Genomic DNA, 72,089 nt, shown 5'->3' with positions numbered 1-72,089 from the left:
GCTGACAGGGAGATGCACATAGAAAAGGTCAAGGAGAAACCTTGGTAGTGTCAGCCATCCTCAGGAGTGGATTTTCCAGGGAAAAGGGACTTGGGAAACTTCTTCTTCATCCCCCCATCTCCTCTGTCAGACTGGGATCGCGTCCACCTCAAGCCTCAGTGACAAGCGGGAGCGGGCTGCTCGCCATCCAGAGAAGGAAGGACGAGATGATTTGTTTTTGTGTGTGTTTTTCTTTCCATGTCTGCTGCTTGGAAGGAAACATGTCTGCTTTTAGAGAACAATGCTGCCCAGGGCCGTGGGAGTAAGTTACTGATGTGTGCGAATCCTAACCCAGACCCCGTTCCCAGGCCAGCCCTCAGCAGCGCTCAGCTGAGCACCATCCCCTTGCAGGGGGTTAGATGCTAAATGAGGGGGGCTGGGGGGGGTGGAAATGCAGAGCTGCAGCCCCTTCCCTCCTTTGTGGGGATGTGGCATTTGCTCCCCCTAAGCTGTTGTCAACAGTGATGCTCTGGGGCTTCTTGAACAACCCCCAAATCCCCAGTCTCCGACCCATGACCTACCCTACCACTCTAATTCTCTTCCTCTCCTTTCTACCCCAAATGCTTTCCGTTCACTTTTCTTACAGCTATTTCTTTTCTTCTCCCCCATCCATACGCTGATGGCCTGTTGAGGACAATAAAATGGGGACAGGACAGCCGCCAAACATCTTCCTCCTCTGGAAGCAAGCGCAGTTAAGTCAGATCTCCTCATCTTGAGACAGTGTAACACTCCTGAGAGCTGTGACATTCCTACCACACTTCCCACATCTCTCTTCATCACATCAAGTGCTGCACATCACCCTTCTTCAAAAACTGCCTTTGGAGGCAGAGAGGGCTCCATGGGTTGTTGCAGCAATGTTTAGCTCCTACCAGCCTCCAGCCAGGTCATGCTTCGTGCTGGTGCAATTCAGGCATCAGATTTTGAAGTGAAGCGATTTGGGCTGCAACCTGTTAACTCTGCTCGCAATAAGTGCTGCGCTGGATCTCAGGGGTACAAAACAGCATTTTAAGGATTCCCAGCCAGCTCTCCAAACAGCTTCTCTGGGTTAAAGCACTTGGTATAAATTAGGGAATGCTCGGATAGGCTATAACTCCCCAGGATTGGGAGCAGGAGGTATTATAGAGGAGTCAAATACGATGAAATTGGAGGTATCGAGGAGAACAGGATCAGCAGGAACCGCAAAGACACCTTTGGCAGAGTTTAGGGCACTACCCATGATCTCCAGGCAACTACAGAGCTGAGAAAATACATGCCAGCAACAGGGACTAACCAGGCATTTTACTTATTTTACAGCATTTAGCATCACCTCACAGCTTCCCTGTTAGTACATTGCGGTCCTTTGAGTCCAGCCGTGGCCAGAGGCAGGGAAGGCTGCGGAGGGAAGTTGTCCTCTCTCCCAGCAAAATAAAGCCCTTTGGGGATCCCTTACGGCGAACCTGAAGGTCTACAGATCACCTTTAATATAAACTGTTGCACTGACACAGGAGTGCTTAAACAAGGCGCCTTCACATACACCCTCTCTTTGCCCAGCGCGCTTCTCCTGCCACCCGCCTGCCCCAGCCCGGCTATCGCAGCGTTGAATGGGAGCTTAGTTTTAAGGATAAACACATCCATCACAAAGCTGTTTGGCGTACGCTGGCGCTGGCACTCTCATCCCCTCCATGAAACCCCTTTTGAGGACTCTGTGCCCAGAGACCGCATCTCTGCTCCAGTTTCCACTCCCCAACCTGCTTTTTCCAAAGCTCCCCAAGTGTAATCCCACAGTTTACCGGGAACAGGAAGAGAAGCAGGAAAACAAGGGCCACTTTAACCTCTATTTTAAAGCTATAGTTCTCTCCTGGGTTAGCATATTTAGTTTGGGCACAGTTCTAAAACAAAAGGTATAAAGAAGCCAGGCTGTTGGGGCAGGGGGAGGGAAGAAAGTTGGTTTGATTTTGAGAGCCTTGGAAGATCATTAAAATTTCATAACAGGCAGAAAAAAAGGTTGTTTGCTTATAAGGTCTCTAGTGTTTAAAGAGCTGAGACAAAACTGCCGAGCAGTATATTCCAGTTTATCCTGTGGAATAGGAAGGAATGGCCCCAGACGTAATTACAAGTAAGTAGTGCAGCGAGAGAGGGGAAAAAGCTCAGGAAATCTGATGTCTAAGAACTTTTTTTCGCTGGTATTTAATCAGTTTGCCCGGTTGTTTGTTTGTGTTTTTTTGCCATCTGCCTCAGTCATAATGTATTGGACCCTTTGATGGTGAAAGCGCGGGATGGGAAGAATTTGTGCTTCTGAAATTCAGTGCAGCTTAAAGCAAAACCAGGGAACAAGGGTGAAATGTGAAGCTTGTTTTGTGAGTTTACGGAGCTGAAAGGCAGAGTATGGGGTTTCAGTGGTGGTCTTGCTACTTATTGACTTTTGAGTTTTTATCCACTGAACAAGCGACATGAGAGAAATTTTGACAAAAGCAGGGAAATGATATCTCATTAATATTTCTACCTAGAAAAAAAAAAGGGGGGGGGGGGAATAATAACATTAGTGGTTATAAAGCAGCAGGGAGATGATGATGAATGTTAGGCTGTATATGAAAACTATACAAGGCTGTATAGTTTTCAAAAAATATGTGCTATTTCTGTTCTTTAGAGTCACTCCTTAAAAATACATTAACATTGAAATGGAATTTTAAAACTGAATAACAAAATATTTCTCTGAAACTCAGAACTCCTGATCTGAAAAACAAAATCGGTGGTAAATCATAGAACACATTTACAGGCACAATGTAGAAATTGAACATTATAATATATTCCTCTCAGTACAAAATAACATTAACAACGAGTACATTACAGTGATACAAACACTAGTAAAGGTGTTATATTACTGTCGAGGCTGCAGATATCTGTTCCATTTTAAAATCATAGTATAGTAACTTAGAAAAATCAATAGTGAAAACCTTTTCCTATGTTACATCATATTTATGAAAAGCAGAAACTTATTGCATTATATTTTATTATGAAACTACTTTCAGTTGTCTGTAATTTGTACAGCATTGCTATATTTAATGGCATAGTTCTTGCAGTAAAAGATATATATCTTAATTTTCTATTTTGTTTAAAAAACCCAAAAAACTAGAAAAAATAACCTTACTTATAATTTCCTGTAGTTAAAATGATTGCTATGTAACTTTCCAGCTGAACACAAAGAAAACATATTTAATTATTTCTTTAAAATGCAGAATATTTTCTGGGTTTTTTAAATGAGTATAGCACATTATCCTTCCTGTGTGTATACCTCATATGCACACTTCATACCTATAATTTATAATTTATAATTAGGGGAAGCATTGTTAAAGGTATATAGCTAAACTAAACATGCAGTCCTATTATCTCCTGTGGGATTTGTGCTCCTGAAATCATGAAGTACATTAACTTGGCCCTCTGTTTTGAAATGTTCATCCCAGAAGGAGAATTAATTGCTTTCTATTAGGGTACAGTTTTCTCCTTATTTTTCTATCTTCTGGGAATAGAACAGCTTCCTTACTTCTCAGCTTTGACCTACACAAGTATACAAATTAAACACTAAGATTAATTTTGTAGATTGTATGTATGTCAAATCATAGCGTTGTTTTAAGGACTTTCCCAGATAGGAGATTGATCCAAGCCATGTTGCAGTTAATGAGCCATTTCTATCTGCTCTAAAAGGATTTGGATCTGAACACTGGACTCCTTACAAATTGGGGGCTGTACTTTTATAAGAACATTAATTTTATCGTTTTGCAAAATTGGGAATAGTTACCCACAGAATAGTTTAGACTATAGCTGGACAGTGCAGTTTGGTCTGATAATGATATCTTCCTCCATGTGCTTTGGACTTATCACGGGCTCTGTGGCTAACGCAACACGTGTCAGCTGATTTCTCACCCACGTGTTAATAAAACTTTGTGCTTTGGCATAGCGTCTGCATAGAAAAATATAACAAATTTTTAACCTGACTTTGATTTTGTTGATTTTTTATTATTATTGGGGTTTTTCAAAAATAGACAATGATGTTAGTCATATAAGAGTTCATTCCACATTTTGGTAATTAGCACAAATAGCCTGAAATCTCATTACCTTTCTTAGAAAACGGAGAAGTCTGAGGGCTTAGAGGAGTTCTGGAGTCAATGAAGGTTCAAGTGCTTTTACCTCCTTTTCTCTCTTGCTTTTATACTTTTATTCCTTGCTGTTGCGCCGCGCGTGCCTTTCCACAAAGCTTTCATTCGGAGCAGGGAGGAGGGTCTGAAAAGGTTAGCTCAGACTAAACATAGTGTGGAAACAAGGACCATGTTGTCACATCAGGTTTGCTCAACACTTAAAATCTAACTTGGGTCTCCGTGTCCTGCCATAATGCAAATGAGAATGTTCTTGCTGGGAACATGTCATTCCCGTGAACGCTAACTGCTGTCATGCAAGCCTCATGGGAGCAAGCTGCAGCAAGTCCTCCTGATTTAAGAGCTATTACTGATGCTGCTATTATTACTTTACAGGGGTACAGCAGGGATTCACAACCTCAGTTCTCAACCTTTCCCTTATTTCTACATGGGAGGAAGTGAAGTGGCAAGGCTCTCAGCTAGACACATTTGTTGTCCCAGTATGTAGGAATAATTGGAGGAAAGCTGCTGTTATGGAGTTTCACTCGTATAAGGAACCTCCTTCAGATCATTTTTTCAGACAGAAAGCTTTAAAAACGTGAATCCTGCTTGAATGCCCCAGAACAGAATCAGTGGGTGCACTTATTTGCACATGTTATAGATAATACCATTTATGAGCCCAGAAAGCTTCCGGGCTTTGCCAGCCTGGAGAGGGTGGTGGGGGTACATGGGGCATCTCATCACTGCTTGTGCAAGGGGAGCTGCCACTGCAGCACTCCCCTCCCTGACTGCCTGATCCGTGCCCCGTAACTTCCCAAGTTAGGTGGGCTACCCCAAAAAGTCATTTGAAGAGAAGGTTGAGGATCAGGCTTGTGTGGGATAAGCGAAAAGTTGGGTTCTACTTAATTTCTGTTCTTTCTCTGGGTTTCTGCAGGGATAATTCACAGGCTCCCAGTGGCAAAGAGTGCCAAAGAGGCCAGGAGTGTCAGGGGCGGTGTGGTGGACCATTCCCAATAGTGTACCCAGCACCATTGACTCCCCACGCAGCTCCCACCCCAGCACAGGAATCTTTGCTGTCTCAGGGATGCAGCTGGCAAATCCCTCTGCTCCAACACTTGTAAATAAAGACCTTTTTATCTCTGGGTTTTCATATTCAGAGGAAAATGACCTCTGGCCATAAAAACATATCTCTCAGTAGCTCTGCTGAGGGCATACCAGCCCTAGCCTTCAGCAGGGCATGGAAGGCTTACTGCAGGCTGGGAGCTATAGATGGGTCCTTCTCCTTCCCTGAGTCCGTTACACTTGATCCTGACACAGCCAGTCGTATGTGGTTCTGTCGGGAGGGTGGCAGCTCAGAAAATGCCCAATATCTGACTTATTTGTGGTTAAGAAAATGGTCCCTGTGTGAGCCGAAAGCTTCCCTCCTTTTTGTTACAGTACCTGTCAAACCCCTTGAATTGTCAGAAGCCTTCCCGAGCACTGGCGTTGTTATTGCAGCTCCAACACCCCCACAGAGGCTGAAGCCCCTTACCCTTACGTGTGCCTTAGCACGGCCAGTGTCTGCAGCAGCAGCAGGGCAGTGGATGGGGATGAAGCAGATAAATGAGGTTGTAATAGGTTGGGGAGCAGATGTAAAATCCAGTCTGCCAAATTCGGCAGAGAGGCAGCCTGCCCTTTCCTACTCCCAGGGCAGTCTTTTCCTTTTGACAGTTTGCTGAAAGGACCTCCATTGTGTGTTACTTAACACATCTGCGAATTTATTGCAAGCCGATGCTTTCTGTTTTATATCTCAGTGGCTCAAAAAGAAGATGCGGAAGAACAATTCATCCCAGATCTCTGACTCCACGCTGCATCCAAATGTGGTAAAACCCTGAAAAGCACTGACGTAGGAGAGCCCTGCTTATCCTGGCCTGATCCTGAATGACACTGACACCCACTGACTTTTCCCTGTAACAGATGCTTAGGGAAAAAGGAGAGAATTTGAATAAACAGTAGAAAAAAGGACGCTTATTTCCAAAATACACCCTTTAAATACGGGGCACTGTGCATATGTGGCAGGGATTGAATACGGCATTGACGATATTCCCCATGTGCCCTGACTCTGTTACCCTACTGTTTGCCCAGTGGAGAACAAGGGGAAAGGGAAAGAATAAAGCCTTCCCAGGTGGGAATAAAGCTCAAATCTCAGTTTCTCAAACTCAGTAAAGGAGCAAGGAGGGATGGTGCACTGCAGATTTTCCCTGGACAGTTATCCTACCTGTACCCTTTCCGTTTCTGCTGAAACCCTCTTGGTGCTGTCTGGCCAGGGGCAGCGCAGAGGGGACTCAGAAGGCAACCTGCCCCCCTGCCCTCCCCACCCAGCCGTTGCACCGTTGCACCATTGCACCATTGCACCGTTGCACAGCTGATGGCCGTGTTGTGCTATAGTGTAGGCATTTTTCAGCCAGACAGCAGGCTGCTGACCATAAGGCGTCCGTATCCTAACGCCTTCCCCTGCCCTTTACCTTGTTTAGCCCTTTGCAATAGGACGTAATGAAATAATGTTCGCAATAGCAAGAACACAAAATAACTCATGATGTGCCTCAAACTGTGAGAAAAGAGTATTTGATCCTCCCCAAACACAGACCTGCTCACTTCAAAGGGGGCAATATTTAGATAGTAATCAACATCGTGTTTTATTCCCCTTCCTGGCCCAACATGCATATTTGCTCAGCCACACTTTCTGCCCATCAAGAAATTCTGCTGCGACCGATGTGCAGAGCGGGGCAAGCAGTCTGGATGTCTGGCAATGCCTGGATCCCTGGGACCCCCCCAATGGCTCAGGTGCTATGGGGCTGCCACCCCTGCCACCCCAGGGCCAGGCATTTTGCCCTTGGCTCTTTTTATTTAAACCACCAAGTTTGGACAGGGGTAGTTTTGATCCAGGTTACTGTGCTTTCCACTACACTTTCTAAATCAATGCTTTCTCCCATGTAAGTGAGCAAAGAAACATCCTCCCTGTCTCAGGGATGGGGAAATATGAGCAAACAACCAAACTGCTGTATCAACGTGTGATTTATAACTCCCAAGGGACAGGAGATAACCCTTTTGCCATCTCTTTGCCGACATCTCAGAATGACCATCTGGGGAGAACCAAATTTCTTCAGTTCTCAGATACTGTGATAAATATTTAATAAAGAATCAGATTAAAACCGAATGTTGTTCGTATTTATTTTATTTTCTTAGGTCAGCATCTGTAGCTTCTCGTGCTGTTATTTATGAAACAGCTTTATTAACTTATTACGAAAGCAGGCATTTGTTATGCAGTAAATTTAAGTTTCATAGTCAATGGATGTTTTGTGGCCTGGGAAAAAGTAAACATCAAGTGAAAAAGTCACTTATTCCTATTCTTATTTTGGCCCAACAAGAATTAACATCAGATGTGTAAATGGTGAAATTCCTTGAAGGAAATGCATCTCCTTTGTTAGTGATTGTTAGCTGGAAACACCAGAGCCTCAGATGATGTAATAGCCAGACGTCTGCAGACTTTAAGAACAATTGTGATTTATTTCCAGGAATAAGAGGAAATTTCTTTCTATGTCTCTTCCCACATCACTCATCCTAGCAGGAAAAGATGCTTTCCAAAGTGTTTCAGCATTCACTAATGCTATAGATCCATATGGGTCACTCCAGTCGACAGATAGGTTAGGATCTAGCATCAATCCTAGGAGAAACTGAAAAGAAGTCATAACACGAGAAGGGAGACAGACTGATGAGAACACGCTGCTGCTGATAGTACTAAATTATTCAGGGGCTATAGATAAAGGCTAACTGTGGTGAGATGCCAAAAGTCCATCTGGAAGTACATGGCTGAGTGATAAAACATCAGGTAAAATTCAGGGTAGGTAAACGTCAAGTGACGTACATGGGGGAGGAGGGTCCTCTAAACTAACATGAACTCTGTTATACTCTAAACTAACCCTAATCTTTGAGGAGAATTAGAACTATAATAGAGAATTCCATAAAAGTGATTATCCTGTGAAATGGTTCCCATTTGTATCTCTCAGAAAGCAAAGTGAGTGTTAGAAATGATTAAGAAAGAAATTAAGAATAGAGAAGAAAAAAAAATTGGTGTTACATTATAAATCTTTGGTGCATCTCCACCTGAAATACCTGTAATCTTCCAGCTCCTAAAGGAACTAGTCAAACTGAAACAGGCTTAGTTGATGGCGCCAAGGATAATTAAAGACTTAGAAAGGCTTCAGTGTGAGAACGATTAAATGGACTAGGTTTCTTCAGCCAGAAGAGAGATGACTGAGAGGATATGATGGAGTTCTCAGGAATTATGAATGACAAGGAGAGAATAGCAAGCAGCTGTTCGCTGTTTTTTCTTCTAATACAAAAACTCAGAAGCATGAAACGAAGCTGGTAGCTGGCAGTTTAATCCAAGAAGGAGCAATCCTTGACACCATGCTTAGTCATCTTGTGGAACTCCTTGCCACAGGATACTGGGAGTGCTAAAAATTTACTGGATGTATTCATGAAAGAAAAACTCATTGGAGGTTTTTAAAATCCATCTGCGTTTTGTATTAAGCAGAAAGACGCCACGTCTGGTTCAGAAAGCGCCTGAGCCAGAAACCACTGTAGGTTGGGCAAGTATTTTGGGGGAAGTATTGCTGTAGAACTGACCTACATTTGTACTTTTTCCTGGGCTCTCACTACTGTTGAAGATAGGAGGTTATTTGGCATGGACTTCCAGCCTGACCTGCTAAAGCTGTTCATATCTTCTTCTTGCAAGCCTAGACTTCCAAGTGATAAGTAATTCCAGACAAATGCATTCCTTATGTTCTCTCTTAAATCTAATAATAATGTTAGCTGCTAAGTCAGGTGATGACAAGCCAACACGTAGTGGCCTCAGGTCTTGGACTTCTTGTTTCCCAGTTCCTAGTTACCTTTGGCTAAGGTGACCCAGAGTAACCCACAAGTGCTGTAGGGGCATGTCCATGTCTGCATGGGTGGACAGCAAGTCCTTCTGCCAAGCTAGACACCACATACCTGTGGCAGAGCAACCAAGAGAAAAGGTGATTTAGCTAACGCACAGCAGGACTCTAACAGGGTTGATGTGGGGTCTAGATTCGCTTTGGCTTTGCATCAGAATATCACAGGAGCAATGGCTGGATCTGTCCAGACAAGAACATGTGCCCAGATTTTCTCTTACTACTAAACAACTCCAATGTGCTGATACAGCACTTGGAGCTCAGAGCATTGTAACAGAGAGGAAAGCTAGTTTAAAAACATTACTTTTGGCTCTAAACTAGCAGAAGACCTCCATAAGAGGTACTGACACTCTTGTGACCAGCTACTCCAACTTTAATTGCCTGGCCAGGAAGTTTAAAACAGTTACGTTGAGTTCTGGGCAAATATATCTGTACTTAAGTGAAGCGTTTGATAGTCTCATAAAATCTTATTTGAAAGATTGACTCAATCTGGCCTGGATATAAGTACTTCTCTGTGGTCTCTGCATTGGCTGAAGTACTGTAAACTAAGATACATTTTGACATATCAGGTTTGAGGAGATGAAGGAGGTTCTGGCTGGAGAGGAGAATGAGTTAAGCCTAACTTTATCTAATTTCTTCATTAATAAACTGGAAGACACAGCAAACAAAATGCTCATTGCATTTGCAGATGGAAACACTTGGAGCTGAACTACTGGCAAGCCCTCAATAACTCAGGCTGTCATCTCCAGCAGAAAGAGCCTACACACATATAGGGGTAGCTGTATGTGACCACCACCGGGGCAGCACGTTTGACCTTTGCTGGCTGTATGATATGGCAATGGAAAACTTGTCACTTGTGGGGACTCCATAAAGAGAGATGAAGCTTAATCAACCAGAGAGCTAAGTTTTACAACGTGTGGTAACCGTGATCATTTAATTTACTGAATGCTATTCTGTTCAAGGAACCTCAGCAAGATAACAACACAGAGAGAGCTCAGAGGGAGAGGGAAAAGGCAAAAGGGGGGTGCTGTGGTGGCGATGTAGTAAAAATGAAGAAGACCCAAAGGGAACGGGCTTACGAGAAAAGATTAAAAGATTTAAGTATGTGTAAATTGGCCAAATTGTGACTAAGAGCGGAAATAACTATCTGCACGTCTATGAGGACTGAAAACTACTAAGAAAGGAAAGAAATTGTTTGGTCGGCATGAGAAATTTAGGAGAAATCAGATTAAATTCAGCAAAGGAAAATGTTGAATGAATAACAGGAATTGTTCCTAATGGTAAACTCAATCAGAATTTGCAAAACTTTTTACATAGATTGGTCTAAACAAAACATGAAGACGATGTGAGAAAGCTGCTTGGATCCCATTTATTAAAGATACTGGCTTCTAACGCTTCCTGTAGCAAAGCAAGAAACCAGAACAATCAACAGCAAACTCAATAGAAAGGGTTTGGCTCTCTTTGTTTTCTGGTGCAGACCAAGATTTTACAAAGTTCTGCCAATGGTCTCATTATTAAAAATGTTGTGAGTGTATCCAGAAACCTCTCAGTCACAAACGAACATGGGTTTCTGAGAGCTTATGTCTGCGTCCTCCCTCCCTCCTTCCAGGGTTTCAAAATATTTCTCAGCAAACCCTGCCAGAACACACTGTCGATGTGCTGCAGTTGGGCGAACACAAGAGGGAAGGCAGAAGAGGGAAGGAAGCATCATTTACATTCCCAGCACAAACCTCAGGTGATGCAGGACAGGCTGGTCCAGGTCCAGTTTTCTTGAAGTGGTTTTTGACCAGAATTCCCAACGAGGTGCCCGAACATGGGCACCAGTTCCCCATGTTGTCTTTGTGGTACACCCAAATCACATATAGTGGAAACTATATGTAGTGGGGTATGTCCACATGGCCGTATGGCCTAGCTCCCTTATTGGAAGCCGTTTAGAGCTGGCAGGAGACAACGTAACATGGACCTCCCACCTGGCACCGGGGCCCTTGTTCCTGCCACAAAACCACTTCCATTACAGTCAGAGAGCAAGGGCTTCTACACCACAGCGTGGGTCACGGTGTGCTGTGTTTCTTGCAGGGCATAAGGCCGTCTAACTGAGGTGTGCGTGGGGGTTTCACTTCCAACAGGAACCATGCAGCAGGTTGAAGGAGAGGCCTTCAACAAACCTGTTGTTCTATGATTTGATTTTGGCCGTGGACAAGTGAAAAAGCTTCTTAGCACTGAGATGTTGGATAAGAAAATGCAGATGGGCAGATGAGATCTTGGAGCTCCTCCAGGCACCAGGACCTTTTCTTGCTAATGTCAGCCAGATCCAGATTTTACTTTGAGAGCCCTGAATTTCTAAGTCACTGCTTGCCTCTGAAGATCATCTCTTTGGTCTTAAATGACCTGATTTTCCAAAGAACCCAAAGACTGAGCATTGCCATTGAAGCTTAAGCAGGGAAGGAGGAAGCACAGCCCCGTTTTGAACCACTGCACAGTTTGTGTCGCATCGTTGCCATCTTACGAAGGCCACGTTCCTCAGACAGGTCTTTATCAAATCCCTGGATTGCTGCAAGTTAATCAAATACATATAGGTAGTTGGCATCAGGTCAATAATATGGTTTGTATCAAGACTCAGGATTTTCATATTTCAAAGGATGTTATGATTTTTAAAATCACAAACAGGAACATATTTATGCACAGACCCATGCTGTGTGCTACATTACCCACTTAGACTCATATTACGAAAATAAGCTGTAAACACTTTTGATGAAAGGATTGGACACTTTGTTTACACCCTGAGAATGGACTTTTGTTTTAATGCCCAGTTTCACTTTGGTATTTCACCTTTGCCCTCTGTTTTACATATATTCTGTCATTTCATTCCAGCTTGCTGTTTATTTATCTTTGTGCAGGGAAAAAAGGAAATAATATTTTTTAAAAGAAGGATAAGTAAATACATTTACAAAAAAGTGTTCACTTAGCTCTTCGCTAAATGTATGCAGCAAATCAGAGTCTGTTTACCCTGGGAGTGTTTTGGTTGGGGTCTTAGGTGATTTCCATTGCCAATGAATGGACATTAGCTAAAAGCCAAATGAAAAAGCTTTTACCTGTCAAGACATTAATTAAAGTTTAATCAGCTCCTGTTTGCATAGTGCTTTGAAGACGTGAAAGTGTTTTAGAAATCCTGTGCATATTAAGGCCTGCACTGGCTACTTCTGGAGTAGTTTTTGGCATTGGAAATGCCCAGTATGGAACTGGGGCTTACTGCAGCTCGTTGAGGGCTTGCTGTCTAATGCCTATCCAGGGTTGTGATGGCAATGCAGCAACACACATCTTGGCAGCTCCATAAAAGCAGCTTTTTCATATATTTTTTTAAAGGCTGGAATCCACCCTAGTTGGCTAGGGCTTTCCCACAAATTAAACCTTGCCTCAAAGCCACGCTGCGCCAGAAGTGAGTGTAAGCACCATGTCTTCAACTGAATGGCCCAAACCATCCCAGCAGGGTTGAGGTCTTCATCATGAGGTTCAACTTCTCGGACACCTTGTGCAACAGAGCCCATCCTAAAGGCACCTAAAATAGGGCAAAGGATGAATTTTTGGCATACTGAGAACCCTTTGCTCTCTGAGCAACCACATGGAAGGTCTTCCTTCCAAGATGGCCTGCACAGAGAAAGAGACAAGTCAGTATTGCTCAGAAATATTGGCAAAATTATTTCCTCACACCACAAAGCCCAACTTTTTATGGATTTTATTGTTCTTTGTAGGCATTGTGGAAGAAGAAAATGTTAAAGGAGAGCTTTGAAGCAAGGAAATAAGCTAGCTGGGTGGATGTTTATGGTAGGATCTCCTCCCTGCTCTGAGGAACAGGGTGTGAGAAAGAAAATGTAAGAAGTGGTGTCATGTATGGTGCTGTTAAGAGCGGGTGGTTGTTAGGGTGGGTGCTTGGTCATGGGAGGGAGAGAGATGGGAGTGCCAGGTGGTGAACTGCATGGAAAGTGAGAACCAGCACCTTGGGCTGAGCAGGATACAGAAGGGCAATCCAATAAAATTTGATTTCTAAAGACACTTTCCACAGATTTCTGATAATCATCTGAACTCTTCTGACATTTTTCTGAACCACTACATTCTTCCTTTTTTCTTTCTTTTTTTTTTTTCTTTTTTGATATTTAGCCATCACTAATTGTAAATAAGCACTTTGGCTTCCTTTTCTCCCAGACCTTTAAACTGCCCAGGCACGATTAAACAGTAAAAAATGTCACAGAATTCGCAGAGAGAGAGAGAATAATAGTGAAATCTGTTCTTCATTTTTTTTATATTTCATATGGGATGCGAACCGTTTACTCCATAGTAATTGCAGATGTTAGACTGAGACTGTAATAATGTAGCTGGCAATAACTCTATTGCTTTACCACAAAAAGCTTCCCAGTAGCATTAAAAAGACAACAGAAACAATAGTTTCAACACATTCATATGTCCTAGTATTCTGGAAGTACTCAAGCTACTGATTTATCATGTAAACTATTGCTGGTGTACGTATGAACTCCAAATATTTTCTCATACTGTTGTTTAAGAGACGACAACTCCATATTCTTTTCAGTCATGCAATCTCTTCAATTTGCAGACAAGTTTTGCCTTCCCATGGATTAAAAAGCTCTTTAATTTGTATCTAATATGTACCAGAAAAGTGTACTCTAATTTTTCCTTTTTTTTTTTTTTTGTGCTTTCCAGTTTCTTTGCCCATTTCAATCTGGTGTGCTGGGTTGCAATTCTGAATTCATATCTAAAATTTACTCCGGTCCTTGAAAAGGCTTTTGTAGCTTCCCTGGGCTTTGAGCTACTCTGCATAACATGAATATAGGTGGTACATAAAGCAAATACACCCTAAAATCGACCCTTCCAAGCTACATGGATGCTCTTATCACACATTTTCACGTGCAAGACAAGACCAGGCGCGTATCACTGTGCCTTCAAAGTGCCTCGTTTTTGTCACAGATGTTTTGCATAAACAAATGGTGTCATACAGGCTGATTAAATCAATACATCTGTATCAACTTGCAGTTCCTGACAGCGTGTTCCAGAGGATATCTTCTGCTCCCACTGTACCCTTTGAAATTTTAGATATAAACAAATAATAATAATAAAACCACCTTGTTTTTCCCAGGTTAACTTTTCATCTTTATCTAACGATAACAGGAGCTGCTCTGATTATGGTGGAGGAAAATAACACATGGATAATGCGGGTGAAGCCGTTTCAGCGCAAGGTTATCCAGTCTGGTGGTACTGGAAACCACAGGAGCAGAGCTCAGCTCCAGTGTCATCAGATCCTCAGGCGGGAATGTTCTTCTGCTACAATTTAGGTTTCCCAGCCATTCCTTTCTAATCCAACACTCATACAGAGAAGCCTTATTTTCTTTCCATCCATTGTTGCATATTTGTGTGTTTGGTACAGTGGTGTGAGATTAGGAAATTTCAATTTGAGAAAAGGCCTGGGGGCTGTGGTTTCTGGTTGTGTTTGGATTGCAAGGAGGTCACTCCTCCATCGATACTCGCTGAAAGTAATGAGATTCGTAGCATGCCAGTAATAATATCACATTGTGTATCTGCTTTGTGTGTCTGGATAGCTTCAGAGCATCTATCTATCATGTGTGTGTTTAGTATCGCTATTAACAGTGAGATCAGGACTGGGAACTGGGATTTTAGGGCTACCAGGGGAGGAGAAAAAAATCCCATAGATGATGTTCACAGTTTTCTATTTAAATTAATACCGAGTAAACAGATGAGTAACATATGGTGAAAAAAATAAAGTGTTTTGCCCAGAGGACAGACTCCCACTAGGATTTAAAGATCACATTCTCCTCTCGCTGCCCACTGCTGCCTCACTTCGTGGGCTTACATCACTTAAGAGCACTGAATGAGCTGGTGTCATTATGTCAGTATGTGTGCCTGCCGTAGGTGCAGATGGTAAGCTGGTTTGCCCAAACTCAACACAAGCCACTAGCAGGCTGAATTTTGAACCCTGATGTCAATTATACCGATTAGACTTATTTTTATGCACAATTGTACTTGGTTTGGTTTTAAGAATAGCCCCATGCCCTGAGACTGTATCCACAATTATGTGATCGAGTATTAGAGGTAAGTATGAACAAACCCAGGACACAGCACAGCAAGGCATAAGCACTCTTGAAAAAAAACCAATATTAGCATTTCCTCTGGCTTTTACACATATGTGGTGTCAGGTATTCCCAGGACCCCATTTTACAAAATGAAAAAAAAAATTCTCGGAATCAGAGCAGACAGATTAGAAGTACCAATAGTCAGGATTTCTTAGCATTATCCTCCCACAGCTCTTTTCCGGTGGTTTACAGGGTCATCACCAGAGACAGCACCTGAGCACCTTTCACATACAACTAATATCAACATAACGCTATAAATGAGCAAACAATTTTGGAACGAACGAGGGAGAAAGTGTGTCTTCCCTCTCTCCAGAGATGTGGTGTTTTACAGGTAGTTGGAATATTTCTGCGTTCATTATCTGCATCTTGGCTTGGCTTATTTTCAGCCCCCAAGTTTAACAAAAATGTATCTCTATATCGCGATGACCTTCCAAAGACATCAGTCTGGCTAGGAAACCCAGAGAATTTCTGGCATTGAGGGTACTGACTCACTCATTGTTCCTGTTCATTGTCAGTTCAGGAATTTCCTCTGGTTTGGTTGGAAGGGAAAAATCCAGCCAATGGCAGTTGCTGGTATTTTGCTGTTGTTTGCCAGGAGCCTAAACCCCCAAATATTTTCTCTTCTCAACACCATCATTTTTCTGATTAATCAGGGTCAACTCTTCTTTTTCTCGCCTGACCTCTAGTAGCGACCCCAATGTTCCTTTTCATTTCCTTGATCTATTTGCTACATTCCCAGCCAAGTCTCTGGAGTGCTGAAGATTGAAAGTAATTTCCAAACACCTTCAGCTGTGTTCTGGTTCCAGTTAAACTGGTCTGAAGCAGGACTCACGCTGCAGTAATAGCTGGGCAGAATTGGCATGGGAGCCAAACCACAGTTTATAACATTAGGGATTATGTCTTTGAAGGGAAAAAACCCACCTCTCACACAATCTCTGTAGTGTTTGCCTTACCTTACTGATCCAGATGTCTCCCTGTCTTTCTTGTCAGCAGAATGTCCTCTTTGTGAAGGTGTTTTCCCAGCTCCCTTGGTCAGAAGGTACCAAGACAGGAGAATGGCCATGTTGGATGGAGCACAGTCATGGGTTGCTGGATCTGCTCCTGCATCCCTGGGTGACTCTATCCCACCTCTTCCCGCTGAATCTCAGACTGACAACAGGGGCTATTTTTGAGACATGCTTCTGGGGGAAGGGATGGAGCTGGTCTTCTCACCAAGAAAAGAAAGACAGCAAGGGTATAACTAACAACTTCACTTATTAAAGAATATATTTCAGGCTGGATATCACCCTGTCTCCAGTTAACCATGCCTTCTCCTAAGGATCAGCTCTGATAGATGCCTGCTGTTTCAGTAGGCTTGCACCTGGGATGTATAAACTGTATCAGAGCCGAGCTCAAGCTGTAAGGTTTGAAGAGGCTTGGCTGTGGCTGAGCTTTTGGGGCTGTGCTCAGGACCTCAGGAGTCAGGCACTGTTCAGCAGGGTGTGGAGGAGCTAGCTTTGACACTGAGGGTTTCTGCAAGGGGGGAGGGGGGGGGAAGGCTGGGGGCAGATGATGGATTTGGACTTGAAAAAGTAACCATAATATATTTACATCATAATGTATATAATGGGGGAGGTGTGTGTCTGTGTTTGTGAAGGAATGCTGGGAGGGGGGGCATGCAATAAGGCATGATTTATGTTGGCTGAGTAGAGGGTCTAGCCTCCTTTTATCCCAGCTGAAGACCCGTCTGGAATTTCATCATGGTAGGAAAACAGCGAGGTGAAAAGGCATCCTCACTTTAGGTGATCTAACCCCGATCCAGCTCAGTAGCATCTGAGAGCAGGTTACCACAAGCCCTGGTGCCAGGACTTAAACAGTTTCCATTTCCCCATAAAGCCCAGCTCACATTATCCAGCGGAGATGAACGAAATTTCCATTTGCCATGGTGGGCTCATTAGTTACAGGTAAAAGTTTGTTCTCCTCACTGGCTAAATCCCTTAAGGGTACTTTGGGCCCATTCCTAGTCCCATTAAAGTCAATGGGAGCAGGACTGGGCTCCAGAAAGTATTATTCTTAATTTAAACATTAATAGTTTAACTCTCTGTTGTTAATAATAATAACCCCTTGGAAAATTCAGACTGAAATCCGTTTCCTTGCTGAATTTCTTTTCTCCCATCAGGCATGCAAACTGGTTTGTTATTGTTGGGTTGCTCCTGAGTGCTTTGGGTTGCACACACTGGTTTGTTATTGTTGGGTTGTCCTTCGGCGCTGGGCCGCACACACTAACTAATTTGTTATTGGAGTGTTGCTCGAAGCTACACACTCCAGTTTATTACTGATGGGTTGTTCACTGTGTGTTGGGCTGCTGTCCTTGTTTTATGATTATTATTACTGAGGTCTTTTGTGAAACTCCTTACCCACACAAACAGAAGGGCAGGCATTGTGGCAAATTTAATGCAATGTTTGGGGATTAATCCGTTTTGCTTAACTTTTAAAAGGGGACTAATTAAGGCTTTCAGAATTAGGAGACCTGCTTCTTACTTTAATATGGTTTAAAATATCATTTCCTTCCCTACTTCCCTTTCTTCCCACATCCTTCTTTTGAAACATAACTTTTTATAGGTATCCTATCTTCCATCTTAATGCTCCCATTAGCTTCCCACTGGCCTTGCAGGAAAAACTTCTCTATGGAAGATTTCCTTTCAGGTTCAGCGCAAGAGCAAATGCTCATGACCCTTGATGTTAATACTTGCTTTCTTCTATAACACCTTCATTTCATTTAGTACATACGTTGGTGATCATCAGGAAAATGGAAAGAAAAACGATTGGAAAATATTAGCTGGACAAGAATCTGGCATATTTATATGATATAAAACAGGATTCTTCATCGCCATCATTCCTGAACAGCGTAATACTGAATAAAATTTGTATTTTCCTTGTTTCACAAGCAGTGCCTCTGGTGATCTGGTAATGCTAATTTGGTGAAACTGAGCTGTTTTACCAGGCCAGAAGTAACTGTAAAAGGAAGACACTACAATATAAAACAACTAAGATCTTTGAAATTACCACTGATTACCTCTTATCAGCCTTCCCCATTATTCATTTATTTGTTTGTTTGTTTGTTTGTTTGTTTGTTTTTTTACTGTTAAGCTTCTCTTGGATTTAAAAAAAAAAAAGCTTGAGTGGAGTAGGTATATCATCCTCTGGCAAAGGTGAAATAAAAGAGCTACGAAGCAAATAGGACTGTTCTCCACAGCAGTAATTATCTCACTGTTATATTAATGTATTTAAATAAGCAAGGAGAGAAACTCTTGGGCAGTTCAGGCAATATTACCTGCAAGACCCATCACACTCTCTCTTCCCTGTATGTCACTGGGTTTGTGTGGTGTATGTGTCTGCAGTTCAACTAGATGAGTGTAAATGCCCAAATGTGAGCAGAAGACACAAGGCTGAGGAGACCTCCTCATTGCTAAATCTAACTGCCTGCTATCAAAGCTTACCACAAAAGTCTTGCTGAGCTCTGTCTTGAAGCCATTTAGGGTTCAATTCTGCATTCTCTGCTCCTGTGAGCACATCTGGACAGCGGTCACGAACTGGACGTTCACAGCAGACATGAACATGGAAATGCCCTTGCATTTTTTTACATATTGTCCTTCAAACCCCAGAGAACGGAGGCTTGCAGTTTAGAAAGTGAAGTGATTACTAGGTTTGTTTTAAGGAGAGGTCAGCTAAGGCAGAGCAATTCAGCCCGCTAAGGCATGGGCAGACTGGGAGGAGAGCAAGCGGGACTCAGCGGTAGGTCTCTGTCTCAGACTGGCTTTTCAGCTCCTGGCTGAAGCCATCCAGAGACTGAAGAAGCACTTTCACCATCCTGTAAAAGAAAGGTTGTGCTATTGGCGCGAAGGCATTCACTGGTCGGAACAGTTGCATCACATCACGGCTTCATTCTGGGAAAGGAAACATTTTAAACACAAATTTCCAAATAGCAACATCCCATGCTCCCTGCAGATGCTGCCTGCTCCTCGAAATAAAAATAGCAGTATCTTTTGATTTTCCGAGCCCAAACACCACTTGCTTCAAGTCTTTATTTTCCTTTCGATAGAATTCATTTTCCAAGGGATGCTCGGGCATGACTGGGGCCGGTTGCCTTCAGCAGCGTGCTCCATGCCTGAATAAATGGAGCGAGGGGGCTCGGTGCCAAACCCTGCCCTCAGATAAACACTCCCGATGCTCATTGACTTCACAAGCTGCCGGCACATATCTGAGGGAAGCGTTTGGCCTACGGATGTGTTGTTTTGGTTCTTTTGCAATTCCAGCACAGAAATGGATTTTTTTCCTCTCAGAAGAAAAGGAGTTCAGTGCCACATCCCAGCCTGCTGGTAAACGCAGCCCAGTGGGTTTATCGGCAATGACTTTTAACTACTGGGCTGTGTTGGGATTCTCATGTTTTACAGCTGGGATATAGGATCTCTGATATGAACACCCAAGGATTTATTGGTCCCACAAGGACTCAGGGTTTGCTGGCAGTGCAGTTCAGAGAGTCAGGAGAAGTCAAAGGTTATCTTTTGTAGGGTAGTATGGGATTTACCAGCTGACCCTCCCTCCCTCCTTTGGTTCATCTGCTAAAATCATTAACGAGCTTTCCCTTACCCTCAAGAACTGTTAGTGTCTTTTTAGCGCTGAGATCAAGTTACTGACCTCTGCGTTGCCAATATACCTTGAGGTTTTCAAGAGCTCGGGGGTATTTTCTGTTTTAAAAGGAACAGCACGGAAAGATGAATAGGTGGTTGTCTTGCCCAAAATGAAGCTTAATGTTCTTCTGGCTTGTTAAAGGGAAGCCTCGCTTATTTATACGTCACTATCTTGAGAGATTTTTATGTTTGAGAAAAGGCTTTGCTCTTGCAATGCAATGATAAAAATATGGGTATGAAAGCGGGATGTAAAAATGAATGAATGATGTTACATGTGCTGAACTCAGGACAGTGCTCCCCATCCCAGGGAAGGGGAAGGATGCTGTTGTTCCCGCTCGGGTATGATGGGAGAATCATTTGGGGGTTCAACCACAGTGCTGGAGGACCTTTCACATCTCTCCCGAGCTTCCTGCAGAGCACCCTCAGGGTATGCCAAAGTCCTTCCCTCACCCTGCCATGCCTGGGGATGGGCAGCATGATGTTGGGGAAAATCAACAGATGAGAGTTGATGCTCCACTCTCCTGATGGGCTCTTCACCCCTCCAGGACCTCCATCAGGCCTCCTTGCACAGGCTTCAGCAAGTTTGTTTCCAGTTCAACTGATTTTGGTATGAGGGCACCACAAAATTAACAATGAAATAATAACAATCCTGCACTATTTAGCTGGGCTTTTCTCACCCCATTCAAAAAGCAGCTAGCAGAGGTCATTTAAGGCCTCCCAGTGATGTCCCTTCCTCCCCTCTCCCATCCCCTGCCCCATACATCAGTGATCTAATCACTTGTGAAACCCAAAGCAGGGGGCTCCGATTTATCCCATTACAAAATCAAGATTTATCTGAACATGAGAAGTCTAGCAGGGTTTTATGGTACGCACGGCGCCATTCCTTTCTGTTAACCTATTTGTTACAATTATACTTGGGAACTTTTTATCATTCTTGACACCCCTCCATCTGTTCCTCACCATTCAGTAGCTGGGGGTCTTGTTTCACAGGACAGCAAGGATGAAATCACTTCATCTCAATAATGGGTTACAGTAATTAAGTTACGGTTTGAACACTTTGATTTTGATCTGCTTTTGGGATAAAGTCCCTGGGCTTCCTTTTCTTCCCATCTTTCATAGAATTTGACACCCATATAGCCACTACTCCACCAATTATTGACTTTAAAATTTAATATATTTTCTTTCTTATTCTAATAACATAATCTGAATATTACACTTCCTTGTAAAAGTAAGGCAGGGGACGAATGTTCTCAGGCATTAATTATACCCAGATTATCTGATACCGGGATTCAGAAAGTAGATTTTTAATGTGCAGTATAAAGTGTGAAAAGAAGACAAGGGAAAAAAAAGTCTCTTTGTTTTCACTTCAGCGTCAAACCATTTGGAACCTGTTAGCTGAGCAAAACAGCTCCAAGATGCTATTGATTAATAGCAATTACAGTGATGCAGCAACCAGTTCAGTGACATGACCGACACCTCCTTGCCAACACTTTTAATGATCTAGTTAAAAAGCTAAACTCTGTTTGCATTACATGGAACCCATCAGGAAACTGGAAAATATTGCACATGCTTCAAGCTCTACTGATTCCAGAGCCAGATCCTCCATGCACGCTGCTTCGCTGCAAGCCTGGACTGGCAAAATGCAAGGAGGAAGTTCCTTCACGTCGTTCCTCAGATGACAGTATCCAGATAGACGGAGAAAGGCTTGCGGATAGAGCTCTGGACACAAGGCATCTGCTCCATTAAATCTGGGTGCTGTGCTCAGCTCCAGCCCATCAAACTCTTACATTTTGTGGATACCACCATCACAGAGCACATCCCAACTGCACGGCAATTGTCCTGCAAACATCACCCACTGCTTGCCTGGATGTGGCTGGAGCTGACACTCTTTGCAGTCTCATTGAAGGTCTCAGAGGAATGGCAGAGACCATTCCTCACCCCACAAACCAAGCTCCACCCAGAGCTGCTGGGGCAGGTCTTTGACCAGCAAAAGTGGTTTTGTTAGAGTCAGGTATGTGCATGGCAGATATGGAGCCATAAGGGTTATGAACAGTGTCTATGTGATATGTGAGTGTAAGTACAGCAAAGTATCTGCCAGGTCCCCATCTGAGTGGGCTTCGCTCATGTAGGGTAAGTCAGCTCCCCCAAAAATGTTCTCCTGCCTTCAGAGGGAATATTTGTAACACAGAGACCGGCCTCACCTGACTAAGGATGCAGATGTGCTGCAAACACCACTGCTGAGAGAAAACGTGAGAAGTTAAATAAAGAAGGTTAGTATCTTGGTATAACTGAATCAAAAAATTTAAATCTTCTGCTTTAACACTGGCTTTAAAATTCAGCTTAAAAAATTATAATCTGCCTGGTTTAGAGTGGGTGCCCCAGCCTCACCGAGCAAGAGAGCTGGGCAGCATGACCATTTAGAGAAGTTCAAATAGCTAAACTGGCCATGACCTGAACTAAAACTAATAGTTTGTGTTTGTGATGGCTATGAGAACGGCATCTGGCTTACATTTAAATAAGAAGGCTATTCAATAAAGCCACTGCTTCTCGAAACTGCACAGGAGCAAAGATTAATTATTGCAACTAATGACGTTTCAGCCATTCATGCACCCAAGGGAGAAAGGCAACCCCCTGCCCTGAGAACCAATAACAACAACAAAACCTTGCAGAAAGCCCAACAAGGGAGAAACACCAAGAATATATTGTTGTTCCTGATATTCTGCCCAGGCATCCTAAACATGGAATTAAATATAATCTTTACCAGCAAACTCTATTTTTTTTTTTTTTGCTTGCTGTCCTCCCAAAGGAGAGCCCAGAGTTTCAAATGGGCTTTTAATAGCAACACTAGAATCCAGCCTCTATGTCTTCCAGCGTCTTCGGGAGATCGTGTTTCACATTTCACTCATTCCTCTGTGTGTTGGCACAGCCTAACACTGGCTTCAGACATTTGGTATTTGAAACAGAAAATCTTGGTGTTTCATTCCTTGCCTCACTTCTCCCTGTGTTTCTCCAGCATCATATAATATTGACAGCCCCTGCCTGTAAAGAAAGGCCAGGTTCTCTCGTTTATTCAGCTGCAGGCTTTAAAAACGTAGAATAGGGGTTTTGTTCATAGGAGAGAGAGCAACTGCCAGTGAACTTTTTCTTTCTTTACATAAAAGTAGGATAGCACAATAAACAATGGTAAGAGAAGTGGGACCCAAGGTATGTATGCACATATGTAATATTGCGCTGGCTAGTTTTTTAGTGCCCCAGTTTCAGGGTACAAATCTGCTCCCATTTGTGTGAGCGATTTATATGCTTCAATAATCTCAAAGCCTGCACCTTTGTGCATCACGACATATAGTGAATGATCCGGCCTTACGTATGGCTCACGTTTTGGTGAATCACATACTGAACCATGCCACCGACCACAGTGACTTCAGGACTTTCAGCAGTGAGAGTGTGTCCACATTAGGGGAGAAAAAGGAGATGAGAAAGAGAAGATAGAAAAGCAAGTCGTTTTCATAACAAGTGGAAGAATTTCAGTGATAATGCTTATCTGGAGATTTCAGCTTTCTGGTTATCTTTACTTGTGGGACATCATTCCTAGGATGAGGAACCACTGAGGTTTTCTTGCTTTTCCCCCGTGTAGATCAATTCCGTAGGGAGAGCAGGTACAGGACTGTCTCCCCTTCCTCTCAGACCAAGGCACTTTCTCTGGGGCAACTGCGGTGAACATTTACACAGGGAGATAATAGCAGGCAAATGTCTGCATAGCTGTACTTTTACACACAGCATTTCTGGAAGTGGTGCTTCAGCATCAAGAGGATGACTCCTGTCATGGTCATGGGGGATAAAATGAATCACGCTGTTTCTCTGTAGGTATAAAATTGAAATCGGTGAAGATGTATTGTTTTCCTTCATACAGGGGCCAGTCCCATCTTCTCCAATTCCTCTGTTTATTCTCCCCATCCCAGCTGTTCCCCTCACCTCCAAACCCTGGATAAGCCAGAATTGGATGACCGAGTCACCCAAAGAGGCCACCTGTTTGGGACAGACCTTGTTAACCCCTGCAGTACAACAGGCATGGCTTTGATGGGCACATGAGCAGGCTGAGTGGGGGCATTCCTGCAGCTGCAGCCCCCCTGTCTGGGCATGACATCCCCCGTCCACAGGAGGGTCCAGAGAGGGAAGGAAAGGTCCATATGGAGGAAAAGAGAGATGACCTAGTGTTGCTCCGACAAGTCATGAGATGCCAGTGCCGAGACAGCAAGAATATGAATGCCGTGAACGTTGCTACAACAGCACCGAAGAGCTTGATTTGTGTATCCCTGTCCTCGTCAAGTGGCGGGGAGCAAGGAGGAGAGAGAACGCTGACATCATCTCCCAAGCGTCGTTACACATCAGTAATGCTGTTTCCCTCTGCTTCTGATCTTTCTTTGGGGAATTTTCATACTCCTTTTGGCTGCAAGCGCAAAAGGGATGTGAAAGGGAAAGCGGATATTGGATCATTACTGCGTCTGTTGTGACGAACGTATAGCGAAGCCGAGCCTAAATGTGAACTGTTTGCTTGTGAGAGTGTAATAGCTCTGGAGCTGTCATCGGGTGTAGTATTGTGTAAATATATATTCAGGCACTTCTTATGGAAGTGGATATGTGACCCAATAGGCTTTATTTAGCTCCTTCTGGCGACTGTGGGAATGCATCACTTTTGGCATATCCAAGAGTAACCAGAGTAGATTCAGCCCTGCAGAAGTAAGGACCTACGAGGGATGTAGAGGTAATAAATGCCTCGTCTGGAGGCTGGGATTTTGCCCAAGAGGGAGGTGAAATGCTGAGCCACTACAGAAATTAGGAGTTTGTTTTCTTCAAAGTAGGGCAGGTTTTCCCTTCAGTGCTCTACATAGTGAAACAATGGGATGGTGCATCCCTCAGAACTCTCTGCACCATGGGTTAGTAGGGAGAGACCTCAATTTGCTTTACAGGGGGCTTCAAAAAGGGAAAGACCCTGTGGAGGTCCATATGCTGCTCTGCAGCTCCTCTATAACCACAGCGGGGTCCTGATGGGACACAGAGGGGCTCCCCTGAGGTCCTGGTGAGCTCGGAGTGCCCCAGGGCACCAGCACCCAGCAGGGATGTGTCAGCTCATCCGTTGGCTTCTGGGGGGGAACAATTATGAAACTACACCTCAACCTGCAAGTGACTAACAAAATTTTCAAATGCCCAACTAAGCATTTAATTTATAACATATTATGGGAAGGTAGTGGAATTTTTTCAAAAGGTTTCTTTCAATTAAAAAATGACTCTTTCCCCAAAAAATTCCATTGATCACTTTCCGCTGCACTCAGGAATTTTTTGTCATAAATTCTTATACCCAAAATACGACACTTTGGGGCCGCAAAAAAGGACCAGGTTTGAAGATTTTAAGTAATTTTTTTTATAATAAAAGTTAGTTTTAAAAAACCAGAATGTTTTGACAAGACCAGATTTGTTTTCAGTGAACTCAGAATTGCTTTGGGCTGAACAACGTACTTTAGAAAGACAGCTGATATTAGAATAATTCCTGTTATATCTGTTGATAAATATATTCATTTTATGTATTTGTATTTATTCAAAGCTTGTTTGATATTATTTAAAGAACACATCACGACTAGGTTTAGATTTCAGGTTGCTCCTTTTCCCTTCTTTTACTGAAAACATGGGTTAACTTACAACTCTCCCTTTCTGATATAAAAAATTAAAATATTTTTATATATATTACATTATTTAATTAAATTAAAATACATATGAATATTTATATAATAAAAATAGCAGGTCCCAAATAAATAACTACGGTCAGAAAAGGAATCCAAAGCTCTTACTGAGCTTTGTCCAAAAAATCTGATTCTGGTGCGCTTCCTTTCTTCGGTCTGATAACTCGGTTAGGATGAAATAAACCCGATGATAAGCACGTCCAAAAGGCAGGGATAAGCAGCAGGGTTCGATCGCCTGCTTTCTGGAGGTCTCTGTCTCAGATATGGATCAGATTTCCTCCTGTTTACATGTAAGAAGGTTGTGAAGATCTGCAATTTCAAGATACATCTGGTTCTCGCATCAAATTAAACAGCAACTAAAGCCTGAGCACTGGGGCAGATTTTAAAATGTAGGAATGAATGTGTGTTTATATAGTATTTGCATTAATGCTTCCTACGGTTTATTTTGAAAGTGAAGAAAGAACATTGCATGGTAGGCAACTTAACCCAAACAATATCGGTTTAAAGTTAGGGGCATGCTCCTTGGAATATTTTCCTAGTGTTTTGAAGTGTCCACTTGAAGGGGAGGGGGGGGAAGAAAAGGATTGTTCTGTCTTCTGCTCTGTGTTTGGCCTGGCTCAGTAGGGCTATTGCTGTTGCTCATCTGGTATGGATTAGTCCTTCTCTCTCACACTCTGTCAACTTGGGTGTTCTGCATGCAGGCTGTTTCTGCAGGGGTCTTGGTTTTGCTTTTTTTAACGGCAGGAAGTGCCCCACTCAGACCACATGTGAAATTGTGTGGGAACAGTGGGGGGGGATGAAAGAGCCCCATCAAACATACCAAAAGTGTGGGTGGAGAGACAGGGAGCGTAAGCGGAGAGATACCAGCTGAGTAATTTAACCTCCTGGGATGGCCAGGCTGGGGACGCAGTGGAAGTTTGCTGCCTTAAAAGCATCTGCTGCTCGTGACATCAATTTCTAATATCTTGTAATATCGGGGGGCTGTTGGAAGTGTGAGGGATTACAGCTGCCGCTTAATTTGTTCTAAATTTCCTGCTAGCCTCACCAGACATGTACAGGAAATAGGCAGTAAATGTTTAATAGGTAATACCTAACTGGACAATTAACAGGTGCTGTCACACTGAAAATCCGAGCCTGTATGTGTGGGTGCACCTTGGGGACGTGGAGCTCCACCAGCAGCAATCCCTGGGTAGCATCCGCACAGAGCAGCGTCGGGCGTGCTGCAACCCAGCACCGTGGTACCCAGCCCGAGATCCCTCACGGTCCAAAATTCACCCCTGTTCCCACGACCGTGCTTGGCCTGAGAAGATTTTTTCCTTTTAAACCACTCACTGCTGATTTTGCTGTTTGTGTGGATAGGTCCTCGCAGACTGTGGTCCAGCCTGCAGTGCAGGGTGCTGGGAAGCCTTCTCGCATACACTTAATGTACAAACTCCACACACGTTATTCACAGCCTGGAAGAGGCAAGTCCAATGCTCATCAAGTGATAGAAAATTGTAACCTGTTTTTCCCAGGTCAGAATAAATGTAAGTCTGTCCTGCCACCCCGGTTCTACCAGGGACCAGCAGATACCTTCAGAAAAAAATTGCAATGGGCAGGATATATTAAATGATCTTTCCCTTCTGGACTTGCTCAACTTCTGGCAGTCAGCAGGTATGAGGTTTCCTGCTCTGGAGTCTATATCTGGCCTTTAATAGTCATTGATGGATGTTTTTTCTTAGTTTTAAATTAATTTTTACTTCTGGTCTCCATAAAATACTGTGGCAATGAGTTCTACAAGTTAATAGCGTCTTCTACGAAAAGTACTTAAGTTTGTTTTAAATCTCAATATTAAATGTAACTTCAGGTCTATGTTGTTCTTTTCTCAGTAGACAATAATTTCAAAACAAATTTTCCACAGGGTTTCCAACACCATGGAAATCAGGTAGTGTCAGTCAGACACAGTTCCTGGGATTGGCTTCCCTGCCTTGAAATGCCAATTAAATTTTAAACATATTTTTATTATTACAGTATTTATATTTTTAAACATCATTTCTATTAAATTGTTATAAATGCTATTACAATTCAGTTCTTTTGTTGAAATAACAGTAATCTTTTGCAATTTTTCATTGATCAGCAGATAAAATATTAGAGAGTAACCCCTTTTCAACCCTCAACCTTCTGTAATAGTTACAATCTTGCAATCAAGTTCTGATTGTTCAGAATAATTGTATTTCCAATTAAGGTAGAATTAGGTTAATTGAATTGCTAGTATTTCCTTCAGAGCAGTATTATTTTAATATGTTTGACCAACATAAAGCAAGCCTCTCCTTTGGAATTTGCTTTTATTAAGTTCAAGTCCAATAGAGTTCAAAAGACCCTTCTGTAAAACTTAGCTGTCCCCTAATAGTGCGTGACTAATGCCTTACACTTGGCTTTCCTATAAATTGCTCTCTTTACTGAGCAATTTCTGTGTCAATACTCAGACATCCTTATCAGTACTTGATGTTCATGTAAACCAACCCTTGTTAATGACTACATGGACCGGGAGGGGGAAAAAAGTAACATTGCACAGACCTCAAGACTCCTCCATCTGAACTTTGAAGTCCAGCTGTTAATAGCAGCGTTGACTACTTACATAAAAACGTGTAGTAAATTGAACTGACATTGTCTGATTTCAAGAGATCGCTTTAAACCATCACAAATGGCTCGAGTTTTCACCCTTTTTTCATCTCTGTCTTAGTGCCGTCACTCAGGATGATTAACGTTGTTTTGCGATACGAAAGCTATTGTCCCAGCCTGAAAAAAAGTAAACATTTTTACAGTTGGGAGCAAGAAAAATTTCAAACAAGTTCCTTTTTGCATGAAAAAGGGATCCCCAGCTGCTGTTTATTATCTCTCTGTTTACATCACACATGTGCATGTGGAGGACAAAGTAGTTCAATAAATTACTTCTCTGCTATGGGGCTGGCCAGGAACAAAAGCGTTTAATGGTTTGTTGAATGCCTCTGGAAGTTCCTACAGTCATTTTTAACTCTCACCAAGTAGTTGATCTGATTTCGTCTGCTTTACTACTTCGTTTAGGGCCCAGAACATTTTTCACATTGCATGCAATAAAATGAAAGTGAGAGATAAATTATATCCATGCTTTACTGTTAAAGCAGTTCATGCGTGTTGGTGTGGGCTTACACATCGCACTGGGCTGCCTGGCAGGGATGGGAACTGGTCCTGGAAGCCTCTGCAGCTTCTGTGAGGTTTGGTAAAGTTACCAACACCTCTCTTCTATACTCAGTCATTTACCTAATGTCTCCACCTCTGAGTTTCTTGTATTGGAGGAGTTTCCCTCCAAGGGAAGAAAAAAATGTTTTAAAAAAGTAAAAATCCCAGATAATGGATATTCCCCCCTAACGATAACGAAACCAACCTGCGTGCTTGTGCAGACACACAGTCAGTGCACTTGGCCATCTCTCCGATGGTTGGAAATGCCTTATCTTTTTTAATGCTTGAAGTCCATGTTCAGATGTGATTTTGGCTGCTCCTTCGCACGGGACCCGCAGCTGGGCACGGGGGTTGTCCCAGTGGCGAGGAGCAGCCTGGCTGACTGCCCTTCCTGAGCCATGCAACACCATCCCTCCTGCCCCTGCTCCCCATTCCCTGCCTTCCTGCCAAGCAATGCTTTGAAAATCCATTGCTAGCACAAGTCTATCCAATATTCTACCTCTATAAAGAAATAAAACCTAAACAGCTGTAATCCCCACCCTCTCTCTTCCCAGCTCCATCTCAGTGGGGCCATCACCAACCAAATCCAGTACCTGCCCCAGGTCAGGTACCACACGCACATCCCCTCGGTGGTACCACTTGCACAGAAATATCAGTGAGATGGTCTGGGTTTAAAACAGAGAATTCTAAGCTTTGCTTTTGGCCTGGACGACTCCAGAGCTCCCTTTGCAGCAGAGCCCCCTTAGAGCTGTCTAAATAAAGATGCGGATGGGAACTTCTCAAATCGGCTTCACCACCACAGGAGACACTCCACAGCTGGTCTGCACAAAGTCAAGGTGCTACAGCAGCACCAGCTGCTCTCTCAGCTATGTCAGCAGATACCCTTTCAGCTGAGAGTCACATCCTCAGCTGTCACGACTTGAGGTGGAGCACTGGGTCTCTGCACCAGAGGCTTCAGGCTTCGTATCCCCTTTGGTTTTGAACAGTGAGGTGGGCAGGACCCCATGATCTGCCATCCTTTCCCATCCCAGCAACTTCTCCTGACCCACAGCAGCTTGGTGGGAAATTATGAGTCCTTTGCACAGGGCTCCTCAGCTCCTGGCATGACTCCTGAGCCCCTGAAGCACTTTGCAGTGATGCTTCTCCTTTTCTCCACCTCCCACAGTCCTCCTGTGGGAGAGTTCCTCTATCAGTCACCAGACATTAATGCACTTCTCAGGTGGTTGGAGTCATTCCCCTTTGCACCTGAGGTGTGCATTAAAAGCATTTAAATGCATTAAATCATTGTGTCATGTCTTATTGCTCATGGCTAAAGGAAGACCAGGAGAGAGGAGCTGAGAGTTCAGCCGAGCACAGAGCAAACAGAAGCGATGTCCTTCCCACCCACTCTCTTCCTCGCATTGCCACCAAATGCCGAAGCTCTTTCGATGCAGTCCAAGCTGTTGTCAAAAAATTGTTGTCCAGCATGTAAGCAAGGATGCACTAATTGACATCTTATCTAAGCGTGCAAGCTGGGATGAGCACACATATTAAATATAAAACCCAATAAAACCCAATATAAAACCCAAAGATTCTGGTTTTATTTTATATTCATGGCAATATGCATGGAATAAAAACCTTTAGGTTTATAAGTTTAACTTAACAAAATCAAAAAGGCAAAACACTGCCGGGAGGGTAGGCATTGCAGCGATACTGGGCTGGCATGCCAGCTTCCCTTCTCCTAGCCATTTTTGCAGACCTCTGGGGGTGAGAGGTATTAAATTTGCTGGACAGGCTTGACCCAATTCAAGTTCTGGAATCAGTTGCCATATATCTGCATCCAAGCCCTACATCTTATCACACAGCAAGTCCATCCAGACAGCTGGTGTGCTACTAACATTAACAAACAATCCAGTTCCCCTCCAGTTGCTGTCATCCCAGTAAAGAGCTGGAAAGCTCTCTTGATGGTCTTTCAGAAATAGAAATTGCCAAGTCTAGGATATATTTGTAAATAAAATTTAAAACAACACCAAAAAACGCCCTTTAGGAACTCAAAACTTGCAATATCATTGCAGAAAGCGGCTCAGATTAGCCTGCATCTGTACTATTTGCAAACACTCATCTACCGCTGCTGGGAGTGTTTCCTGAATACACATGCACGGAGGTCCTCTCAGGCAAGCATCTTCAGAAGACTTTGCATAATAATGGGAAGAAAGCCACAATTTGGTGCCTGCCTCAACACCATCATCTCAAAGCAATGCTGTCCTGAAAGGATGTCCAGCCCCTGTCACTCTGATACAGGAGAGGATGAAGAGTTGGAAGGGGGGAAAACCCAACAAGACCTGCCTGTAGGTTTATTTAGGTTTTCAAAAGAGAAGCAGCAGTTCATCTTTCTGTCATTCTAAAATACTTTAATACCGTTCTTTGGCATGTGTTTGGACTCAAGTAGATGTTGCACCACAATGAAGAAGGCAGCTACCTTTGCAGCATCAGGAATGGAAGCAACAAGGAGCAGGAATCTCCCATAGACAGTTTGTTCTGGTGCAATTTTCCAGCCTAGGTTTCTTAACTTAAGAAATGTGAGTATTTATGAGCCTCAGGAACCAGATGAACTCTGGGAGGATCCTCTGACTGAAACCCAACATTTTTTAGACTAGCCGGTGACCGCGTTACACTGAAGTTGCACCAAGTCTGAAGTTACACAGTAGTTGTAGTCAGTCAAATAAAGACACTGACTTTCTTGATTCGTTCTTGGCTAAAAGCAACCTCTTCTGCATTCCTACCTTTCACCCCTTCTTCATTAAGTGGAAAATCCAAAGTTTCCTTTAATCAGGTTTAAGCTTGGACTGATGTGATGTTTACTGACTGAGACAGTGGTTTTCAAATGATGTCAGGAACATCTGGCCTCGTGGCTTGGCAGAGAGCCCAGCAAATTGCCAATCCAAAGGCCCAAGTTCACAAGCAGCTTTGGGCCTTTCATCCTGTAACAAGCAAGCCCTGAGGGCAGTGGAGGTGGGACTGCTCCTCCCTGTTAAATCACGCTGCTTTACTACCTATGTGCTCCCTGCTTGATCTCCACATCCTGTCAAGAGTCCTCAGATTAAGGTCCTGCAGATGTCTCTCCAGGCTATGCCATGCTGGCCTTGTCATCTTCTACATCCCCACTGTATCCCACCGCTTTTACCAGCTCCCACTCCCACGGCTGGTGGGAGCCACTGGGCAGACAGGACCAAGGAAGGCTGTGCTCCCTTGGTGCAGGGACAGCACTCACCACAACCCTGTGTATTCTCCAGCAGGTCCCACCCTACCATACCTTCTGTGTTTCCATCTGCCACTCCTGTCTTCATGGACCACTGTTCCCTAAGGCACCGGAAAATTCTGTCTGAGCCATGCAAAGGGTTCAACCCAGGGCTCCAGCCCCCTGGTGAAGCAGCTTGACCAGAAGACCACGCTGACATTTTGTCAGCAAAGACCGCCTGGAAAGCCCAGCAGCAGCAGATGTTTTGCATACAGAAAGCATTTGCATCCAGTGCAGTTTATAGCTCCACATATGTTTTAAAAGCTAATTCTGTAATATTTTACTTGTGTGAACAGCTTCTACTACAACAAGTAGATCCACTCAGGCCAGCAAACTGATAAGTAAGAGTTCAGATGGAACCAAAGGTTGGATCTCACTGGGAGGGACCTTAAGTCCATCTGGTTCAAATTGCATCCCCTGTAATGGGCTGTGGGCTGGAGCAGGAAAGTTTAACCAGCACTGGGCTGCTGAAGTGTGTGTGCACTGTTGTTAAACCATGAGTAGGAGGTCTCTGTGTTCTCTATATATGTCACTGCGACATACCTTGTCTAGGGAAGCAACGGTGCTTGTTTACACGCAAGTGAAAATCTCTGAAGGTAGAAGGTTACGTGGCTTTCACCACACGGAAAATGAATGTGGAGAGAGTCATGGTCAAATTAAAAACAGGACAAAACACAGTCCTTTAGGTATTATCACCAGTTGTCTTGAAATGGTTAGTGAGGTGAGGGAGACCAGAGGCCAAGGGAAAAAAATGTTTCCAAAAAACAGTGACCAATCACCAGGAGAACAGTGCGTCTCCATCCTGACCTCCCGTGAGCTCTGAACTCTGCTGGCACTGTCCACCCTCCTTCCCTGAGAAACACAAAGCTCACGGAGAAAGTCATCTTTGTTTCATGAAATATTTACATTGGAGAAGGGAAGGTCTTTTGTATGTTGTCACTGACCTTTGGAGGGAGAGGGGGAATTGTAATCAGGTTTCACGATCACAATTTTCACAGCTGCACATAATAATTTGATTCAGGTATTTGATTCACGCATTGAAGCTGAAAGCTCATCTAGAACTAACAATTCTCTGCTTTCCCACAGCCTGCTCTGCAGAGAGATGCCCTCCGCCTGCCTATTGCTGGCTGTCGACCCGGGCATGGACCAGGCGTGGAAACAGTTTGTGCTGAACTCTAGAAGTAAGGGAAAAGGAATAAAGAAGTTCAATGAAAATGCCTGGCCGGGCACTCTTTCATGTCATCTGAATTTTATATTTTTTTTCTTCCAAATGGTTACAAATGAAAAGGAAGAGCTAATAAGAGTTTGGCTCCATCTCCTCTTCCTGAGACAGAGTGGGGTCTACAGAATTTCCTGCTCCTGTGCAGCTATCTTAGAAAGGCTTCAAAACACAGCCAGGTCCAAGAAAAATCAAAGGGCCATCTCTGAAAAGGGATACAGAATTTCCAGATCCTAGGGTGGGAGCCGCATTGATGTGGCAAATTACATGACGATGGAAAAAGGAAGCAGGTTCAGTGTAGGATTTCACGTGTATGGATGGCCTTTAGTGCTTGGGGGGGGGGAGGGGGGAGGGGGGGGGGAGGTGGACCTGTGAGGGGAAAGATTCAGACTTCTTATCTCCTCTGCAACAAAGCACAGTCACTTACCACTTTGAATACTGCCTTACATGACAATAACATATGATTGCATTAAAGGCCATGGCTGGAAGACCTGTCCCTCCCATGCTGAAGCTTTAGAGACATGGGTATGTCAGCCTGCTCCGCCTGTAAGATGTCCCACCAATGCCCTGTGTCAAGGTACAGTGGGGCAACATAAATCAGGGTGGATCAGAGGAAAACTTTTGCTCCCAAAAAGGCCACGGCTGCCTGTCCTAGCTGAAAAACTATATATTCATCATTTACGTATTTGTGCATGTGTATTTACCTTATTTTCACAACTGAATTAAGTTCAACTGTGCAGCTGCAATTGCTCAGGCTGAGTTTTCAAAGTGAGACTAAACTGGAAGCAGAAATTCCCTCTTTTTGCAGCTAGCTCTCATGCCCCACTAACATTGTATCAGGGGATCTGATTCACATCAACCAGAATAAAAAGAGATAAGCAGAAATGAATGAAGTAGAAACAAGATCTATGATCACAGAAACCTCTCAAGGACTTCAACATACTTGGATATAGGTTGCCACAATGGGACAGACACCAAATCCCCAAGCATCACTGAATCCTGCTGAATCCTGCCACATCACCCATCTCTAGCCCTCCTGCTACAATAGCATAAAGATGTTTGGTTTTTTTACTAGACATGTATCTGAAGTAGCACCCCCTCATTTTTAAAAAGACTCTATGGAAATGCTCCCAAACATGGAGTGAGTGGGAAGCAGCGAGGTTAGGTGGCCAGTGGGAACGTATGGAAAACCCATGACCTCCATGCAGACGGTTTGCCATTTCTGTCAATGTCTTGCCACATTTTAAGCATCGGGGATAATCTGGAATGCACTCCTCCTACTTCAGAGACAGATGGCGGTGAGGAAGCAGGTTGGAAGAAAGGAATAATAAATATCTGAAGGTGAGTAAATGTCTTGGCTTTAGGCAGCTGCGCCTGTGGGTTTTCTCAGGGTGCACAAATGTCCCCGCATTCACTGTGCTGGGTGGTTCTAGTAACCTTTTTTATTACGTGTTTCCTGCACTGTCTGGCCAAGGGTCAGAGATGTTAAGACCTGGGGGAAATCTGGAGCTGAGATCGGGGTGTGATAAGGCAGATTGACAGCTGGTTTGTGGCAGGGAAGGCAGAGCTGGCTCGACAAAGCAGAAAGGGTTGTGGAAAGTTTCTTTGTTAGCAAGAAGGCGGATTTATTCTAGTTTTTGGACTGCTCCAGAGACAGTTTTGTCTCCTTTGCCACATTGCTGTGCACCACTGTGGACAGCAGCTGAACAGCTGGAAATAAAACACATAAAGTGTTTGAGATGTCCTCTTGCACCCTTCCTCCCAGGGACTCTGTGAGCATCACAAACACTGTGATTCACCATCAGGTAGGGGAGAGATTTTGTCTTGTGTGAGTTATCTGGTGGCAGAAGGTTGGTTGCAGGTCCGTGACTGGGAGGTAGCGGTGTGCTGCAATGTACCCTCAGGAGGGTTCCTAACAATGGCTTTTGCTAACAGCGTTACAGAGCCATCCATCCACTGAAAATAGTTGGAACACAGCAACCAACTTCCCAGTCCCATCCATCCTCTGTCCAGAGGCAGAGACCTAGTGGAGAAAAGATGTCTCCACAGTCCAAAGAGCATTATATATTGTAAGAATTTGGGGACACGTATTTGTTCTTCGTTTCTTTGTGGGGCAAAGTTTGCATCACCAACTGGACAACCAGCCACAGGTGGAAGACGGGTAATTCCACAAAGCAGTGTTATGCAACTGTTTAGGACGTTGAGAAAAAAATGTCAGAGCCAAAGTACACTCTGTGTAGTTGACATAGGAGGCTGAAATAAGATAGGCAGTTTGTAATTACTTACATTGGAATTTGGCCAGGACATCGAGGTTAACATCACAACTTCACAAGGACTTCAGAAGCAGCTGAGGATGTCTCCAAGTTGAGAAGACATACCGGGAACTTCCCTGAAACCTCCTGGCTTGGGCCATCATGTACAATGCATGCAAGCTCTCGCCCGGGCCAAGGCCAGGAACACAAGGGTAGGAGCAAGATCTGATACGTCTTCATTGACATGCCAGAACCAAATAAACAAACAGCGAGGCTGTTGCTCCTCAGCCCAGGGCTGTTGGTCTTCTGCCACAGAGTTGTCATTCTTCTTGACAGCGTACATCTGCTTGGGATAGTCCACCTTCTGAGATGAGAAAGCGTAAGAGGGACAGGAGAGTACAAAAGGCACAGACAGCTGCAGCCCGTGAGCATCCCACACCACAGCAAACAGAAGAGGGAGTTTACAGAAACTCCACACAGCCAAGCAGTAACCAAGATTTTCATTTTTTGAAAAAAAAAGTCCATTTTAATAAGCATAAGGGACATCTCTGGGCTTGTCCTACCTGCAAGACACGCTGAAAGCACAACCTACTGGGTATCTCTCCATCAACACAAACGTATTTTATGGCAGCTCTTAATTTGACCCTAACCAGACTCAGAAGCAATAATTTTGGAATGTTTCTCCCCAGAAAGACCACACCTCAAGTTTTTCTTGGAACTCAGCTACATTAAGAGCAATCCTGTTCCTGAGGGCCTGGGCTTTTTTGCTTTTTTTTTTTTTTTTTTTTTTTCCTGCTGAGAACTCAGGTGTTTGAACCATGAACTACGATGCCAATGGTTCACCTTCTTGCTTTATTTTAAGCAGGCTGCAGCTTCACAAAAGAAACACAAATGCTGGAAAAAGGCAAAGATGGCACAGGAGCAAGGGCCTTGCTTCCACCCATATACTCCATGAAAGGAGGGTGAGAGGAAAGGCAGCTTTGGCAAAAGACATTTTGCACATGTTAATAGATGTATAGATGAGCTCTGTACCAGTCAAAATAGGAAATACCACCCATTAAATCTGGCTTTTGGAATGACTGAAAAGCTTTGTGAAGCAGTGCCATGGAGTGCTAAGCAGAATGGAAAAACCATCATTCCTGAAGCTAGTCTCTGGAGATTTCTGGGAAAATTGGCTTACCTGCTAATTTTTGCTCAAGTCTTGATTTGACTGGTCTTAACCCTGGCAAGGACTCCAATCTACTCACTTAATCTGGCTGCAAAGCAATGCCATATTGCAAAGAGCTGAGATGCTGTTTAGGTAATTTAGCTTCACTTTTTCTTTCCCCTGTTGCAAGCTGAGCCAGCCCTTTTTGTTCACTTGAATAGCTTCTTCTTCAAAGGGACTGTGGAAAACTCCTATTTCTTCCCCCAAGTGACAGATTTTGAAGCAATCTCAAAGATATCTTGTCCAACAGAATTACCCTCCACAAATCTGACCCTGACAGAGCTGAGGTAAAGTGTGATTTTTAACCTCAAGCACTAAAACATGTCAGGAAAGTTGTAGTTGTGGCGGAAAGACCTTGAGGTGGCTAAAATTTATGGAGAAGAGACGTTAAAAGTTTTAAATTCCAGATGTTTGAAGGTCCAGCCATTTGGTGAGCAATTGTGGAATTTTGGACCATTTCTCAAGCACCAATTTCAGCCTCAGAAAGCTATTCAGGACATGATCCAGCTATTTAATGGTGTGTTTGTTTTTAATTCATGCAAATAGTTTATTCATATCCTAGGACATAAGATATTTGCTGTTCCTTAGCATCACAGAAGGAGGCATATCAAGTGTCACATTTTCAAAGGAGCATCCATGTATTTTTACCAAAGAATCCCCAACAAAATGTCACTTGGCTTTTTTTAATTTATTGAGGAAACCTGTGAGATGACGTTGCAGAGCCATTAGAAAATGCATGTTATAAAGTCACTTTAATCTCCTTGCTTGTTTTAGGCTAAGGATGACGGATAAAGATTGTCATTGAGACTGTATTGATTTGTGCTTCAATTCTTGCCTCAGATACTTACTTAAACTCAAGTTCCCATGAGCGTTTGTAGGATGAGGGTCTGTAGCAGCAGAAGCATGTGTTGTGTTGTAAAGTCAAATTATTCACCTCCCATCCCCAACTGTGGGAAAAGGAAATCAGGGAATCTAATAAGATGGGAACAGTCTGTACCTAGATGGGGTATATTAATAGAGTAAAAAGGTTAAAAGAGAATTAGGTAGACGAAAGAAAAAATAATATGATGAATTATTTTTTTATCTTTTAATCTTGGTAACAGAAGCATCGTTCTGCTGGGACTTGGGCCCTTTCCCAGACCAGTGACCTGATGCTGTGCATGGAAGCAGACTCCAGGGCAGCAAAGGCAGCCGGACTTTCTCTTCCTGGCCATCCCTGGCTGGCTCTGTTACAGCAAAGCCGTTTGCTTCCAGGTGATGCTTTCTCACAGCTGGCTGGCTAGAGCAGCATGAGCCAGCGCAGCCAGCTCCAGCTTGTTGGCCACACGGAAATGCATGAGGTGGGATTTTTCAGAGGAAGCAGTGATGGCAGAAACGCTTTGGGGTGAAAATAGACAGGCCAAATCAAAAAGCGAGTCCCCACTCTCTAGCATTCTCAGCTTGTTTGGGAATGACAAATTAAAGACATGAAAACAACCAGGGATGTGACAGCCAGGGAGGAGGAGCAGTGCGCGATGGATGACTTAATAACAGGTTGCACTGATGGACAAATTGCACCGCTGGATTGCTTGCCTCCTTGCCTCTGCAAAAGGCTGTTTGGATTCTTGTCAGGGAGAACTGAAAGATGGCTCCCAGTTGGACCATGCAGCTAATCAGTTGGCCCCAGCCTCCAGCACCAAGCCATGGACCTGGCAGAGCCCTGACCCCCTTGCTCCCAGGGGCCCTGTCAGAGGAAAACCAAAAGGATGCAAGGGAAAGGGTCAGGCAGGCTTCAAAGGAGACATGGGCTTGGTTTTAAATTTAACCCCTTTGCAGTTTAAAATTAATCTAGACCTCCATGTGGCCAAGTGGCCACATTTGCCTCCAGCAGCTGGTGGGACTGTGACATCAGCAGCAAACACCCACGTATCACATATATCCTGGATTTCTCTCCTGATGGTCCTCAAAAAGATGATTTTACACAACCCAAAAGCTGCTCCCAGGGAATATTGCTCTGCAGACACACAAAATGCAGTGGCATGGTGTCTGTGGGAAGCTGCCCATCACCTGTGGGGTTTCTGTGCATGCTGTTCATACTCCAGCAATTCATTTCTATTATAAAACAGGCTATCATTATTAAACATCTTGTGACTTTAATAAATAAGGCTTCCTAAAGTAACCTGTAAGATTTCTGCAGCCTAAACTGTCTTTCCTCTGTGCTGGATGTGATATACAGCACTGACCATGACCTAGTGTAATTCCTCCTGACGGCTCTTGCTGAAGGTCTGCAAATCTTTTTTGGTCCTATCTGTTTAGCGCAACAGTTGGTTCTGCTCTGTCCCCACTCTCCCCTTCTTCAGCTTATCCCAGAACATTCTGTCCCCTTTGTCTTCCCAGCCTCCTCAGTAAAAAATGTTACAGCCTTCCCACCAGGGCTGGAGAGAAAAAAGTTAATGAGGAAAAAGGAAATGCTAAAGGCAGATGGGTGCTCCTGGGGCCACTGGTGTCCCCTTCCCTGGGAGACGTTCACACAGCCAGCCCTCAGAGCGAGAAGGTTGGCTCTCAGCCTCACACAACACAAATCCCAAATAATGATCGTAAATTTAAAGAATGGGCTTGTGGCATGACCCCAAATGGCTTGTGGGCTAGGGAGAAAATGCACCCTATAGACTTCAGGGGAAATGAAAGCATCTCCTTTTCACCGAGGTCTTTTGCTGGATTTTGAGGCACATTCTTTAGCTTTCAGCTGGGCAGCTGAGGCTAACAAAGGTGCCAGCTTCCAGTGACAGGGTTTTCCACTGGAGATGCAGACTAAAGGAAAAAAAAAATGTTCTCAAAATTTCCCCAGAGGAGTTTCCTCTCAAACTAGCTCTTGTTAAAAAATCAGTTTCCAAAACAAATGTATGCAATAAAATATTATCCATCCTTTTTAGATTGAAGTATCCTGGCTTTTTTTTTTTTTTTTTTTTTTAATCACTTCTTCCCATGCCCCCTGTAGGTGAGTGCACTGTACCAAGAGCAGTAAAGCCCCATGCCCAAATAAGCTGTTATGCAGCTACTCCTCTTAATTTTGCTACCTACTCCAGTAACTCTGTGTACTCAAGATGTAAAATAGTCAGCAAAACTGTCATCTTAGTTAAAGAAAAAATTATAAAGTTATTTGTCTTCTACTACCCTAAAAATATAACTAGTCTCATGATCCTTTCTCCCTTCACCATTAATGCATCACTAAATTATTATTTTAATATATAACTGTTCATTCGATTGGTAATTAGGGACTCATAATTATGAATAGAAGGACCTACACTCTTTATGGAAAACCTGAGGAATTCCCAAATGGTAGAAATTTGAAAGCCATCCCACCCATCCACAAAGAACTGGAGATTTAGGATTTAGGGGGTAATCATCAGCACCAAGACAGACCCACGGGTGGCTGGAAGGGACAGGGCAGGACCCGCGGGAACAGCATCATCCTGTATGAAGTTGAATTCCAGATAAAAAAGCTGTGCCCCCGCAACAAAAAAACACATTAGATGCATAGTCACATCATTAAGCTGAAAAGTCAAGTGTTTGAAAATCGTGAAGTGGAAAAATGCGTGGTTGCCCGGCCCATTACTATGGTGTTAATTAAGCCCGTTGGGCTGGGCGCCCTGAAGATACGTGGGAGGGAGTTCTTCTAATCTAGGATGACTGGTAATGACAAACGGCAGTAATGAACCTCCAGCGTGCTGGCAGCGCCTTATAGCGCATCTATAGCGACTCGGGGATGGGAAGCCAACCAAAACTTTAATCTCCGATTAAAAAAGAAAATAAAAACAAAGAAGGAAAATAAGTGGGTTTGCTTGAATATGTTTACACACACACACGCAATTGCTTCTTTAAAACTGCTAATGAAAACAGGATACATAGGCAGAGTTGGTACTTTTAGTAATAAATCCGTGTACAGTAGCCCTATAATCCACAATTTCATGCTCAGGGTAAAGGTAGTCTGGCACAACTATGAGTCACGCACAGTTTAAAACAACGAGAGAGGCTTTATGAGGAAGAAATTTATTCTAAAAAATACATAAGGGGCCTGAAAAGCAGCAAACCAAAAAATATATTTAATTCTGATTTTATTCTTGTGTTCCAAGCAGTCAAATTTCTCACCCTTTATTTATCAGGCATATAGTTTTGTGGCTGTAGAAAACCAGGTCACCCTGACACTGACAGAACTACTCAGACAGGATTTTTCCCTTTCCTCATCCTCATGAGCATGATACAAACTTAGATTGGTTCAGAAGTGTCTTTTAAAAATGGCATTTTGGCAAAGCTAGTTTTGAGTTTGTAATCTGATCTGAAACCCCAGTAAATTAAAATTTTTGACCTTCTTTCCATGGAGAACATGTCCCCAACTGTAAAGATCAGGAGTTCAACGTAAGGCTCCGTATTTGAATATTTGCCTCATGCAGAGCTCAGTGAAACACCCAACTTCTTCCGCTGAGATCAGTCTGAACTGTCAGACCCATCCAGGACTTAAATCCCTTCCAGCCTCACCCATTTTGGATGAGTTTCCTTTGATCAGCACACGTAAGTAATCCCCGGGGTGTCAGTGTTACAATTAACCCACTGTGTCCAATTCACAGATGACGCAAATCTATCACAGTGCTGCTTCAGGAACTTTAACACAAGGTATTTCAACAGCCTGCTCAAAGCCTTGATGCAATTGTGCAGTCAAGGAAAAAAATGCAGAAAAAATTAATTTATTCCCTACCGTAGCATTTGCCATGTTCTCTACTTACTAAATAAGTGAATGTACCCCTATTTTTACTTACCGCTACTTTATTGCTGAAGGGCATTGGCCAAAATCAGTACAGAACCAAGCTAAACACTGGGGAACAAGATTTATTTTTTGTCCAGCAGATGACAGATATTTCCTCCCAGGGTGGGTTATTTATTTGTCTGGGGCTGCTGGCATGCACCAGTTTCTGACTCTTACAGGTAATTTTGAAAAACGTGGTTTGCAAGATTATGAAAGAAAGCAGCACAGCCTGGTGAACACGCACGGCCGAGAGCAAAAGGTTTACCTACGGCTTCAAAAATGCTCGTTGTGTCTTTGGTGGAGGAGCTTGAATGAAATCATTTATATTAGCTGCAATATCTGGCAGAGTCCACTGATCTCGATAATCAAACGCAAGAGATTGGGAGGGGAGAAGGGGAAGGGGGTGGGGGAAGCATGTATAATTAAAACCTTGTTCTAATCCTGCTTTGATGCTTTTGCCAGGACAGGTTGGACTAGTCAAAAGCTCCAAACATTTTGGGTAGGTTTTTGTTTTGGTTTTTTGGGTTTTTTATTCTGTCAGTGGCCGCAAAGCAGCAAAGTGGTTATTAGCCTTATAAGGCATCAAGGTAAATATTTCAAATCCCCTGTGAATTTCAGTCTCTCCTGACTCAGTTTATTTGTTCTTGTCAGTGGACAGTGAAGTTTTGTTTGTCGAAACCAGTTGGGGCAGAGAGTGACAGCACCAAGGCGCTGTGATTTATTTTCTGCTAGCCCACTGCTTCCCCTGCGCTCCTTGCCCAGCCCACCCCTGCCGCCCCCGGAGCCGGGCAGGGGACACCGCCAGCATCCCTGGGACACAGCAGTGGGGTGACCCTGCCCAAACCCCAGCAGCACCGAGGCTTTGCCTTCTCCCTTTTTTACATGTTTTACAACCAAATCCAGTGCAAAGGCGACGCTGCTTTTGGGGCCACAGGGGCCTTGTTGTGTCTGTTTTGTCTGCAGAGAGGGGTCTTCCTGCCCCACAGGACCACGAGCCATGGATGCTGGTGGCCCCTAGGAGAGGGATTCACCTCCAGTGGCACATCCAAAGGAGCAGCTGGGGAAGCAGTGGCCACCATGGGTATTGGGGCTGATGCAAACTCAAAGCATGCATGCCACAGTCAATCCCGTCTCCCAAGCAACTCCCAAAAGGGCGTGCAAAGCTACACGACCACATTGCCCCAAATGCCGTTGCCAGATGGCATCTCTTCAGCTTGAAGGCAGAAGGAATGGAGAGCAGCTGAGGCGGTCATGCCTCAAAATGCCTCTTTGGGGTATTATTTCGGAAAGGATATACTGAAAGTCTTGAATGGGTGTTGAAAGCAGAGCAGGCTGCTTTGCAAAAAACAGCTTTCCTTTGCAAAGGAGCCATTTGTTTAAAATGTAGGAGGGGACTGATAGGAATAGATTTAAGGAAATTAGTCTGTTTAGCTTATTAAAAAGATCAAACAGAGACTTGATTACAGCACACAAGTATTTTCACTGAGAAAAAATAACATATATTAAAGGTCTCTTTAATCTAGCCAAGAGAGGACAGCTGAATTCCAACGGCTGGAAGAAAAAACCAAATAAATTGAACTTGGAAATGGAGAATTTAATTTAATTCTGTTGCCTTTGTGGGGAAGAACAAGGTTGGATAACAATGACAACAAACAATTGCTGCCGTCGAGGGTGTGCAGTGGAAGTGATCGGGAACAAAAGCCTTTCTAGGTGATGCGGTTTGTCAGGGCTAGGGATTGTGGGGGAAATGTGAAGAATGGACATGAAGCAACAACTGGAGCAGGAAGCCAAACAAGCAAGGTAGCACTGACACCAGAGCCCATCTCAACTGTTGGCTCCGTACCGTCAGTGGGGAAGCACCTCAGCCAGCCCCATGGCCAAGACACAAGGGGGTGCCAGGTGGTCACCTCCCAGGAACAGATATCACACCTAGCTCCCTCCACCTGCCATCCCCCCCTCAGTCCTGGCATGATTTATTTGATATCCCACGGACATACATCCCTTCCCTCTAACACAGAAGTATTTTGCAGGACCCCCTTTGCTTTCTCCTGTACTTCACTGCAAAGACCTTGAAGTCACTGCAACAGTGAGGGGCATTTCTTCTGCCAGGTATAACTTCAGTGAGTAGCGGTTTGGTCTGTAGAGCAGAAAGGGGAATTCTGGGCACTGAAAACACAAAGCTGGATTTATGCAAACCAGAGATGGAAAGGGAGTGATGCTGTCACTAGGTGTCCCTGCAGAAGCCAACAACTGGACCAGCTCTTCTCTCCTGTGAAGACATTTATCCTCACAGAGATTAGACCAAGGTGGAGAGGACCTCCAGCAGTGTTGGGGGAATGCTGCTGTCAGAAGACTATTTACAGTTTAGACTCCTTCTGTGGAAGACAGGCCACTGCAGCAGGCACTGCCAAGCACACTAGCAGGGCTTGCTGGGTTTTGCTCATTTTCAAGCTTCCCATTCAGTTCTGCACCAGAAGCATTTGATCGTGGTCAGACTCTGCCCTCTCATTCTCTTCAGGAGGAATAGCCTTAGCAATTACATTTTAATCAGAGCTGTTGTATAGCACCACCTAACACATCTTTCCCCGCCCTGTGATCGGTGCAGAAAGACTCGTGGTTGTTTCCTAACCAGCTGCAGATGTGAAGCTGGCAGGGGGAGTGCATCATCATGTCTTTGCAGGATCAGCAATAATTAATAAGTTGTATATTGGAACAAAACCCTTCTTGGTAGTGGCCTGGTGTTTGTTAAACAGAAAACTGATATCTGGCAGACCTTCCCGGTCACTGTAGGATGGGACTTTGCTTTATTTTTAATTCAGGTAGTAATACAGATTGGACTGTAGCAGGGGAGGAAGAAGAGGGTGCCACATGGAGGGGACTTCAGACAGAGATGTGTGTGCCTCAGCTGTGCTGGGTACTGCAGGACGAGAGGCGGGATGCATATTCCTGGTGGCAGCAACAGGAAGAAATAGGAATAAAGGCTGGAGCAAGCAAAGTGATCAGCAAATGAAGGGAGGTACCAATCCCCATTCACAGGAGGTACAAAAATGATACCAAAAAATGTCCCTGTGCAGCTCTGAGCATACATATGATGGTGTATTATCAATATTTTCCCCTGCCACTCCCAAGTAACAGCTCATGCCAATTCAGAATTGCCTAGTGATTTATAAGGTGATTTAAAATGTTTAGTTCTGTTCAAAGAGATGGTGCTATCATCCCTTAGGACGTGAATCATCCCCTTGTAGTAATAATAATAATGTTATTCTGTGCGCAGTGATAAGAGTTTATTAAACTGACTGCCCTCTCCCAGCCCAGTTCAGCAAGATACTTCAGTTTCATGGATTGAAACGGAAAAGATTTGTGCTGAAAGTTGAAGGTATCCTCAAGTACTTTGCTGTGCTGCGGCTTTACCTGGGACTTATTTCATGTCCTTAATGCTGTGCGCAGAACTTGGCCCTTCTTGCTTCAGAATTTCCTTCTCCTTCCTGCGTATTTGCTGATCTCCAGAAAATGTGTTGCTCACTTCATGTTCTCCTCTGTTTTGCCTGTTATCCCTTTATTTATTTATTTCACTAGGACAAAAACCCCACAAGTAATACAGAAAGAAGCTTGAGGTTCAAAATTTTTTCAGCTGAAAAACACAAATGAATTATTCTTAAGAGCACATTCTGAAGGCTGAAATCTATAATTTAGCCTGACGTTTTAAGTGTACATCACTTGAATTGCTGCCAGCTTTCTAGAGTGATTAGGTGACTTGAAAAAGGCAAATATTTTTTCATATGCTTCCACTGAATTGGAGGCTCTGCTGCTGAAAAGACTTCAATAATCCTGGCTGTACTTATTTCCTAAAGCCTCACTCATCATTGTCAGAATGTTATCAGCCATCCCCAGCTTTCTTTCCAACCCAGAATCTAATTCCAATTATTAAAAAAATATCCCTTTCTGAAAATGAATCTTCTGCAGCACTGTCTATTTTTCACCTAAGACTTAATCAATTATTAAATGGAATGTATTTACCACATAACTGTTCCACTTAAGCAAAACTGCTCTTGTGTGCCGGGGGAAGCCGTGGCACAAGGCTTCGGCATGCTCACTGGGGAGCTGGAAGCACGTGGGTCATGGAAAGCTGCAGCAGCACTCCGGGATCTTGGGCACAGGACACAAATTCACTGCTGAGGGTGGTGTTGGAAGGAGACCCAGATGGGAAATAGCCTATTCCTGACCTCTTCCCTTAATTGCAGCTACAAATGAAGAATTTGGTTGCACAAATATATCGCCTCCCTCTGAAAGCACCGGGGAGATGGACCAGTCTCGCTTGCTTGACCCCATCAGCAGCAGGGGAACTCAGTGCCTGGAAAAGTCACAACAGGTTAGTCATTGGCCGCATCCTTCCAGGATCTTGGCCTCGGTTACTTGTCACGCCAACAGCTGGGAAACGGGCTGTGCTCCCTTGAGAAAAACACCTAGAAAGAGCATTTTGTGCCTTAGGAGAAGGCAACGGAAAAGGAACCAGCAAGGGGGTCTTGTCTTCACAGCTGACAGTTCAGGGGACTGCTCTGGGCAGAGCCAAACTCTCCGATTCTGGAAGGAGTGTCTATGCAGTGATTTGTCCAGGATAACTGTCAGGACATACATCCACACCTTTCCCTGTTTTGCTGGGGCTTCCTTGGAAGTAAAGTTTTTGTCCTTAGCTCAAACAGGACTGGAGTTTCTCCTAAAAATACCCAAAGAAAAAGGAAAAGAAAAATCTCAAGGCATCTCTGAATGTATTTAATTTATTTCTAGTTGGTATTTCATGATGGTTGCTTTCCCAAGTTGTAGTAACTGTTATGGGGTATATAGAGGTGGGAACCCCTCATGTCTTCAGGACTGGGTGAGGTTTTGTAGCTGCTACTTTGATTGCCACCTGTGAGTAGATGGCCAGTGCTGTTTAGTGCCTTGAATCGTGAAGGTCCAACAGAATTAAGATGCTTCTAAGACTGCCTGAGAAATCCCAGGTTTGCTGAGAGCTGGGTGGCATCAAGGTCAGGTTTCCATATCTTACAGGGTGAACTTTCAGTGACTTTCTGGATTGTGTGTTCCTACAGGCTGAACCTTCCCTGCCTGCAATGGGAAAATGGTAGCAAAGGAGGCAGAGGCACTGAGGCATTGAGTTAGCACATTTATACCTTAGTGGGGTTTAAGGAGTTCGTGTCTGTTTTTACAGGGAGTTTTTCACCCTACTTTGAACTACCTTAAAACAATAAAGTTCCCTTTTCAGCAGCTTGGTTTAATGGAAAGATTTACTGTATTTTCATTCTCCTGCTGAAAAGTGATAATGAAGCCAAGTTCAGAATCCGGTGTCAAAGGGAAGGTCTATTTAGCAGAATTAAAGAATCTAATAACATTAGGACACCTGGATCACTTTATGGGTGGGAGATGTGAGTAGTCCTTCATGGACCCCACTTTGGTACAAGCAGGGCACATTTTTATTAAACTTATGCCAATGACAAAAATAACTTGCTGAAATTAAAATTTCGTGATGTACCGAAGGAGTCTCAAAGAAACTTTGTAAATTTAACACTTCACCATCACTATATCAAAGGTTCTTCTCCTGCCAGTGAAGGGCAGCACAGTCCTGCCAATACTGCTTGTGCCTGGTCCCAGCGAGGATCATGATCTTTCTCCCTTGACACGAGAGATTCAACCAGGGCTTAAACTACTCCTTTTAAACAATGAAAATTAATGAACAGTTATGCGTGTGCTTATTTTTAAGGATGTGAGCTATTTACTGGCTCGAGTGCAACTGCTTAAATGCTTGACAAAAATATGTGTGTAGGGGTTTTCAGGAGAGAAGATGCAGTGGCAAGGAATAACTTTGCTCCCAGGTTCTCTCATTGAGGAATCCATTAAGTTGCCTTTTGCTTTTTGTACTTTTCCTCCCAAAAGTTTGTACTAGAAATGACCCATTTTATGAACTGCCGCTTTCAGGTTCGAACCCTTTAATGCCGCACATCATGCTGGATAAGGAATTTTAGCTCGCAGAAACCTCTGCAACAGCAGCAACGACAACGTGTCCTTTCAAAATCTCCCTTGCCTGCTTGGTGCTGAAGGAAATAAGCAAAACAAGCCTGAAATTGGGTTTGTTAATTTTTTGACAAGTTTTAACTAAGCGCAGTGACAGGGAGCTTTGCGAGAGAAATTTTAGAAGCCCAGGAACCCAGGCATAATAAGCTGTCAGAGAAAAGATCAAGTAGCATTCTCTAATTCATCTAACCAACATCAATGTTCCAGCTAACAGTAGACAGTGTTAGCCAGATTCTTGCCCTTTTTATCTATGAAAAGCTACATTTATCAAAATAAGCAAAAAATGTGAGGTATGGAATGCAGTTCATTGGAGGGCAGAGCTTTATTGGTTGATTGGTAAATTGAAACACATGGAAAAGTGCTACATGTAGGAACACACTGCTGACTGTATTACTCATTTTTTATTGGTTAATCTCTAATAAGAACCAGCTGGTAATAAAGGATGGAGTTCATGGGAACCCACCCTTTGTTGAAAGCGAAGTTGGTGTCAATACTAGAAACACATGAGCACAAAGAAAACAGATGTAATTGGCTTCTGGGGGTCAGGTTATGTAAAGACCCCAGTGAACAGAGGTGAGGTTTTGGCTGCAGAGAATGACAGGCTAAAATAGCCATTATTTCTGTGTCCGCAAGTGTGTGTCCCGGGAGGGGGTGGCAGTCGAGGAGACCTCCGTCTTGGGCAGGAACCGGGGCTTTACCGTCCCCAGAAAACAGGGTGCTTCCCAAATCAAGGAGCAATTGCTCTTTGGGGAAGGAAATCTGCAGCTTTGTCTTCAATTGCAGGCTAGAACCTGTTCTGAGGACTAATAGAATTAATTAATTTTTGGTAGGGAAAATGGTGACGAGGTCTGCATTTGCCCACAGATATTCCTGATGTCTGCAGCCCTGGAGAGAGCAGGCTGGAGCTTCGGCACAGGGTTCAAGTTAAACAGATGCTTCAATAGTTTCTTGCACAGTAACATCTATTTCTCCTATCAGAACATAAAATCGTCTTGTTAAAGCTTTAAACTAATTTATAAAAAGGGAAAGAAGGAGGTTTTTTCCTTTTTTTCTCTGTGGGCAGCAGTATATGTTGCATAAAAATGTTAACATAGCTGGTTAGACATTTAAAGGATCAAAACAGTAATATCTTGGGGTTTATCAACGCAGAATTTAATGGGGCTTTTAAACCAAGCTCCAGCTCTCTTGCACAGAAGGGATCCTTTAAAAAGAACGTCAAAGGCAGGGACATGCTCCTTAATTCGGATTTCTCTGTTCTTTTATAACAAGATGCCAAGCAAATGATTCGCATGAGTAATGTGGTCAACAAGTGAATTTTCAGATACAGCCTTTGTTCAGAATTATTAGCCAAAACTATATCAGCCTGAGGATTGCCTGGGAGGCGTTCAGCAGCGACGATTCAAAATCCAAACGTCGTAGGTGACATTTGAGCAGTCATGTGGTGGCAGCTCTGCCCTAAGGTTGGCTCAGCGTAATCCTCCGAATCAGGATTCTGTTGTGAATATTTGTGGTTTGGAGTTCAAACTTCATTTTCTTCAAACATTCTGTAACGCTCAAGGCAAATACACTCTTTCCTGCCTGCAGGCGTCTTTGCTGGAACACCACTTGCGAGCAAATTTAAGAGAGACCCAAATGCAACCCAGGCAAAATCCGGATCCCCATCAGCAGTCCTGTTCTACATTTACAATGTAGACATACAGCAATGTCTAAAAAACCCCAGGTCCCCCAAAAGCAGGTTTTTGTGGTGCAAAGAACCGTGTCAGAGGGGAAAAGACTTTCTCATCCCTCCTGAGACCTTCCCACCCTGCAGAGGAGGGCTTAGTTGCTCCGTGCATTGCAAGATGAGCTCTAGCCCACGTGCACGAGGTGGAGACGGTGGCTTGGACAAAGCTGGCTTGAGAAACCCAGTGCAGAAGCATGGCCAAAAAATGGCAGTTGGGGTCTTTGGGTGATTTGCTCTGGGCCTGTAAGCCCCTGTATTTTTGGAAAACCTGAAATGAGGGACAGTTACCCTATAAACTGTATTTGAAGGGTTTTCATTCCAGCGGGAAGGACTCAAAGGAAGGATTTTTTGGAAAAGTGTTTGCTGCTGTTATTTTAAAGTCAGCTTAATGCCTTAATGCCTTTCAAGAAGCAGTGGTTACAAAAAAAAAAAAAAAAAAAAAACTGGGAAAGAATTATTAACACAAAATTCAATAACATCCCTCTGCTTTCTCCGAGGTATTGCCTGAGTGACTGCAGCATTTACAAAAGGGATTCTAATCTGAAATGAATTTGCAGCTAATTCAACCTGTAGGCTAGTGACTCTGGGATTTCCTAGATAATACAATCCAGACAGTAATGTTGATGGATGTTAAAGACTTGCCTGTGTAACTGTTGTAAAGCTCTGTCATAAGAACAAATGAGGCATTATTGCTTTAACAAAAGTAATCCCACTGCACCAGTAAATTCTGCACTCTTTCAATATCACACGATTATTAGTTACAGTGACTTAGTGATGTATCTTCCTTCAAAGAGGCAACAAACACTTCGCTCCAGGATTTTCCATGCAAACCGCTCTTTTATTTTTTTCTCCTTTTTTTACCACAGAGCAAATTCAATGTCTTGGTTTTCTTACCTAGATGGACAAACTGGAAGAAATGTGGCCAGTGAGTAACAGTGGTACCAGGGTCACAGGGGCGACAGAAGCAGATAGCAATTTTCATCACTCTCTGTTTTGTCCCTGACTCAGCCCTGCGAGGCAGGTCAGGAGGGGTGGGAGTAAAAAACTAGCCTTAAACAGCTAAAACAGTATTTTATGTTTGGAGGACACTGAATAAAAATGGTTTAGTGGCTGCATAGTTTCCTAAAGGCTTCTATTGAAGCCACAGATATTTGGCTAAGCTGGACTACACTCTTTACTACGTTCACCCTAGAACTAATGTGTTTTATGGATTTTGATTCCTGGACCAAGCCTCACTTACAGCATCCAGATTTCCATCCTTCTCTTTGCTCCTGAGTAAAATGGCCAGCCTGTCCTTTTCTTTCCTAGGCATCTGTACTCTCCAGTATCACCAGAGATTACACCCCGTGCCCATAATCTATTTTTTCATCCAACGCTTTAGTCATCCTCTCACATATTTTATCATCTACTCATCTTTCTCAAGGAGGAATCCTTCAAAATAAAAATTGAAGTAAAGCCAAAATAACACTTGACTTTGGTGGAAGGGAAATATTGACCAATGGTGGGGGGGGGAAAACTCTTAAAGTTACACACGTTTTACTTATCAAGTCCTGCTGTGATGGTAGCGTTAAAACTCCCCTTGTAAACTCTAAGGACCTCTTCTGCTGATAATTTCAGCATTAAAAATACCATTTTTCATGTCTGGTGGTCCTTCTGTTCCTAATGCTTTCCAGGCTTCCTTCTTTCCTTCCTAGTAAATAGCTGATGGACTAGAGCTTTCTGAACACCTACTCATTAAATCCCGGGGGCTTTTTGTTCAGTTCTGCTTTTCCTAATGCAACCACTCTAAACATAGCCCTACTCAAAATGCATTAAAAAGGGATAATCTAACCCAACTTTTTGCGGCGGAGAATTCTCCTGGCATAAGACACTTACCAAGCAGTTGCAATTGCTTGTAGGGACTTTCCAGCTGAAATTTCTTGCAGGGCTTTCCAGCTCCAATCAAGGCGTGGGACAGGTTTGGTTTGTGATGAGAACAGCCACCCTGATGCTCTGCTGGTCCTCAGCATGGTCCAGCTGGGACCAGAGCTGAACCCTAAGCAGTTTTGCATGTGTGGAGCTATAGCAAGAGCCAGAAGAGTCAGTGGTGCAACCAGTTCCCCAGCTCCCCTCCCCGTATCAGAGAGAACTTGGCGGAGCAAAGGGAACATGGCCCTCGCTGTGAGCAACACTGTGGTTTAGAAAATAATAATAATAATGTTGGACTAGCTAAGAAAAATCACACTTATTAGGAGCCTGTCTCAAACCTGCCTTGATGCCAGAGGTTAATGAGGAGAGGGTGGGGAGGGGGACGGGCACCTGATCCTCCATGATTAGACAAATATCTTTCTGGTTTCTGTCCAGTTCCTTGTGGAGATACGGCTCTTGGATGCGTTCAAAATGACCTACTTTTCACTGCTGGCCAGGATTTCGCTGCCTTGTTGTTATTGTTGGACTTTTCTGCTGCTTTTCATATTGTTGCACATGAGATTTTTGTCCTGTGGCAGATGACTAGCCCTGTTGTGTTGGAGTACAGAACTTCTCTGAGTGCTCACGTGCTGATAGTGATAATAAAGCATTTCATCTTGAGGGATCTAGCCTCTGAAGGTCTCAAAAGACTTTAAAAATTCTTGTCTTTTTTTTATTTTTTTTTTATTTTCCCAGTGCTGTGCCCAGTAGGCAAGCCCTATGCAGAGCTCCCAGGGCTTTCTCTCACACCTAGTTGCTCCCCATGCAGGATGAGCAGATGTTTGATGCTCATCATCACCAGCATAAGGCAGAAAGTCAAAGATGATTGCACCACGCAAAAGACACCAGGGAACCTGGCCCAGGCAGGCGGTTTAATGATGACTGACATACTGCCCGGGAACATGCCCTCCTCCTCCCTCCTGCTCCTCCAACCTGGGTCAGGGTTACCCTGATGCAGCTCTGGTTACCCATGCCACGGGAAGGACAGAGTGGGCATGTCAGTGTTCAGACCAGCTCAGGTCTACTTCAGCAACCATGCCAAACTGCATCACATATTTTTAAAAACAGTTTCGGAGAAGAAAACATCCCTGGTTCACTCCCACCTGCTGTTGCTCTCCAGGACCAATTAGCTGACCCCCAGGTATACGTCATGTGCAAAGGATGCTGCTGTTCCTGTAATACTGCGGCTCAGACTGGGGGGGGGAACAGGGACCCTTTCTGCAGCCAGCATTAGTCTGAGGCTCGGACAACCATTTTTGTTGTGTCCTGCTTTCAACAATGGGGGTTTTGACATATGCTGAAAATAGGTTCAGGATTTGACTACATGGGTTTCCATCTCGCTAAACATGACCAAACACTTATAAAATATGTAGGGGGATAACTTAGGGAGTTAGCAAGCAGCAGAGAGTATAGGCACATTTAAAGTGCTACAGGCAAATCCACAAATCTGTTAAGCCAGAAGAACCTTCGTGTAACAAGTGCACTGAAGAACCATGGAAAGATTGTAAAATGTAACCCAGAACTGATAGATAGATGGAGAAGTGAATATATTTAATGCTGTTTTTTCTATTGGACATGTCATTTCCTATTTACTAGGGAAATAGATCATCATTTATCACCTTTTAAATGCAAACACGAAGGAAAAGCAAAGGTCTGTATATGTCTCTTCATTAGCTCAGCGATGTGGATGGTTATTTAGTCATGTTTGAAACTAAAATAATATTTTCTTCAAATGCTGCCTTTGCCAAATGCAAAGTGAGCTGACATCTGCATGGCTACAGCTGGGGTCACATATGAAGCGGTGCCTAAACTGAACAAATATTTCCAATATAAAAAAAATAAAAGGAAAAGAAAAGAAAATCATTAACCTTTTGTCATTAGCATTAGCTGTTCTTTGAGCTGCTCAGCAGTTTGAATTAGTGCACCTGCCAAAATAAGCACCAAGTGTTGTTACCCTCTTAGGGACAGCCCTGTTCCATAAATCACAGCATTTCAATGACAGCTAAATGTGTTTTATATCATATAGAGAGCCTGTGTTTATGAATGTGAGATAAAAGGGGTTTAACCAGTGCAAACACTAAGACTACTGTATGCAGTCTGTCTTTCACAATTTTCCCCCTGTTTTCTTAAATGTGATTTCTATTGCCCATGCGCATGCGTATCTCTTAATTTTCTGCCAGTTTTGTCTGTAGCTAATTTTCCTTCCAGTCCTTTCTCTCCTGAAGTGCAGCACTGACTGCATAATCCCAGTAAGTGTCCAGCTGGAAGGAAAGGGGATTTGGAAAAAATAATTATTTGTATGTGCTTTATATCTTCAGCTGAAGATACAACCTTGTAATTTGTAAACATGTATTTTGCAGAGTTAATTCCTGTACTATTCACAACTTGCAAAAATCCAGCAGCAGGATGGATTCCCACACACTTTTTTCAGTGCTTGAGGGCTTAATTCTTCACTCTTTGTCCATAGACAACGTTTCTGTGGTACTTCAGTATGAGAAGGGAAACAGCAAAAATGAGATGCACTTCTGTGGGCAGGCAATTAAATGACTTTCCTTACAGAGAGCAAATTTTATACAGTCTGTTAGCAAGTTCCCCAATTGCACACAAAAAACCTCACCTCCCAGGGATGATGAAACATAGATTACTGATGTTCTGAAAGTGTCCGAAGACCCTGGGATGTCTCAAGTGCCTGTTCTTACCTCAGCTATTCCAAAGCATCTTATAACTATATAGCCTGAGTCTGCTTTGCTGTTTTCTCCTGTGATAGCAAATTCACCTGCAAAGCCCTGGCATCAGTTACTGCTTGGCCAGGGGTTAACTGTTGTAAAATGAAATGATTAATAAAAGTTTAAATTGGGGGGGGGCGGGGGGGGGGGGGCGAGGAGCATGTTGCACTGCCCACTTTTTGTAACCACCTTAGTTTCACTTTGTCACAGGGAGCTCCACTCTGTTAAATTCTGGTTTAAGTCACCACTAGCCACTCTCAGCTAAGGTAGTGATGACAAATCCAAAAAACCAGCACGAAAAGTTTGTGGTCAATTCATGACAGAGCAACCGCTGACTCATTATTTATAAAGAGTCTCCATGTAAATAGATGAGAACACTGTAATTTTCACTCGTATTCCAGTGGTATATTCAAAGGCCTATAATTTATTCTAACTGAATTTAAATCCCTTGGAAAAGCACCACGAGAGCGTTCACATAGAAACCCCTTGCTGTCTACGGTAGGAAACAACCTTCATGGATGTGCCCATGAATTCATTCCAGAACAATATATCGAGCTAGGATGATCGAATGATTCATTTTCATTGCAGTGAAGGTAGATGAATAAAAAAGGTCAGCTAGGAGGCAGAGATTAAGTTAACATTTCAGACTAGTAGAAGAATGCAACTAAAATGTAGAAGAGACGTATTTCTGTTAGAGGTCGCGTGTGTGAATTTGGTTAAATCACACTGTTGGAAATCCTATCCTCATGGAGTTTGGCCACTGAAGCCAGTGAAATTCAGCTGCATCTCTCATCAGCACAACCCTTTCTTTGGGGATGATTTGGTGGTAAGGATCTCAGATGTGTTCCACATCTAGACTGAAAGGACACCAGCCTCAGGAAAGGGTAGGAACACGAAACCAACAGTGATGACCACCAGATTTTAAATACTACACTTCAATTTGCTCATTTGAGATGGACTAAAAACCCCTGTGAGCTGGTATAAAAATTCACAGGCATGTTGTATGGATGGAGAGTTTCCTCTTCCAAGTACAACATTGCTGGGAATCGCAGCCGCTTCTGTATGTCTGCTTTCTCTCGAGTAACACTGTTGTGCACGGGAATGCAGTCCTTCCAGGGAACTGGGCACAAATGCCAGTTTCTGCCAGAAATTTGCCACCCAGGTGAGCTCTCTCATAACAGCAGTGGCTTTTCTGCGCCCTATATTTGTCAACAATTTCTACTCATGGGCTCGGTCACTTCTTTGTGGCTAGGGAAGGTTGTAGCCCTTCGCCGAACGCAGCTCTCCACCCTGCCAGCTGTGGCCAGCTGTGCTTTGGGAAGGCTTGCAGAGAGCCGGGAAGTGCCTGAGCCTGGCCCAGTCCTCCTAGGGAAATTATTTGCCACCTCAGTTGTTAATTCCTAGAAAATCTATTGTCAAGGGTGATAGTCCTGAGAGCTCTGCTGTGCTGCGGCGCTTGGAGAGGGTTAGAGACATTTTCTGCTGCAGTCATTTGGAACGGCTCAGCCTCACTGCAATCTCCATTACAACACAATAACAGGAAACGTTTCAGTGGCCTCTACAGTACTTGGCGTATTATTTCACTTTAATGCTCGTATTGTTTGAGCCTTAATAAAACTGGAAACTGTGATATAATTAAATCCATTCTTCCTACAGAGAAGATGACTGTCTAAGATAGTGGCAAGAGCAGCAGACTCACATGTCGCCTGGAGAAGAGAGCGTGTTCTCCTTGCCAAGGCACAGCATACACGTGCTTGGGTTTATATCTTTCTGCATAAAAAGGACTCCAGTTGAGAGCTGGAGACCTCTTGTACCTCTGGATCCAGAGCTGCAACACTTTATTGCTCGAGCTATAAGATTATTCTGTTAGACCAAAGGATAAAGCGTTCTCACTATGCGCAACCTGAGCCTCTCATGGGATCAGAGACCAAATAATTGATAGTGCCATGGCTCATTTGAACCAGCTGAACTAAATATCTGAAGCGTATATTTATATTTGAGGGACAGGACCAGGAAGATAGCAGCCTGGAAATCTCGGAGCATCTTTCAGGCACTACAACACTGCATGAGGCATTGCTATGGCTCATTGCCTCTGCCTGCACCAGGGATGCTCACACAACCAGTTGCTCTGGTTCTGCACACACGCTACAGCTGACCACAGTGTGATACCCATCCCTGCATCTCCAGTCAGGATCACCAGTCCAGTCCAGCTTCCAGTTAAACTCCTGTATTCCAGGGAAGTAATGAAGCAGATGATGTAATATCTCTCCAAACAGTCTGTCAGCAACATCCTTTGTGCATCCAGTCCCCTTTGCTGTACCCTCAGTAGTTTTTTGAGTTTTTGCAGTGACCAAGGAAATGTGTTTCCCGTAACATAATAAAGATTTCCTTTTGACCATGCCTGGCATTCACTCCTTTGCAGTAGCCCATGTGTAATTAAATCTCTGCCAAACTTTTAATATGCCCTCTTCTAAGAAAAAGGTAGATACCTTCTCCGGCATTGCAATCTACAAATTAGCTCAGAAAATTCCTGCTTCAAGGCTGTTAATTGTTAAAATGATATTTTTAAAATGTTGATGAAATTAGAACCATAAAGAAAATCCCATGTTTAGTAAGTTTTATTGGAAATATTCATGGAATGTCCCAGAAACAGGTTTTTCCAGTTCAAGAAGTTATTAGTGAACTGGTAAACCACAAAGATTCAAATCAGGAATTGTGAAATACTGCTAAAATAATATTACAATATTTCAGATTTAATCCCATACAGTAAGGGTCTGTGTGTGACCCCATCATACAGCTTTAAACGCTAAACCTATCTTTTCATAGCCATCAACTTATACAAAGTATTCAGGAGAATTATAAGTTTCCTCCTTCTAGGCTTTCACTTTGAAAAATGGGTCTGCACAGTGCACTTTCCAATCTAATTGTGCAAGAAAAGAGAGATTATAACATCTATGAAAATTCTTCTACTGATGAAATTTAACAAACAAAACAAAAAGGTGAATATAGATTTGTATGTGTGAAACATATTTAGCTCCAGCTGCAGATTTTGTAGTGTGGATCCAAACTTTCCTATTTCCCTGGAAAATTTCAGAGCTTGGGGAAGGAGACCAGGGAAGAGGGTGGACAGCTGACCAAGCTGCTCAAGGAAGTTTTAAAGTCAAGTAACTCTTAGAAATGTTTTCAGTTCACATGCCTTGTTTTGCTATGCCTTGGTCTATTGCTTTCTAGCAGAGACATCAGAGGGATAGAAGCAAAACTCAGAGCTTCAGAAAACAGCCAGTAATCTGGGGACAAGTAAGAGATATCTAATTTGCTGCTGCAAATCAGTTTTCCAACATCACCCTGACTGGAAGTGTTTTCCTCCCCATCCGCGCCTATCGCAGGGAGCTACGGTGGCTCTGGCTCATTTCTTCCCCGTCTTGCACCCAAGGGAAATGGAAACTCTTGATCCAGTATTGGGTTCAAATCAATTTACACCAAGAGGTGTAACACTGATCACAACATCCTCTATTGACTTTCAGTTGACTTGGGATTTCATGCCGAAGTTCTGGTCAAAACCCACCCTGCTTAATTCATGTTCACTGTCAAACTTCTGCTCCCTGCCCCGGCTTTCAGGATGCAGCCATTTCACAACATCTCATCCCAAACCTTTGCTTAAATGTCCACAGCCACCTTTGTTGGCTACTGATCTAGTCAGAAGTTAAATTCTCTTCTGAGCATGTTGAGGAATGGCAGATATTTTAGATGGGTGTCATCATCACGTCTGAGGAGTTGGAAGAAGTTTTTCCTTTGGTGGAAGCCAGGTAGAAACCCGTAAGGCAGCACACTGTGGATTTTCAAAAAGCCTAAGAAATAAAAAAAAGTACGTTCGTCCTGCTCTTGATAGGGAAACCAAGAGGAATCCGAGCATTTCTCCTGACTTCACTGTGAACTACACGCGGCAAAAGGTTACAAAATTGGAAGTGGGGGGAAAGATCAGAGGTTAAGGAGCTCATATTTCTACATAACATGACCTTATCTCAGTGGCAACTCAATTCTCATGATCTGCTGCTGTGTTCTCACAAAGATAAGTCTTCTAAAGACACAGAAGAGTGTTTTAGCAAGGAAAACAGCAGACTGCACTCACAGCAGTTTCTTTGAAAGGTTCCCCTGCCTGTGAGTTACAAGATACTGTACTTAAAATGTCAAATCAAGCAATCTGTTCTGAAAGGAAAATTACCAAAGCAATCACAGACCTTGATTTCCTCTAGACTCATGGAGTACAGACAAAATTATGAAAATCACTCGGCCACCCAGAGCCTTAATGTTGAAGTCCCAGGTCAAGGAAAGCTCAAGCAATTAGCCTGCTGCGCTAATGACATGCCTGTTTGATATAGTAGCTGAATAGCACCCTGATTGCCTATAATATGATTATGCACATTTTGGGTTGCTTTAAAAAAATTTGATGCCTTGGAAAAATAGAATCTCATTTCTCTGGCATTTCTGAAAGACCTCTGTTTCCTGAAAAGCCAAGGGCATATTTCAGCTCCTTATGTTTCCACAAATATGTTATTAGATTCACTCACTGACCTGCCTTTAATCAGTAGAAGATGTCATTGTTGAGAAGGATATTAAAATACAGTAGCATGAAAATGTTGTCCCATCACAGAACTGTCATAAGTCAAGGGGCCATTTTCTCTTCATGTCCCCTTAAAAAAAACACAAGGAGGTGAAAGAAGATTGCTCCAGGTTGGATACCTTTAACAATCCAGCTACAGAATACACAAGATACATTTTGGTAATCAGAAAAACACTCCCTTTCCTCCTTCTTTAAAAAAGAGCCAAATTTTGAGCTGACCTGTCATTTCTGAAAAGTTCCAATACATTTTAACTTTCTTTTTGCTTCCTGTGTGACATATTTCTTCCTTCTGGTTGGTACTGAAATGGGTGGCATTGAGTAGGGCAGGAGCAGGATTAGACTCAAACTTCCTGGATGTTCAACATCCTAGTGAAAATCTTTACAAGGTCACCCATAGCTCTACCATGCAGGAGACTGTGATTTACATCCACATGAAAAAATAAGCAAGGAAAGGACATCTATTCTCATTGAGACACACAGCCAAAACACACCAAGCAAGCCGACGGAAAAAAAAAATATGTTACTGTGAAGATATGTCCAAAAGACACCTAAGCACTCATCTGTTTGTGGTCAGAAACTTATTCGTGGGTGATACGTTGAATTAACGCTGCAGGTAAAGCAGACCTGAACTGTAAGCACAAACAACAGCTTGAGATATTCAGTATTTTTTTGCAGGATGTGGGGACAAAGAAGCCAGTGACACAGCCGAGACTAGAGCAGCCCTAATGGGAGATGAAAAAGGGATGGAAAAAAAAAAAAAAATCCCAGACCTAATTCAATATTTGGTTTGGGAGGTGATCTGGCTTCTTTTAATCTAGAGGTGTTTGCATATCCCGACCAGTGGGACCATCACTCTCTTCAGCTGCGCCATAAAGCAGGGCTTGTAGCGCTGGGGTAAAACCACCGCGGTCACCTGCACCTACTGAGCTGACTCTGGAAACAGGTCAGGGCCCTCCAGCCCGGGGCATTGCAGATTTTTTCCTGGCATTATGTCCCTGACAGTCTAATCTCAGGCAGGACTATTTATTGACATTAAAAAAAAAAATTAAAAAAAAAATCCCCTCTTTAGAAAGAGGAAAGGGAAACCTAGAGGTGATTAATACCGTGGGTCTTGCGTACAATGACTGCCTGTGTCTCACAAACGCACCGAAGAGATTTAAAACTGATACTTTTTGGTTTCCCAAGGAGAGGACTGGGAGCTTGGGAAAGCTCCTGACCATCTTCATACATATTCAGCATTTCTCTTTGTTTTCTGATGAAGGGATAGGCTCCGTCCTTAGACTTTTGAATGGTCCCTTGACACCAGCCCTGGAGATTTTTTTTTAATTAGGCCAGCCTGGAATGATTTGAATTTGGATTTGGTACTGACAGTGTAGCTCCTTGGTTTAAAAGGGGTTTTAACCTAAAAAGAAGTGGAAATCTTACATAAATTCACTTCTGCGATTTGAAAGTTTTTCATCCAGTAAACTTCCTTTCCTTCCATTTCTCCCTTCGTTTCTGCTGCTCCTGGAGATTTTCAACAAAGTTTGTCAGAAAGGAGGGGGGAGAAAATCACCAGCAAAAAAAGCACATGGAAACTTTTAAAGCATTTTGCACTGGACCTTCAGCTGATATTAACAGATGTCTGTGTTAACTTCATACCCTGTGCTCCACTTTTCAGATACGACACTAGCAAATGATACACCTCTGGCTTCCCTGGAGTGCCAGTCATCTCCAAGGCAGTGGGGCAAGGTGGCTGGGGGATGTCCCACCCCAGGGTGAGACACCATACCTCGGCCCCACTGCTAGTCAAGCTACATGTACCCCAGGAAAGGTCCCACCACTCTGTCAGTAAGGGCTCCCGAGAAAAGGCTTCCCAAACCACCCGAGTTTTGAGGGAGGACCAGAACAGCAAAGGCAAAAGGAGAATCAGTCAAACCTCAAAATGAACTTTAATAAGAAGAATGAGCCGGAAAAGCTAATCAAAAACATATGGAATCCTCAGCATCGCTGATTTTCTCTGTGGCTAGATGCAGAAATGACCAGAACTTCTTTTCTATATTTTTATAAGACATTGTACCGAAACATGGTCACTCTTAATCAGAAGAAAAGACTGCTGCCACTCTCTAATCTTACAATCACAATATTTAAAATGTTGTTTTCCCACTTTTAATACTGTGAGGGAAGAAGGAAGCAAAGCTGAAGATGTGAAGATGTATTTAATACACACTTGCATCAGTCCACTGTGCTCACTACTGGAAAGAGCAGCGCATCAGTAAATATTTACTGAACTTTAACATACAGCACGTATCTAATATGTCCACACAAATGGACTATATATATGTTACTTGGGAAGATTTCATACATTCTGATTTCCCTCCTTTAGGCTTGAAGTCCATCATCAGTGTGTTACAGAAGGATTATTTGAAATTCAAACCAGCAAACAGTGAACTAAAGAGGTTCAGCTGCGATTTGTCTAATGCAATGACTTATAATTATTTTGTCCTTCCCTATTAATGACTTTCTGACTCTTTTCATCCACCTGGTACCCAGGGGATGTACAACATTATCTGTGCACATCAATATTTTTCATGGGACATATGTTTTTACTTTGTAGCAGGCTTTCTTCATTGCTTAAAAGTAGCAAATAAAGCTCTAATAAAAATTGATGCTTGTATCCCTTCAACACTAGGTATAGATTTTCAAGCCAGCAAGTAGGATTTCATGTTGGAAACCGTATTGCTGGTGTTCCTGGTTCTCCACACAGCCAGGAAAATAAAACCAGGCTGTTGAGGCTTTGGAAGGGAAAAGCAAATCAACCAACAAATATTTGGAGAGGAGTAATTTGGGGAATATTAGAAAAACTTTCTTTCCTTACTTTGGTACAGGAAAATTATCTCTACTTCCAGTCTCTTTATATTCCTAATGTTATTTCTGCATCTTCTTGGTCTCTCTTTTTTTGCTGAGTCATCTGCCATTCGAGACTTTCCCTATGCCTCTAACTCGTACATCCTTTATTCTACTTGAATCCTTTTTAGAGCCCTAAACTCACCCTGTGGGATTCATTTAGATTTTTTAAAAACACTCAAGCTCACATGAAACGTCTTAGTCAGTATTTAATTTAGACTCTCATACACGAAGACCCTCAAGTCATTCCGATTTCCAAAGCATGAGGGAAATGTTGACACGGAAAAGAGTTTTCTGCTGCAAGAAGCCAAATGCCTCTGGCTTGCAGCAGAGGTGGGCCCATGTGTAAGTGAGAGGCCAGCACATCGCAGGAGCTGCCACCATCAACTGTAGCTTTCATTGCCACTCTCTTCTTTGTCCCAGTATCTGCAAAGCCTGTCTGCCAGTGCCCCCTTATCGCATAAATAAAGCTGAAACATCTCAGACATCCCTCTGGACTGCTCTACAGCATGCAGCCTGTGGGTTGTCGTGCTGTCTTATTTTTCTGAAGCTGTAAATCCACAAATGTCCCCAAATTCAGAGCAATTTCTGTATTAGAGCAAAACTTTAAATCTATCCTATACTGGTGGTGATTTGGCAGAATGAATGGTATTGAATGGCAGAAGCCACTCCAGTTTCTATACAGTATGCACAAGAGATAAGAGAAGCTGCATTAAGAGGCTGAGGTTCTGCATGATGTTTGAGGAATATCATCTCCCCTTCCTGGGCAAAAGCCTTCCACCACTTGCACGACCAGGAGTCTCTGTGGTCTCCGAAGGCTGTTACGCAGCTCACAGCCCCACAGAAAAGGGCTCTGCACACTAATGAAGGTGGTAAACGGCTCTTACGCACGCTCGGACCCTTTCTCCTCCTTTTCTTCATAGGCAGGTTTCTGGGATGCTTTGCAGCTGCTGATCACTGTGTTATTGCCCACGTGTCTGACAACTTTTTAGCTTTCTTGAAACCGTTCGATGTGGGGTTATTTAGCTTTGTGTCTCTTCCCTTCTTCTCCCTGCGTATGTTGAAAGGAAGGGAAACGATGTGCTGTTAAATGTGAAGGATGCAGGCCTCCTAAAGCTCCGCTTGGTGCCCAGCAGATACTCCCCAGGGAGCGCTGGTCGTGCTCTGCAGCATGCTCTGTCACTCCCATTCTCCCACCTTGTAATGCTATCCATCTCCATAAACCCACCAGCACAACCTGCTGCTGCAGCCAAGGGCCCTTTCCCGCCTGTGCACAGAGCTGGAGGCTGTAATGGAGACACAGATCAGCACCTCACATTCCCTCCTGATCTACTCTTGATCTACTCCCCAGTTTCTGGCAGGGACACGGAGAGGCTGAAGGTGCACGAAGGACATTACACTGCAGCAATACCTGCCTGCCCTCTGGGAACAGCACTCAGGCTCCTCACCCTGCAGCAGTCTGGAGTTTATCCTAAAGGACTGTAGTAAACTCATTACCGCTGTGGCTCTCCTTCATCGCAACTTAACAGCTTTTTATGGATTTTTGTTGGATCTGAGTTAAAGTGCTCAAAAAGCAGTGATGTCCTGCCAGTGATTTAACTCGAACCTCAGACAAAAATGTTCCCTTTGCTCAAGCCTGCGGACCAGGGAGATGTTTCTTTTTAACAGAAACACTTTTTTTTCCCAGATCCCTAGAGAAAAAGCAGACAAACTCGCTTCAAATATTTTACCTTTAACACACCGCATTTTGTTGTAAGCCCAGGACAGTGAGATGGGCAGGATTCACTCCAGGCAGGCTCTGGCACTAAGATGATTTTGCAGCCCATTAAAATGGGACTGAGAAATTCACACCAAAGGCTGCACTTACTGGAAACCAGTCCCTGAAGGGCAAAACGCTGGTGTTCCTGCTGTATTTTTACAAGCCAGGTGTGCTGGCAAGAAAGCTGAGGTGGTCCTGGGGGGCAGGTAGCTTGACAGCTTCTCTGCAACACATCTCTGCAGGTTCATTGAGACTCTCCAAACCCAAAGCAGTTTGCTCCAGGCACTCTGGTCCTCTGTGGTTGTATAGGGTATAGGACGTGGAGCATCCCACCTGTCCCTCATTCCCTGCTCCTCTGAATTTGGGACAGCCCAGAAAGGATCACTGCCTCGGGTGTTACAGGTGGCAGGGAGTCAGGAGGGGGATTTGAGTGGTCAGGTCAGAGCCAGGGGACGGGTCTCTGAGTAATTGCATGCCATCGCTTATTGGGAAATATAGATGTCAAAAGTATAACAAGGCAAAGGCCAAAGCAAAAACATGACCAGAAAGCCATGAAGTCCCCTCTGGGACTGGGATAAAGCACTGGAGGCAGCAAGGAGCAGGACAACCCCATGCACACACCCACCATCATCTCAGCCCACCCCCACCCCAGCTCACTGAGCCCCACGGGTCCTGCAGCAGGAGGTGCTTAGCCCTCGCTGTCCCGGGTGGTACTCAGCACACCAGGTCACCCAGCAGTTAACACAGCCTTGCACTCAGCACCATAAAACATGCCCAGTTTTCTTCTTATTGCTTAAGCATAAAAATCCCCTTAAAAAAAAAAAACTTAAAAAAATAATTTGGGGTTTATGCTCTTTCCACTCACTCCTAACAAAGAACTGTTTCTTTCCTTTTTTTCTGGGAGAAGTCGGGAAACCCTCGGAGTTTGCACATGCAAGCAAGGGCGAGCATCTCCACTTTTCCTGCCGGTGACAAGGGCAGCAGTGATATAATGAAATGTACATGTTCTAAGTGGGGCTTCTTCATTTTTAAACAGTTGCCAAAGCTACATAAATGGGACTCCTTCTTTTCTGACCCTTTGCCCTACTTCAAATGAGCTTTTAAACCCTTTGGAAAACATGCGGTTTTACTTTCAACTGCATTAACGCTCATAATGTGTTATTTTGGCTCTCCTTGTATATTCAGGTTGAAGGCATAGATTTCATAGATTTCGCCTGGTAATGTTGACAAGCAAGCCTTACGCAGGGGCTATCAAGCACCCAAGTCAGCGTCTTTTAAAGCTCTGTTAGCTCAGCTGTATTTTTCTTTGTACACCCAAATACTTCTGGACATTACAGGAGTCTCCGCACTCAACATGCTCCAAACAGTTCATATATAATGCAGTGAGTGTCCGCCAAGGGTACGGATGGTGTCAAAACTCACCTGGGGTTTACAACGCACTAAAGAAAATACTGGTGGCATCTCGCCCCGCTGGCAGCCCTCCAAAAACCCCGAGCTCAGTACTCGTGCCAGCACATGGAGGGACAAAGCCAGTGTGTACCAAAGCGCGGCAGGCCTGTCCGCCTTCGCCATCGGTATTTATTCAGGTTTGTGCAACGAGAATTTGCATTTTAAAAGAGCAATGCTGCAGCTGGAGCGAACTCGGGCTGCGAACAAGAGGGGAAAGGGCAGAAATGCAGGAAACTTCTGTGCTTTTCAGGGGTGCTGAGGTGTCTTTGCCCTGCAAATCCCCTGTGCAGGAGGCTCTGCAAGTGCCTGTCTGCAGCTACCCCGTGCTGTATGGGTATTTTTAGTTGTTGGCATATAGTGGCTTCCACAGTCTGCGCTTTGTTGATGGTTTTCAAAGCTATAGACATGTGGCAGCTAAGTTGTTTTACTGTAAACCACCGGAAAGTCATCGAGTAGTGAACAGGTTTTGACCTGATATGTCTAAATAATGTCTTAGAGAGGGATTACTAAGTCTGTACGCTCCACAAACAAGGAACACAGCTCCTGCAGTAAAATTAGAGCCTCATCTCCCTTGGCTCCTGCTATAAAGAGCAGAAAGAGTTTGGTTCCTAAAAAAAAGTGGCTCCAAGCAGCCCAGCTCCCAGCCATGACTTCTGGATGGGGGGTTTCAGTTGAACTATTTTATTAGGTCTGGTGAGACATCTCCCATTTCTCTTTCCCACCCTCCATTCCCACCGAAGCAGTGAATCCTATTTCACAGCACTCCTTCCCTGCAGGCATCCCAGGGAAGCCACAAAACATCAAGAATTTTGAGAAATGCAACCAAAGACCAAGGTGACATCAAGGGTCTTGACATGAGAACTTAAATTTCAGGCTGCAGGTGATGGTCAGGCACATAAGGTAGCCACATCCCTCAAAAATCCCGATTTTTTTATCCACAGAGAAAGGGAAAGTGGCAGGGGGAATATCCTTGACAGAACACATTTATGGAGAAGCATCCTGGCACACAAAATTTTGGGGTATGTGACCAACTATTTAAAAAGTTATAGTGGATTTTGCTTCAGGGAAGCTTATTGTTAAAGTCGTATCTATTTCTTAGGGCTTAAGTAATAACTTAAAGCACTCCTAGTTCTAGCACATTATTAACAGTATAATTAATTCTCAGCAACAGGTAACAGAAACCTTTCTTTGTCACTTTTTTCACTTCATCATCTCAGAGTCAGACCTTCAGCCTTCTTCCAGGATCCCTATCAAACAGATGGCTTTTATACTCATAAACATGTTGAGCTCAATTTTCCTCCTGCTGAGCAAGAGATTCAAACAAACCAAACTTCCATACTACTGCTAGGAAATTCCAAACATCTAGAAATACTTTTACAGACGTTTCTTGGCAAGTGACTCTTAGAAATGTGTGTGGTTCAAAAAAGCCAACCCCGAAGCAATGGATTTCACTTATGAAAATAGCTGGTTAAAAAAAAAAGGGAGGGGGGGGGAGGAATAAAAAATAAGAGAAGAGGCAGACTTCTATCTGCATAACCAAGTTCAGGAGGCCAGGGACAAAGCATATTTTGTCCCATATTTTAGTTCATGCTCTTTTGTAAGATTGGACCTTTCAAGCTAAACTGGATTGACTTTTTAATGAACAGTGTCCAAATTTGAGACAGCCTTGGCAAATTTCTCGGTTCAGGGATGGAAGTTGGTGGTTCAACCACACTTGGAGCTTAGGCCAGGCACATTTTTGGTGGTTAAGACTAATTTTAGAGGGTGAAATTTAAGGGATGCAAATTCATGCAAGATAAAATCCTCACAGAACCAAAGTATCACAGTTCGATGTTTCTTTATAGCAGAGCTCTCTTTGATTTAAGGTCTCCTTGTTTTCAGAAAGACTGTTCTCACTCCTGTTTACGAGACTTTTATCCTGTTAACTAATCTCTGGGTACAGCTAATGCTGATGCATGAGTGGATGCCTCCGTCAAATGCTGTGACAGTAACCCAGATATTTCACCTAGTAAATACATGAGACACATCGCTGTCTGCCAAGGGTTGTGGTGGCAGACAGAAAACCTCTCGCCGATGCATGCGGGGGAATTTCCAGAGGGATTCAGCCACGAGCAATGTAGGGAATGGATGAGAAGTGGGGAAAATTGAAGAAAGTCAGATTGATACGATAACCACACGGGCCAGCATTGGTTGGAAACTCAACACGAAGTGCAGGATATATTTTCAACATTTCCTGAAGGTGAAATGGCATTCACGGGCATGGCTCCGGTGTGATGAAATATCGCAGCACTAACCCCAGCGTTAGAGCTTTGGACTACTGGCTGGACGAGTAAGATATATTTAATGAGGTTTGGAAACCTGTGATGCCACCACTTCTCCCCTCTCATTTTCCAAGCTTTAACCCTCCCCACAATTTTTTCCTTATAATGGCTCTCTCTGGTTTGGTGGGTTTCTCAGTATTCTGCATTTTCCTCTCTCTGAGTTCGTGTTTGTTACATATGAAACCATCTCCAAACCCCTGGGAAAAGCCTCATAAAAATTCAGGAATTATATCATCTCCATGCTGTTTTTAAGGAAAAAACAATCTAGTTTTTTGGAAAGACTCTACTGAGCATTAGCAGCGCTCTCTCATCCACGTTCTTTGTGTGTGTCTGGTTACCTTGCCCTGAGCCAAACAGCTTCATTAAATCTCATTTAAGTGCTGGCTGCGGTCAGCTGTTGTGACTCCAGCCCAGGCTGGAGCAGAAAATTGACAACCTTAAACACAAAGCACATCTCATTGGGCCAATATTATTTTCATCTTCCTGAACATCATTGTCTGATCTGTACAACCAATTAAACCCACTGTTAGTCTTGGCCCTGTGTCAACAAAATATGTGTGGATCAGACAAATACGGGACTTCAAATACGCAGGCATATTTTTTGGCTAATACTGTCAGATAAGGCAGCGTTATCTGCACCTTTTCTCGGAGCTGGCTCTAACCCTATTGAAATTGTTCTATTTTACAAGCCGTATGTCAACAGTACCTGTTTATGGAAGGTGACACCGTCTCCCCCCTGCTGCTGGTGTTATCGATGAGGAAGCACTAAGTGGGCGTGTGAGTATTTTTAAAGTACACTGCAAAAATAAAATAACAAGGGAGCCCTTGATTTATCCATCTGTTAACAAAATAATGAGCCTGCCACCTACAAATGTAGTGTTCTGTGCAGCATTCCCAGGTCTTCTGGACTCATTTTTAGAAGAAATCCTTGTTTCTTCTCACAAAAGAAAATATTGACTGTATCTTGGAAATCAGACCATTTATTTTCCTGATATTTGGTGGTCAGCCTACAGCTAGATTTTTTTTTTTTTTTTTTTTTGCCTTTTATGACAAGTGGTGTTGGTCCTACTGAGTTGGGAGTACAGTTCGGAGACTGAAATTGCCATCTTCATCTAATTGTGCTTTCCTGAAGCCAGTCACTGAATGTCTCCATGAATGTCAGAACCAGCAAGAGACCAAGAACTTGAAATCCTACCTGCAGTGTCTGCACAAGAACTAGAGATGCTTCTGTTATTTTCCATATCAAAAGCCTTAACTGAGTACTTTAGACTACTATGTCATGCAGGCACATATAGAACTATGTATATGCAGGAATTAATCAGTTCCAGTTTTTAGAGTTATGTTTCTGGGCTAAGATGATCAACACCACACAGTACCTTTCAAAGCAGTTTTCGGAGTTGTATAAACTGTCTCTGTCCCTGCCTGACGCAAGCAAACTGACAAAATCCCCAGAGGTGGATGTGTCCATCAGATGCTCACAGGTGCAACAGCACACGCTGATAGCAGCGTTACCATACCCTGCTTTGGGTCCCCAAGACTCTCATAGAGAAATGGCTTTCACTTATATCCATTCAGAACTGTGACAAAAGCTGTAAACAATACTCAAAAGGGTGTAGCCGCACTTGGAAAATTCAGAGCTTCGGTTTTCCTATAATATGTATAAGTGGGTGGGTGTTTGTATGCGTATGGGTGTGTATCTGTGTTTGGGGTACTGTTAGAGCATTGCACATGCTGGCAGCAAGCAACAAGATAACACGGTTATAGAAGGCATCAGTTTTGCATTTTGGGGATCGAACTTCAGGAAGAAAAGCTGTGAATATTATTTGAACAATAGAAGGATAAATAGGTATATGCTTACATGTATGAATACTCGAAAAATATATTCATATGATGATCAGATAGATTAGAATATCCTAATTTTTCACACCAATACCTCCTTATCTACCTACACTTTTCCCTGAACATAGTAGCAGAACACACAGAGACTTCTACATTACTAACCTCTCTGCTTATGTAAGTAAAGAAAAAAACAGCTTTCAGCATATGGTTTCATATTTCAGTTCCCCTTACTCCATACGTACTTCTACTCACACTGAGGTAATCTTCTAAGCCTCCATATAAAGCAAATTAATTACTGCTGGGAAAATTATGATCTGGGAGGTAGGGGCAAAACTACTACTACTACTACCAGCAATTCCAAGCTTGCCCAAATCTAGGATCAAGAAAGCAGAAGTCCCTTGACATGTCAGCGATGCATTAATACTAGTCCCAAAGGAGAAGAAAAACAATTTGGCCATATGTTTGCAAAAAAAACCCAAAACTTCAACTTAATTGCATTTCTTTGCTTCACTGAAGACTGTTGACACCAAACACTCTGCATTTGGTGTATCTGATGTTCAGACACACCAAATTCCCAATGCCCTCAGATTTCTGTTTGGATTAAGTGAGGACTTAACAGCATAGAAGTAGTATTCTTATTTTATAATGAAAATCAGTTATTTTTATTGCATCTTTAAAACATTTTCACCCCTAAGGTGTGTTGAAGTCCTAAGGGACATGCACAGCAACCAAGCTTGCCTTGTGCCGGCTGAGGACAGTGCAGATATGGGCGGAAAACCTTTTCATCAGGGAGTTCTGCTCATTTTACTAACAGAGTGTCCAAATGTGTTTTTATAGAGAAAACAATGTGTACGCACGGTTTGCTATGGTCAGACAGCACTAGCCTCTTGTTATGTGCTTAATGAGCTAATAAAGACAAGCAATGAAGAGACCTGGTACCAGACATAGTCCAGCTGTCCCAAAATTATTCCTCCTTCATTTCCCTTTTACCGCAAGGCTGGGTTACAAGCGGGCTAATGCTCACCCTAGCCCAGATGAGGTTTTCTGTGGACCGCAATGGGATTTGGGTCAGGCTCACAGTAGCTGAAACCGAGCAACTGCATTAGAGGGAGGAAAGGAAGGAAAAACAGTTCAACAGTGTGTGCTGGGCCAAATTCAGGAGGTGCACTAGGGAAAAATCGTCCCATCGTTGCTTTTCTAAGGAAATTAGCATCCAGCGCAGAGACACTAATTCATTTCAGAATTATTTAAAATCAGCTTTCTGGGGGGGGGGGGGGGGGGGTGTGTGCACATGGAATAGCCGGTTTGAGACATAAATATATTCCTTTTGTTGATAGTGGAAGAAACACTGTTTCCTTTGGTCATAGCGAAGAGCAAACAGTTACTTTGATGGTCTTGGCAAATGAAAAAATTTTATTTTTATCAAACAGCAAAGGAAACACTGTGTAACCCTTGCCAATACATTATACGCTACATGACATGTCCCATTTAGCCCCACTGCTCCAAATATGAAATTCTCACAGCACATTTGTTTCACGAGGGGAGTTCCTCATCGCTCTCCTCCCCTTTTGGGTGGGTATGTCCACGACAGTCTCCCTTAGCTCATGGCCAGAGGACAGGGTTCTTACAAAAAGAAAGGCTGTTTTTAAAGCAGTCAAGAAGGTCAGGGAGAGCACACTGGCAGCTGTTTGATGTGCTGCTCGAGATGGCACAGCATCAGCACAAAGGATTTATTTGGGATCTTTTCTGCAGGTTGCAGCCAACATGCTGGAGGTGAGAGTGGTTGGCCAGCTGGTTGTGTGCAAGGCACTGCCATCACCGGGAGCCTGCCCTTCTCCTCACTCTACAGGACAGGGCTGTCCATCTCCTGACTCGTTTGGACCAGCACAAGGATTCTAGAAAAGACAGTCGTTGGAAGGCAGCATTGGCAATACGGAGATGCTCCCATTTCTGAGCCTCCCAGCACCCCAAAGAGCCCTTCCCCGGAGCTCAGGCTCGCCTCTCCAAGGAGATATAAGTCACTGCGTGTGCAGGAGTGAGCTGGAATTAGCAAAATAATCCTGGCTGGGCTCAGGATAGGGTTGGAAGGACTGAGGAGAGTTGTCACTCCCAGCTTGCTCCACCGAGGGTTTGGGTGGTCACAGATGAGGTGTTGGGGTGGTGTTCCTCCTCCCACTGCTGCGAGGAGGGCAGCGGTGGAGGCAGCAATCATAAACATGGGATGCTGTTCGTGTGCATGCTGCTGCATGTGCTTTGCTCTTCTCTGGTTTTCCAGGAAAAGAAAATTTTGGCTTCCTGCTTCTTTCTACATTTTCCTAATTTAATGTTGTGACTGAGTCCAGTGTTTTAAAACACCCACATCCACCACTTTGCAATGAAACCTAATGATAACTATGGATAGTAGCAGCAGCAGCTTGCCACAGTGAGATTTCTGAAAGCCTTGGCTTTTCAGGGAGGAATTTCTTTCTTTCTTTCTTTCTGTTTTTTCACTTCACAACAGCTGGCTCTTAGCAAGCAGACTGGTGCTTAAACCGTCTGATATGATGTGAGAAAGCAAAATAATCACCTGCCAAGGATTTCATCTTCATAAAAGGCAAGGTGTAAGATCAAGTTTCAAAACGTGTAGGAGTTCAGCACACGCTGTGACACCGGCATGAACTCTAAGAAACCAACTTCTGTTAACTTTAAAAACACAACATTCATCTCCTTGCCCTGTCAGACCCTGATTTTGGCAACATCATGCTCTTCTGTGAGGATAACTCAACAGAGAATGGAAAAGAGAAGATAGAAAAAGTGGGAAGGGAGGACGACGGCTTCAGAAACCGGCACAATCCCCAGCCAGCTCCACCAGAGCCATGTGCTCCTCTCCCAAAATAATATATGAGAGCACTTCTCGTTTGCAACTCAGTCCAAAGTGCTAGCTTCACACTTGGTTACCCAGGGAGAATTTGACCACGTACATGGATGATGGAAAATGGAGAATAAGGGCTTTCTTCTCAGTAGACACATGAAGGGAGTGGGTTCCTCCTGTGAAGAAAATTGTTTGGATGGAGTTTAAGCCTTAATAAAATGTTGGCAGGGTAGCTGTCATGATAAAACTCCCCTGTTAAGCAAGATGAACTTGTGTTACCA

Source organism: Falco biarmicus, chromosome 15, assembly GCF_023638135.1.
Source record: "Falco biarmicus isolate bFalBia1 chromosome 15, bFalBia1.pri, whole genome shotgun sequence".
Lineage (NCBI taxonomy): Eukaryota > Metazoa > Chordata > Aves > Falconiformes > Falconidae > Falco > Falco biarmicus.
Note: the sequence above shows the minus strand (reverse complement) of the source record.